We start from the raw sequence: 72,089 nt of genomic DNA, 5'->3' as shown, positions 1-72,089 counted from the left end.
GTCCATTTTGCTTGGTACATAACAGATAATAAATATTCAGTATCAATAAATGTAATAATAATTTTAAAAAAGAATTACAACTCAACAACAAATAACATTAAAAATAGCAAAGGACTTGAATAGACATTTCATCAAAGATGATATACAAATGGCCCAGAAGCATATGTAAAGATGCTGACCATCACTGATCATTAAAGACATGCAAGCCAAAATTCTGTTGGGATACCACCTCATACCTATTAGGATGGCTACTACAAGAAAAACAGAAAATAACAAGTTTTGGTGAGGACGTGAGCATATTACAACCCCGTGCGCCTTTTTGGGGATTGTAAATGGTGCCACTGCTTTGGAAAGCAACATGGAAATTCCTCAAATAATTAAAACTGCCATATGATCCAACAATCCCACTTCTGGGTGTATACCCAAAATAATTGAAAGCGGGGTATTGAAGGGATGTTTACACACCCATGTTATAGCAGCACTATTCAGAACAGCTAAGAGACAGAAGCAACCCAAATGTCTATCAACATATGAATGGATAAGCAAAATGTGACACATTTTTCCCTCAGTATCTGTAGGGGATTAATTCCAGGATACTCTGCAGATACCAAAATCCACAAATGCTCCAATCCCTTATATAGTGTGGCATAGTATTTGCATATAATCTAGGCACATTTTCCCATATACTTTAACAGCGGTCCCTAACTGTTTGGCACCAGGGACCGGTTTTGTGGAAGACAATTTTTCCACAGACAGGGTCAGGGGGATGGTTTTTGGATGAAACTGTTCCACCTTAGATCATCAGGAATTAGTCTGATTCTCATGAGGAGTGTGCAGCCTAGATCCCTTGCGTGTGCAGTTTAGAATAGGGTTCATGTTCCTATGAGAATCGAATGCCACTGCTGATGTGACTGGAGGTGAGGCTCAGGCGGTAATAATTGCTGGCTTCTTTGTTCATCTCCTGCTCTGTGGCCCGGTTCCTAACAGGTTAAGAACTGGTACCCATCCATGGCCTGGGGCTTGGAACCACTGCTTTGAATCCTAGGTTACTTATAATACCTAGTACAGTGCCTACATATAACTTTATTAGTGTGGATTTGACTTAGTATTTGACTCAGGGAAAATTCAAGTTTTGCTTTTTGGAACTTTGTGAAATTTAATGTATTTTTGAATATTTTAAATCTGAGTTTGGTTAAATCCACAGACACAGAACCCATGGATATGGAAGGCCCATAATATATACACAATGGAATATTATACAGACTTAAAAAGGAAGGTAATCCTGTCTCATGCTCCAACATGGATGAATCTTGAGTGCTAAGTGAAAGAAGCCAGTCACAAAATGACTGTTTGATTTCACTTACATGAGTAATCTAAAGTAGAAAAATTCATAGAAACAGAAAATAGAATGGTATTTACTAGGGTGTGGAGGGAAGGGGAAAAATGGAGAGTTGTTTAATGGCTATAGAGATTCCATTTTGCATGATGCAAAAGTTCTGGGGATCTGTTCCACAACATTGTGAATGTATTTAATGGTACTAAAATATATGCTTAAAAATGACCAAGTTGGTAAATTTTGTTTTGTGTTTTAATATAATTTTTTTTGAAACAGGGTCTCACTCTGTTGCCCAGGCTGGAGGACAGTGGCACCATCTTGGCTGACTGCAACCTCAGCCTCCTGAGCTCAGGCGACCCTCCCACTTCAGCCTCCCAAGTAGCTGGGACTACAGGCATGCACCACCACACCCAGCTAATTTTTATATTTTTTTGTAGAGATGAGGTTTTGCTATGTTGCCCAGGCTGGTCTTGAATTCCTAGGCTCAAGCAATCCTGCCTCAGCTGGGATTACAGGCATGAGCTACTGCATCCAGCCTGCAATTTTTAAAACATCAAAATAAATGTAAAGGCTACGTCTTAGATATTTTTTTTAACCAATTAAAAATAGTAAAATTTTCTCTTATAGCACAGTGGTCATGCCTGTAATCCTAACACTTTTGGAGGCTGAAGTGGGAGGATCACTTGAGCCCAGGAGTTTGCGACCAGCCTGGGCAACATAGGGAGACCCTCGTCTCTACAAAAAATGCAAAAATTAGCCAGGCATGGTGGCGTGTGCCTGTAGTCCCAGCTACTTGGGAGGCTGAGGAGGGAGGATCACCTGAGTTTAGGAGGTCAAGGCTGCAGTGAGCCAAGATTGCACCACTGCACTCCAGCCTGGGTGACAGAGCAAGTCCCTGTCTCAAAAAATAAAGTAGTTTAAAAAGTATAAGCCAAATTGTGAGTGAATGAGAGAGAGACAAGTGGGGGTTGGGTGGGAGATGTGTGTGTGTGTCTAGATAAATATTTGATCAGTTTGTGGAGGCAAATGAATTTCATCATCAAGGCAGATTTATTGGAGAAAGTTTTGCCATGGTGAGGGTATTTCCTTGGGATAGGAATGAAGTAGGGAAATACTAATTTGTGACTCTGGTTATTTAAATTATTCAATGACAATCTGTTTAGATGTCTTTGCATAGATAATGCAAATTAGATTGGGAATTGCCAGAATTTGGTGCCTGAACTATATAATTTTTAAATTTTTTAGATGAGAACATAATTTCTATTTCCAGCTCTATTCAGACACTGAAGACTTAGGTTGGCCAATTCAAGGTCACTTCTTTTTTTTTTTTGAGACGGAGTCTTACTCTGTCACCCCGCTCTGTCACCCAGGCTAGAGTGCAGAGTGCAGTGGCACGATCTTGGCTCACTGCAAGCTCCACCTCCTGGGTTCACGCCATTCTCCTGGCTCAGCCTCCCAAGTAGCTGGGACTACAGGCACCTGCCACCACACCTGAATAATTTTTTGTATTTTTAGTAGAGACGGGGTTTCACCATGTTAGCCAGGATGGTCTCGATCCCCTGATCTTATGATCCGCCCACCTCGGCGTCCCAAAGTGCTGGGATTACAGGCGTGAGCCACTGCACCTGGCCACCTCTTTTTTTTTGTATTTGCATTTTGCAACTTTGTTGAATTTATTTATTAGTTCTAACAGTTTTTTTGTGTGGAATCTTCTACATATAACATCATAATTACAAACAGAGATGATTTTTCTTCCTTTCAAAATTGGATACCTTTTCTTTTTCTTGCCTAATTGCTCTGGCTAGAAATTCCAGTACTATGTTGAATAGAAGAGATAAAAGCGAACATTCCTGCCTTGTTCCTGCTCCTAGAGGAAAAACTTTCGTCTTTCACTGTTAAGAATGATGTGAGCTGTGGGTTTTTATAGATGGCCTTTATTATGTTTCCTTTACAGAAACTACCTTCCCATGACATAGTTTCCTTTTATTCCTAGTTTATTGAATTTTTTTAATCATAAAGAGGTGTTGAATTCTGTCAAATGATTTTCTTGCATCAATGGAGATGTTTATGTGGTTTTCTCCCTTCAATTTGTTAATGTAGTATATTGCATTGATTGATTTTTGTATACTCAATTATCCTTGCATTCCAGGAATAAATCCCACTTGGTCATGGAGTATAATCCTTTTAAATTAATTAATTTATTTATTTGAGACAGGGCCTCGCTTTGTCACCCAGGCTGGAGTGCAGTGGCACCATCTTGGCTCACTGCAACCTCCATCTTCCGAGTTCAAGCGATTCTCATACCTCAGCCTCCCAAGTAGCTAGAACTATAGGCGTGCACCACCATGCCCAGCTAATTTTTGTATTTTTAGTAGAGATATGGTTTCGCCATGTTGACCAGGCTGGTCTTGAACTCCTGAGCTCAAGTGATTCGCCCGCATTGGCCTCCCAAAGTGCTGGGATTACAGGCGTAAGCCACTGTGCCTGGCCTAATCCTTTTTTAAAAATAACATTTTATTGAGGTATAATTTACATACTTTGAAATTTAACCATGGAAAGTATTCAGTTTGATGAGTTTTAGTTCATACAGTTGTGCAGTGATCATCATAATTTAGTTTAGAGCACTTCCTTCACTCCCAAAAGTTCACTTTGTAGTCATTCTTCATCTGACCTTCCCACCCCTAGGCAACAACTAATATACTTTCTATTTTTAAGATTTGCCTTTCTGGAAATTTAGTAAGTAAACTCATACAATTTGAGGTATTTTATGTCTGGTTTCTTTGTTTAGCATAATAGTTTCCTTTAAAAGTTTTACTGATACATAATAATGATACATATTTATGAAGTACATGTGATATTGGAATGTATACATACAATACGAAATGATTAAATCAGAGTACTTAGGCTGTTTTTGTCTACGTTTACTGTTTTTGTGTTGGGAACATTTCAAATCTTCTTTTTTAGCTATTATGACATATACAATATATTGGTGTTAACTATAGCCAACCTACTGTGCTATCAAACACTAGAACATATTCCTTCCATCTAACTCTATGTTCCCATGCATTAACCAATGACTTTTCATTCCCCTAGGCCTGCCCTGTTCCCAACCTCTGGTAACCATCATTTTACTTTCTACCTCCATGAGATCAACTTTCTTGTCTCCTACATATGAGTAAGAATATGTGATGCTTGTGTTTCTGTCCCTGGCTTATTTCACTTAACATAATGACCTCCAGTTCCATCCATTTTGGTGTAGAATAACAGGATTTAATTATGTTTTTATGGCTGAATAATATTCCACTGTGTATATATAGGATATTTTATTCATTCATCCACTGATGGATGCTTAGGTTGATTCCATGTTTTGGCTATTGTGAACAGTGCTACTACAATAAATATTAGGGTGCATGTATTCCTTTGGTATACTGATTTCTTTTTTTTTTTCTTGAGAAGGAGTCTTGCTCTGTCACTCAGGCTGGAGTGCAGTGGCACGATCTTGGCTCACTGCAACCTCAGCCTCCCAGGTTCAAATGATTTTCCTGCCTCAGCCTCCCAAGTAGCTGGGATTACAGGTGTGCGTCACCACATCTGGCTAATTTTTGTATTTTTAGTAGAGACAGGGTTTCACCATGTTGGCCAGGCTGGTCTCGAACTCTTGACCTCAAGTGTTCCACCAGCCTCAGCCTCCCAAAGTGCTGGGATTATAGGCATGAGCCACCATACCCCGCCTGATTTCCTTTCCTTTGAATAGATACCAAGTTGTAGGATTGCTTCATTGTATGGCAGTTCGATTTGTAGTTTTAAAAAGAACCTCCGTATCATTTTCCATAATGGCTGTACTAATTTATCTTGCCTTTTTTTTTGTCACTTTATTGAATTTGTTTATTCTAAGTTTTTTGGTGAAGTCTTTAGAATGTTCTATATTTAAGATCATCTTGTCTGTAAAGAGGTATAATTTGCCTTTCTGTTTTCCAATTTGGATGCCTATTTCTTTATCTTGCTTGATTCTAAGACTTCCACTACTATGTTAATAAGAGAGGTGAAAGTAGGCATTTGATTCATGTTTCAGTTCTTAGAGGAAAGACTTTCAGCTTTCCCCTATTCATTATGATGTTAGCTGTGGGTTTGTAATATGTGGCCTATATTATGTTGAGGTATGTTTTTTCTATGCCTAATTTGTTGACAGTTTTTATCAGGACGGAATGTTAACTTATATCAAATGCTTTTCCTGCATCTATTGAGAAGATCACAGTTTTTGTCTTTCAATCTGTTGATGTGATATATCACATTTATTGATTTGCATATGTTCAACCTCTTTTGCATCCCTGAGGTAGAGCCCATTGATCATGGTATCTTTTTGATGTGTTGCTAGGTTCAGTTTGCTAGTACTCTTGAAGATTTTTACTGTATGTTCGTAAGGGACTTTTTGGCTGTTGTTTCCTTGGTATCAGAGTAATGCTGGTCTCATAGATTAAGTTTGAAATAATTTCTGCCTCTTCATGTTTTTGGAATAATTTGAGAATTAATGTTAGTTGTTCTTTTGAAGTTGAATGTAGCAGCAATGCCATCTGGTCCTAGATTTTTCACTCTTGGGAGACTTTTTATTATGGATTCAATCTCGTTACTTATTATTAGTCTGTTCAGGTTTTTGTATGCCTTTTTTTTTTCAAGATTGAAAAATTTCTATTTATTTAAAAAAACTTCTGAATTAAATAGGGAAATGGCAATAACTGGTATATACATTAATTCAAAATATTTTCACTGAGCACTAAATAGTTCACTGAGAATAGTTTCCAATCTTTTCACTAAAAACCCCTTTTAAAGAATGCCTAAAACTGGCCAGGCGTGATGGCTCAGGCCTGTAATCCCAACACTTCGGGAGGCTGAGATGGGCAGATCACGGTCAGGAGTTTGAGACCAGCCTGGCCAACACAGTGAAACCCCATCTCTACTAAAAAATAGAAAAAAAAAAAATTAGCTGGGCATAGTGGCAGGCACCTGTAATCCCAGATACTCAGGAGGTTGAGGCAGAATTGCTTGAACCTGGGAGGCTGAGATTGCAATGAGCCGAGATGGCATCATTGCACTCCAGCCCTGGCAACCGTGTGAGACTCTGTCTCAAAAAAAAATAATAATAAAATAAAGAAAGGCCGAGTGCGTTGGCTCATGCCTGTAATCCCAGCACTTTGGGAGGCCAAGTTGGGTGGATCACAAGGTCAGGATTTCAAGATCAGCCTGGCCAAGATGGTGAAACCCCGTCTCTACTGAAAATACAAAAAATTAGCCAGGCGTGGTGGCACGTGCCTGTCATCCCAGCTACTCTGGAGGCTGAGGCAGAGAATTGCTTAAACCTGGAGGGACGGAGGTTGCAATGAGCCAAGATCGCGCCATCGCACTCCAGCCTGGGCAACAGAGTGAGACTCCATCTCAGAAAAAAAAAAAAAAAGCCTAAAACTTAGTTTATTTAGGTCTTTAATCAAGAAATCTAAAGCTGCTAATCAGATTTTTGAATCACCATTAGATGACTAGGCTAACAACCTTGAGGTAATATAATGTGGGTTTTAAAAGCTTTGTTTAAACTATACATTCTAACAGACGGGATTCATTGGTCTCAGGCAATTAATCACAGGTTCAATGCCAGATACTGTATATACACAGACAAAACAGAGTAATAGCTATCATTTATAAGGATAAATAACATATGGTCCTGGTATATTCAAAGGGAATAATGTCTAATATTTATGGGTGTACAATTAGTGATGGGCAGGGAGACAGATACAAATGACTAACCCACAAGGGAGAACCTAAAAAGGACGATAGAAGAGATAAAAGTCCTGTGCCCTAGGGATGCAGCAGAAAAGGTGCTGGGAGGCTTTAGGGACCAGGTGGCATCTAGGTCAGATCAAGAGATGAATGGATGTCAGTGTGTGTGGGAGGGACCTTCAAGGCTGGAGAAAACAAAGTGAGCCAAACACTGAGCCACAGGAGTACTCCCTGCTCAGATGACAGTGAAGCATTTGTTCTGAGTAAAAAGATGTAATCTAATAAAAGACTGCATAAAACACTGGAAAACCTCACGCAACGAGAGCCTGAAACAATGCTTGTATTTCTTAACAGCAATTCAACAGAGTATCTGAGGTGGCCTGTGGAACGAACGAGAGAGCAAAATATCTTCCCAAAGGCAGAGGCGCCGCATGCTCTTGGTGGAGGTTAAGTAGCCAAGGATCGCACCCGCAAGCCCACCTCCACCCTGAGACCCCAGTCCCTTGGAATCAACTCCACAGCAAAAATCTTCTTAATGGAAAATCTCTCTCTTCCCAAAATGTAAAATAAAAACAATATAAGCAAACAAAACTGAAAACAAAAAAAGATAATCAGAGCAAGCTTTAGCCTCTCATACTTCACCTATGCCCCAACTGTCATGTTACTGAGAACAGGGTCTGCCCCATTACTTAAATGGATTCCTTATTGCAGAACATGACAAAATTTAGCATATCACTGATCCTACTATGTCCCTCCCTATAAAAAAAAAAAAAAAAGTAAACCAACACCACACAAAATATAACCTTACCCTGAATAAAAGTCAGCCTCAACCTAAGGATCCTACCGTAATGTGACTACCCTAACCCAGGAAACCTTAATCCTATTCTGACCTATTCACACAAAAAATCCCCATTCTAAGAGCTTTGGACGCATTACAAACATGGTTGCATTAGATTCCTCTTCTGAAGTATTCTGAAGTCTTGAAACAGCAAATTTACATATTTTTCTATACTACCACTGAAGGGTAATTATCATAAAAGGCCTACAACCAAAATCCTAATCCCCTGATTCTCAGGCTATTGCAATTTTTTTTCCCTCAGATCAAATAATAGGAAATACACACAAAAAAAGAAAAGTCATACAAACATAAAAACACAGAATCTATAAGTGTCACCACACTGACAGTCTTAACTGTGCTAAAGAGAAAAAGAATTTGGTTTACTCAAGCTCTGGGCATTGTGTAAAGTACTTAAGACATTAACAGCTTATAAAAATAGTGAAAAAAATTTAGGTGGGAGCATAAAACTAACTCCTTCATTCAAAATCCCAAGTTCACGAGAAGGGATTTGTGGCTAACTGTCTGCACAGGGCGGCCTCAGACACCAGCCCAATCTTGGGCTGATGGCCTTGACCTTTGTGCTCAGGTCAGCTTCTGGGGTGCAGGGATGTTGGCAGATGCCTGCTTGAGGTACACGGAGGAGCCCTGAGGGCTGCTGGCTGGTGTTCTGTGCTGCACATTTGATGCCCTTCAGCCCCTGTTGCCAATGCCTCAGCTTTGTCAAGTGCTTCTGGACAGTGTGTGTTTCTGTTGTAATTCATTCCTTAGTTCTGAGATATCCTCTTTGGTAACTTGCTCTGGTGTCTGGACAAATAATTGCAATCGTTTTCTGTAGGAAAACATTCTGCCTGTGTTGCAATATCCAGAAACTCCTAGATATACTGATCAACACCAGTTTAAATGTTTTCCTGATCAATGCCATTGACATAGTCCTCACTCACCAGAGAAGCTAAGCAAGCCTTGAAAGATGACTCCAACTCATTCACCCGGTACTGTTAGAAGGTCTCAGAGTATCTGGTGCTGCCTGAAGAAGTGAAGCCTGGCCCCGGAGCTCCAGTGTGGGTGGTGGGATCCCTGGTAGCTGCTAAGAGAACATATCACCTAGTGGAGCCACCATGTCTTGAATAGCCTGTATTTCTTTATGATTCAATCTTGTTATATAAAATGCATCTAGGAATTTATTCGTTTCCTCTAGGTTTTCCACTTTGTTAGTGTGTAGTTGCTTATAAGAGTCTCTAATGATCCTTTGCATTTTTGTGGAATCAGTTGTAATGTTTTCTTTTTCATTTCTAATTTTATTTATTTGAGCTTCCTCTTTGTATTGTTGGTTAGTCTGGCTACTGGTTTATTGATTTTCTTTATCTTAAAAAAAAATAAAACAAACAAACAAAAAAAAAAACACACAACTTTCCCTGTGATTGTTTCCTTGTAGATTTTGTCTCTATTTTTTTTTATTCTGCTCTGATCTTTATTCTGTCTTCCTTTTACTAATTTGGGGTTTGGTTTTTCTTTCCTTGAGGTGTCTCATTAGGTTATTTGAAGTCTTTCTGCTTTTTGACTCTAGTTATTAATTGTTACAAATTTCCCTCATGGCAATGCTTTTGTTGTATCCCATAGGTTTTGAGATGTGTGTTTCCAACATTTTTTACTTGAAGAAATGTTTTTATTTCCTTCTTAATTTCTTCATTGACCATCATTCAGGAATATGTTAATTTCCATGTATTTGTAGTTTCTAAAGTTCCTCTTGTTATTGATACGTAGTTTTATTCCATTGTTGTCTGAGAAGATACTAGATGTGATATAAATTTTTTTTTTTTTTTGAGATGGAGTCTCGCTCTATCGCCCACACTGGAGTGCAGTGGCGGATCTTGGCTCACTGCAAGCTCCACCTCGTGGGTTCATGCCATTCTCCTGCCTCAGTCTCCTGAGTAGCTGGGACTACAGGTGCCCGCCACCACGCCCAGCTAATTTTTTGTATTTTTACTAGAGACGGGGTTTCACCATATTAGCCAGGACGGTCTTGAACTCCTGACCTTGTGATCTGCCCGCCTCAGCGTCCCAAAGTTCTGGGATTACAGGCCTCAATTTTTAAAAATTTGTTGAGGCCAGGCTTGGTGGCTCATGCCTGTAATCCTGGTGTTTTGGGAATCTGAAGCTCCTCAAGTGGGAGGATTCTTTGAGGCCCAGAGTTTGAGACAAGACTGGGCAACATAGTGAGACACTGTCTCTACAAAACGTTGAAAATTAACTAGGCATTGTGGTGTGCACCTGTAGTCCTTATTACTTGGGAGGCTGAAGAGGGGATCATTTGAGCTCAAGAGTTCAAGGCTGCAGTGAGCTATGATAACAGCACTGCACTCCTGCCTGGATGACAGAGCGAGACCCTGTCTTTAAAAAAAAAAAAAAGTTGAGACTTGTTTTGTGGCCTAATGTATTAGGTTTACCCTGGAGAATGTTCCATGTGATGATGAGAAGAATGTGTGTTCTATAGCTGTTGGATAAAAGATTCTGAAATATCTGTTAGGTCCATTTGGTCTAAAGTGCAGTTTAAATCCAATGTTTGTTGATTTTTCTGTTTAGATGATCCAATGCTGACAGTGGAGTGAAGTTCTCAATAGTTATTGTCTTGGAATCTTTATTTTTTATAGTATTTGCTTTATGTATCTGAGTGCTCTGTTGTTGGATACATATATATTTAGAGTTGTTATCTACTCTTACACTCCGATAGCATTTTTGCTATGAAGTGAATCTCCTGGGTTGGATGTTATATTACTTGGTATTTCATGTCTTTGGATCAGGCATGAGTAATAGTGCTGGCTGAGCCTTACAGGACTAGAAAGGCAAATCCATGTTTGGAATAAATCCAGGTATTTATCCCTGTGAGGCTGAATCACTGTTTTTTAGAGGCTGGCAGGTGGCTGATGTAGTCAGTTTGTCCCCAGGTAAATAGTTTATTTTCTTGAGGAATACTGTCATATTAGGGACTCAACTTTCTGCTGATACATGCTGGGTAGTTCTTGGCAATTTTTTTTTTTTTTTTTTTTAGATGGAGTCTCGCTCTGTCACCCAGGCTGGAGTGCAGTGGCGCGATCTTGGCTCACTGCAAGCTCCACCTCCCGGGTTCACACCATTCTGCCTCAGCTTCCCGAGTAGCTGGGACTACAGGCACCCACCACCACACCCGGCTAATTTTTTGTATTTTTAGTAGAGACTAGGTTTCACCATGTTAGCCAGGATGGTCTTGATCTCCTGACCTCGTGATCCACTTGCCTCGGCCTCCCAAAGTGCTGGGGTTACAAGTGTAATCCCAAATATAATTATGTATTTATATAATTATATTATATATATGTGTGTGTGCATATGTATTTGTCGAGCTTTCCTGTTCATCATTATATTGTGCATTGCCCATTTAATCAGCACAATCAGTGAAATGACAGTTTCTACTTTGTTGCTCCTATTAGGATGTGGTTTTTTTTTTGGAATGTTAGAAATGTTGCAGAAACTAATTCAACCTTTTTGTTTTTGTTTTTGTTTTTGTTTAGACAAGGTCTCACTCTGTTGCCCAGACTTGAGTGCAGTGGTGTGGTCACAGCTCACTGCAGCCTCAACTCCCCAGCCTCAGGTGATCCTCCCATCTAAGCCTCCCAAGTAGCTTGGACTACAGGCATGTGCCACCACACCTGGCTAGTTTTTTGTAGAGATGGGATTTTGCCACTTTAGCCAGGCTGGTCTTGAACTCCTGCACTCAAGCGATCCACTCAACTTGGCATCAGAAAGTGTTGGGATTATAGGCATGAACCACTGTGTCTAATCTCTAATTCAACTGTTTTACTTCACTTCTCCATATGCACATTCTACCAGTGCACTAACTTCATGTTGAGTAAGAAACAGGGAAAAAGTAGCTATGAGTTGCCTTATGTTTCCAATCCCATCTGTGTGATCATTTTCCTGCTCAAAAGGAACTTGAGCAGGAAATGCGTTGACCAGGTTCCTTGGCTGTTTATGCTAAGATGTTGTCTTCTGAATTCAAATCAAATTCTGGGTCCAAATGGACAGTGGTGTCTCTTGGGGCTGTCAGTGTCCCTGATTACTCAGATGTAAATGTGTTTAATACGGAAGAGAAGCACAGAATTCTGGTGAACCCACAATGTATAGTGAAACTCAAAATGAGTATGAGGAAAGTTATGGAAGTTGAAGGGCAAGCATCACAAATACCGTTTACAAAAGGATAGGCATATTGCATGTATCTTCCCTGTGCTGGACAGGGGTTGTGTACAGCTATGTAGGGCACATGTGCATTAAGCTGGCCTTAATTGTGAAGGTTCTGTGGTAATGAATGGTGGAAATGCTATTCATAAGGAAGGATGGGCCATTTCTACACACTCAGATGGTCTGTGGCTGGGAGCATGGCAGAGGCAATCTTGGGCATCCATGGAGATGTTCCTCTATCATTTTTCAGGATCCCAGATTTTCCTCACAAAGGGTCTGACCTCTACAAAATAGACATGCATTGGCTAAGCATTCCAACATCTGTAGAGCTCTGCCACTGTAACTACAAGGCCTTCAGCCTACATATTTGGGCAATGATTCTGCCTTCTATCCAAGAAAATAAAGGCCTCGTAAGCACTCATCAAGGAGTCCTGGTTTACTTAACCACTGTTTGCTAATGGCTGAATGACGTCTTCAATTTCTCAAGGTCCTTCTGCAGGTGGTAATGCAGATCAGCGATAATCAGTCTACTCCGCTCTTTGTAGGCACTTTCTCTACATTTTCTAAGGCCTGCATCATCACACATGCCACAGCATTCTCTATCATTGAAGCATTTTCTCAGGAAATCACCTGTGAAATATTTTGCAGCTAACCACCTACCCGTGCCCCACTAGCCAACCTGCTTTACTCCTGCCAGGCAGGTGAGTGGTCCCCAGATCCCTATTTTACCACCTGTTTTGTCAGACTGTTCTTGGTATCACTGTGTTGGAGGGAGTTCTCTGCAAAGACCAAGATGGGACTGCATGTACAGAGATTTTATTTCAAGATATGATTGTGAGAGAATGATGAGGGGAGCAGTTACTTAGTCTATTTGAGCTGTTATAACAAAATACCACTGGCTAGGAAATGTATAAAGAGGACTTTATTTTCCCAGAGTTCTGGAGGCGAAGTTCATCATCAAAATATCAGTAGGTTCAATTGTCTGTTGAGGGCTCATGTCTGTTTCTAAGATGATGCCTTCATGCTGCATCTTTTGGAAGGGAGGAGCATTGTGTCCTCACAGAGCAGAAAATAGAAGGGCCACAGGACAAACTCCCTCTATCAAGCCTTTTCATAAGGGCACCTGATCCCATTCACAAAAACTCTATCTTCATGACTTGACTTAATCACTTCCCAAAGGTCCCACTTCCTAATACTGTCACACTGTTTCAACAGTAAACAGTTTATGTAGCGTTTCAACATAAATTAAGGAGGGGACAAAACATTCAAACCAAGGAAGGCTGGGAGGGCAGCCAGAGGGAAGGAAAGTGCAAGAAGAGGTTTGGTGGAGGTGTCCTAGATTGCCTGCAGTCCAAGGAGGTTGGGGAGATTGTCAGTAACAGACTTCCCTTGGTATCCCTGCTCTGCAGTCACTGGCTAAGAGCAGTCCTTAGAAAAAACAGCCTGGCACAAATACAAGAACATGTGCTCAGTAGGAAAGAGACCATATTTCCCCAATAGCCTAAATAATGCCCTCCCCTCAACTGGCATCTCTGTTCCTTAAACATTGACCTCTTTTCTCCGAATCTCTTGGGGACACATGGGTTGAATTCAGGTTCTCTGTGGCCCTCTGGATTCTGTCTGCCTTTGTTATATCTTCACAAACAAGTTATGCAGCCTCAACTGAAGCTTGTAACAAAGCAAAGTTACTCTCCTGTGTGTGTCCTCTGATGGCTGGTGAGATATGGCTTCAAGATGAAGCCTCACCCACACTCCCTGTACAAAAACCCTTCTCACGTAAGTGTCTCTTTAAGTGCTTACTGTAGTATGACTTATTGCTAAACTTTCGTCCACACTCTTGGCATTCATAAGGCCTCTCTCCTGTGTGTATTCTTTCACGCACAGTGAGGTCTGACTTACTGGTATAGCCTCGCTTACACTCCTGGCACACAAAAGGCTTCTTGGAGTGTATCCGCCAGTGGTGTCTGGTGAGACTTCTCTTCCAGCTGAAGCCTTGTCCACACACATTACACACGAAGGGCTTCTCCCCTGAGTGTGTCCTCTGGTGTGTGAGATTTCCCTTCCAGTTGAAGCCTCGACCACACTCCTTGCATACAAAAGGCTGCTTGCCAGAATGTGCAAGCTGGTGTTTCACAAGGTTTGACTTCCAGATAAATCCTTGCCCACATTCACTACAGATGAAAGGCTTCTCCCCCGAGTGTGTCTTCTGGTGGAAGAGGAGAGTTGACTTTAGGATGAAGCCTCGCCCACAATCCTAGCAATTAAATGGCCTTTCCCCTGAGTGTGTCCACTGATGTCTAAGATTTGCCTTCAAACTAAAACTTTTCTCACACTGCTTGCACATGAAGGGTTTCTCTCCTGAGTGTGTCCTCTGATGTATGGTGAGATTTGGCTTCAAGGTAAAGCCTCGCCCACAATCCCTGCAGAAAAAACGTTTCTCTCCCAAGTGTGCCCTCAGGTGCTTGTTATACGAGGACTTATCCCGAAACCTTCGCCCACACTCCCGACATCCATAAGGCTTCTCCTCTGAGTGTGTCCTCTGGTGTAATGTGAAGGTTGACTTTTGGATATGTGGGGAAAAGGAAGAGAGATCAGCCTGTTACTGTGTCTATATAGAAAGAAGTAGACATAAGAGACTCCATTTTGTTCTGTATTTGTGATGCTGTTAATCTGTGACCCTACCCCCAACCTTGTCCTTTGCAAGAGACATGTGTTGCAGTGACTCAAGGTTTAATGGATTTTGGGCTGTGCAGGATGTGTCTTTGTTAAACAAATGCCTGAAGGTAGCTTGCTGGTTAAAAGTTATCACCATTCTCTTAATTTCAACTACCCAGAGACACGTACACGGCCAAAGGTCGCAGGGACCTCTGCCTAGGAAAGCTAGGTATTGTCTAAGGTTTCTCCCCACGTGATAGACTGAAACTATGCTGCCAAAAGGTTTATGGAGATGTTTACATATGCATCTCAAGGCACAGCATTGTCCTTTGAACTTATTCATGTCACAGAGGTTTTTGCTCATATGTCTTACTGCCGATTTCCTCTTTTTTCTTTGATCCTATTGTCCTGCCACTCCCCTGTCTTTAAGATGGTAAAGATAATTATCAATAAATACTAAGGGAACTCAGAGACTGGGGCCGGCGTGGGTCCTCTGTAAGCTGAGCGCCGGTCCCCTGGGCCCCCGCTTTTCTTTCTCTATACTTTGTCTCTGTGTCTTATTTCTTTTCTCAAGTCTCTCGTTCCACCTTACGAGAAACACCCACAGGTGTGGAGGGGCAGGCCACCCCTTCAGGATAAAGCCTCGTCCACAGTCCTTGCACACAAAAGGCTTCTCCTCTGAGTGTGTGATCTGATGTTTCACGAGGGTTGACTTCTGAATAAACCCTTGCCCACATTCTCTACAAACGAAAGGTTTCTCCCCGGAGTGTGTTCTCTGGTGGTAGATGAGAGTTTGACTTTTGGCTAAAGCTTCGCTCACAATCCTTGCACACAAAAGGCTTCTCCCCTGAGTGTGTTCTCTGGTGTCTGAGGAGACTTCCTTTCACGCTAAAACTTTGCTCACACTGCCTGCACGCGAAGGGCTTCTCCCCTGAGTGTGTCCTCTGGTGTGTGATGAGGTGTGACTTATTGCTAAAGCCTCGGCCACACTCCTGGCATCTGTAAGGCTTCTCTCCTGAGTGTATTCTCTTGTGCACAACGAAGTATGACTTATTAGTATAGCCTCGCCCACACTCCTTGCACACAAAAGGCTTCTCCCCTGAATGTGCCTTCAAGTGCTTGTTGTATGAGGACTTATCATTAAACCTTCGCCCACACTCCTGGCATTCATAAGGCTTCTCTCCTGTGTGTGTTCTCTCATGCACAGTGAGGTATGACTTACTGGTGTAGCCTCGTCCACACACCTTGCACAGAAAAGGCTTCTCTCCTGAGTGTGTCATCTGGTGTCTGAGATTTGCTTTGAGGCTGAAGCCTCGCCCACACTCACTGCATACATAGGACTTCTCTCCTGTGTGTGTCTTCTGGTGCAAGAGCAATGCTGACTCATTTCTAAAGCCCTGGTGACACTCCCTGCATGTAAAAAGTTTCTGCCTGGAATGTGCTTTTTTGTGTATGATTACTATCGTCTTCTGGCTGAAGTCTTGCCCACGCTCTGCACACCTGAATGCTCCCCATCTTGAATTTTCTATTCCTTTCAATACTTTGTCTATTTCTGTAGGATTTTCCCTCTGGCCTTGACTAGACTCTATTTCCACTACACTGTTCCTCCTCCTTGAGCTTACTGCATGTCTTAGGGGTGGGCTGGAAAATGCCATGGGCTTAGAGCTTTTTTCTTTCTCTTGACCTTCAGCTGTGTCACTCTGGAAGCTTTGATCAGAAAATTGTAGTTGCTGTTGCCTCTGATGTGCAAGTCCAAGATTCTTGGGCCGCAGGACATGTTCTGCATATATTCCTGGAGAACAGACCAACAATGAGACTGAATCAGTAATGAAAAGTCTTCTATCAAAGAAAAACCTAGGACCCAATTGCTTTACTGCTTAATTCTAGTAAACTCATAGAGAACAACAAACATCAATTCTTCTCAAACTATTCCAAAAACCTGAAGCGGGGCGGGGAGGAATTCTTCCTAACTCATTCTACAAGACCAGCATTATCCTGATACCAAAAACAGACAAGAACACAACAAAAACAGAGAACTACAGGCCAATATCCCTGATGACGCTAAATGGAAAAATCCTCAACAAAATACTAGCAAACCCAATCCAGTAACACAGAAAAGATAATACACCATGACCAAATGAGATTTATCCCAGGTATGCAATCATGATTCAACATACACAAATCAATACTTGTGATACATCACATCAACAGAGTGAAGGACCAAAAGACATATGATCATCTCAACAGATACAGAAAAGGATTTGATATAATTCAAAATCCCATTATGATAAAAACTTTTTTTTTTTTGAGACAGGGTCTCACTCTGTTGCCCAGGCTGGAGTGCAGTGGCATGATCATGGTTCACTGCAGCCTCGACCTCCCAGGCTTACACGATCCTCTCACCTTAACTTCCCGAATAGCTGAACTCCAGGTGCCTGCCTGTAGTCAAGCCACAGGTGCCACTGCCTGGCTAATTTTTGTATTTTTTGTAGAGATGGGATTTCGCCATGTTGTCCAGGAAAAGTACTCCAAAACTTGTCGGATATATGATTATATGAGCTTTCCTACATCATCTGTATAATTTCTAATTTTTCTGATCACTCAGATAATGAGAGTTAAGTTTGCTGATTCTGTAAAGTTACAGGGTAACTTACAATGGTGTTATTTTGGCACTACCCACATACACCCCATCTTCTCATACCTGCACTGAACCAGCTTTGTCATTCTGCCAGTAACCTCACTTATGAGTTAAATAAAATCCTAACATGTACTCCCATTACATTAAACATTCACACTTTCAGAAGTCAGTGGTAGACAAGAAGCCTTTTATTTTAATTAGCTGACAGACAAATCAGCAAGCAATTAATATGGGGGCGAGAGAAGGGAGTTGATAATGGACTGAACGTTAGCATCCCCCCCAAACTCATATGTTGATGCCTTAACCTCCAATGTGATGGTATTTGGAGGTGGAGTTGTTGGGAGATAAACAGGTTTAGTTGAGATCATGGGGTGACCATGAGAGGACACAGCAAGAAGGTCGCAGCCTGCGAGCCAGGATGGGGACCCTCACAATGAAGCAAAGGTGCCAGCACCTTCATCTTGGAATTCCCAGATTCTAGAACTGTAAGAAATAAATGTCTGTTGTTTAAGCCTCCCAGTCTATGATATTTTGTCATTTCTATGATATTTGAGATGACTAAGAAACGAGTCTCTTCCCACCTATGCAAACTGAGGGAGTGGCACCGATCATAAATCCAAAAGCAGAGACTTCATACCCATGAAAACACAGACCGGCTCCAAATTTCTCAGTGGATGCCCCCACATTTTTTATGGGGTGGTGGGAAGCAAGGAATGAGAAAGAACTCCACAGTCTGTATGAACCTGCTTTTTTGGGAAACAACAGGACAAAGTCAACAACAATAACCATAAAAAAAAAATCAACCTGCTAATTTTCTGACAGAGAGTATACTGTGTAATTCCACTTACAAGAAGTTCTAAGATAGGTGAAATTAAGGCATATTGAACAAAATCCAAATAGTGATTTTCTCTGGTGGATGTGGGGGCAGGAAATGACTGGAAAAAGGCATAAGAGTACTTCTGGGGTGAAAGTAATTGTTATGTGTTGTCATAGGGGTCCAGATTACATAAAGATATGCATATGTCAAAGCTCACTGAATGTTACACTTAAGATTTATGCATCTTACATAAGTCCTAAGAAGAACCACAAAGAAACATTATAATATTACTTATTGATATGCATGCTGAAGTGTTTATCAGTAAAGGATAATGATGTCTCCAATATTAAAGAGCATCAAAAGGAAGATGGACTTATGGAGAGAGCAATGTACAGCTGGATAAGTAAGTGATAAAGAATATGGAGCACAGAGCTAAATGCTGACTGTAGGTGGTAGACTGACAGGTGTTCATTCTATAAGCCTTTCAACTTTTTAGTATCCACCAAAATATAATTGTTTAACATTTGCTTCACAAAAAAATGCTGGAAGAAAGAAAGTATTATAGGATGTAAACTCAAAATATACATGCCATGAAATAAGGAAAGTTAAATGAGCATTACAGTCACCAAAAATATCTTAAGAACTAATATTAATATTAAATGAAATAGATAATAATATAGTAACTATTATTATGTTTTACAAATGAAATATGATGACCAGGATTTGCTTCAAAATAATCCAGGAATGGGAGATGAGGGTGAAAGTACAGAGGACACAAGATTCCCTGTAAGCCAATAAAATTATAATAATTCTAACCTTGCATGTATTTAATAGTAGGCTAAAATATATAAAGTAGGTCCTACAAAACTTAGTAGATATAGAACAATCCACTATGAATATAGAAGATGTAAAAACCATCTTTTCAAGTATTGGATAGTTCAAACTGCCCTCCCTAAAAAAAATCTGTAAAGACACAGAAGAGTTAAGCAACAACAACAAAAATTTTTATATATAATTGGCCAAGCATGGTGGCTCATGTCTGTAATCCCAGCACTTTGGGAGGCCGAGGCGGGTGGATCACCTGAGGTCAGGAGTTCAAAACCACCCTGGCCAACATGATGAAACCCATCTCAAGTAAAAATACAAAAAAAAAATTAACCAGGGGTGGTGGTGAGCACATGTAATCCCAGCTACTCAGAAAGCTAAGACAGGAGAATTGCTTGAACCTGGGAGGCGGAGGTTCCAGGGAGCCAAGATCGTGTCACTGCACTCCAGTCTGGGTTACAAGAGTGAAACTCCGTCTCAAAACAAAACAAAACAAAACTTTATATCTTTAAATCTTTGTATCTTTATAAACTTGATCTACGAAGGGTTTCTTAAACAAGACATAAAGAGACTTCTAAGTACTCGAGGAGAACTGCAGCTAAGTAAGGCTAAATCTGTCCACACATTCACTAAATAGGATATAAAGGTCAATAGAAACAGATGACCCTCAAACTGACACAAAACAAGACAGAGAAAACTAAATTTATCATTGTCATAAGCAGAAAACTTAACATCACTTTTTAGCAGTCTCCTGTGGTCTCACTGTGAGGAGTGAGGGAAGCCAGTAAACTAGAATGAAAAGAGAAGAGAGGAAAACAGGGCCTAACTGTGAACTAAAACTGCTCCAAGAGAGAACAAGTCCACCCTAGAGGCAAGAATCATCATCATCATCGTCGTCGAGGCAAGAATCATCATCATCATCGAGTCCTGATGATCATCATTATCATGATCATCATGAGTCCTGATCATCATCATCATCATCAAGAGTCCGGATCATCATCACCATCATCATCATGAGTCCTGATCATCATCATCATCATGAGTCCTGATCATCATCATCATCATCATCATGAGTCCTGATTATCATGATCATCATGAGTCCTGATCATCATCATGATCATCATGAGTCCTGATCATCATCATCATCATCATCATGAGTCCTGATCATCATCATCATCATCATGAGTCCTCATCATCATCATCATCGAGTCCTGATCATCATAATCATCGAGTCCTGATCATCATCATCATCATGAGTCCTGATCATCATCATCATCGAGTCCTGATCATCATCATCATGAGTGCTGATCATCATCATCATCATCATGAGTCCTGATCATCATCATCATGAGTCCTGATCATCATCATCATCGAGTCCTGATCATCATCATCATGAGTGCTGATCATCATCATCATCATCATGAGTCCTGATCATCATCATCATCATGAGTCCTGATCATCATGATCATCAGTCCTGATCATCATCATCATGAGTCCTGATCATCATCATCATCATGAGTCCTGAGCATCATCATCGAGTCCTGATCGTCATCATCATCATGAGTCCTGATCATCATCATCATCATCATCATCATGAGTCCTGATCATCATCAACATCATGAGTCCTGATCATCATCATCATGATGAGTCCTGATCATCATCATCATCACGAGTCCTGATCATCATCATCATCATGAGTCCTGATCATCATCATCATCATCATCATGAGTCCTGATCATCATCATCATCAGTCCTGATCATCATCACCATCATCATGAGTCCTGATCATCATCATCATCATCATTATCATGAGTCCTGATCATCATCATCATCATCCTCATGATCAGGACTCATGGGTCCTGATCATCATCATCATCATTATGAGTCCTGATCATCATCATCATCAGTCCTGATGATCATCATCATCATGAGTCCTGATCATCGAGTCTTGATCATCATCATCATCATCATGAGTCCTGATCATCATCATCATCATGAGTCCTGATCATCATCATCAACATCATGAGTCCTGATCATCATCATCATGAGTCCTGATCATCATCATCATCATCAAGAGTCCTGATCATCATCATCATCATGAGTCCTGATCATCATCATCATCATCATGAGTCCTGATAATCATCATCATCATCATGAGTCCTCCTCCTCCTCCTCATCATCATCATCATGGGTCCTGATCATCATCATGAGTCCTGATCATCATCATCGAGTCCTGATCATCATCATCATCATCATGAGTCCTGATCATCATCATCATCATCAAGAGTCCTGAGCATCATCATCAGTCCTGATCATCATCATCATCATCATGAGTCCTCATCATCATCATCATCATGAGTCCTGATCATCATCATCATCATCATGAGTCCTGATCATCATCATCATCATGAGTCCTGATCATCATCGAGTCGTGATCATCATCATCATGAGTCCTGATCATCATCATCATCATCACCATGAGGCTTGATCATCATCATCATCATCATCATGAGTCCTGATCATCATCATCGAGTCCTGATCATCATCATCATGAGTCCTGATCATCATCATCATCATCATGAGTGTTGATCATCATCATCATCATGAGTCCTGATCATCATCATCATCATCATGAGTCCTGATCATCATCATCATCATCATCAAGAGTCCTGAGCATCATCATCACCATGAATCCTGATCATCATCATCATCATGAGTCCTGAGCATCATCATCATCATGAGTCCTGATCATCATCATCATCGAGTCCTGATCATCATCATCATCATCATGAGTCATGATCATCATCATCATCATCATGAGTCCTGATCATCATCATCGAGTCGTGATCATCATCATCATCATGAGTCCTGATCATCATCATCATCATCATCATGAGTGTTCATCATCATCATCATCGAGTCCTGATCATCAAGTCCTGATCATCATCATCATGAGTCCTGATCATCATCATCATTATCATGAGTGTTGATCATCATCATCATGAGTCCTGATGATCATCATCATCATCGAGTCCTGATCATCATCATCATCATCATGAGTCCTGATCATCATCATCATCAAGAGTCCTCCTTATCATCATCATCATGAGTCCTGGTCATCATCATCATCATCATGAGTCCTGATCATCAACATCATCATGAGTCCTGATCATCATCATCGTGAGTCCTGATCATCATCATCATCATCATCATCATGAGTCCTGATCATCATCATCATCATCATCGTGACTCCTGATCATCATCATCATCATCATGAGTCCTGATCATCATCATCATCATGAGTCCTGATCATCATCATCATCATGAGTCCTCATCATCATCATTGAGTCCTGATCATCATCATCATCGAGTCCTGATCATCATCATCATAATCCTCATGAGTCCTGATCATCATCATCATCATCATCATGAGTCCTGATCATCATCATCGAGTCCTGATCATCATCATCATCATGAGTCCTGATCATCATCATCATCATTATGAGTCCTGATCATCATCATCATCAGTCCTGATGATCATCATCATCATGAGTCCTGATCATCATCGAGTCTTGATCATCATAATCATGAGTTCTAATCATCATCATCATGAGTCCTGATCATCATCATCAACATCATGAGTCCTGATCATCATCATCATCATCATGAGTCCTGATCATCATCATCATCGAGTCCTCCTCATCATCATCATCATGAGTCCTGATCATCATCATCATCATCATCATGAGTCCTGATAATCATCATCATCATCATGAGTCCTCCTCCTCCTCATCATCATCATCATCATCATGGGTCCTGATCATCATCATGAGTCCTGATCATCATCATCATCATGAGTCCTGATCATCATCATCATCATGAGTCCTGATCATCATCATCATCAAGAGTCCTGAGCATCATCATCATCATCAGTCCTGATCATCATCATCATCATCATGAGTCCTGAGCATCATCATCATCATGAGTCCTGATCATCATCATCATCATGAGTCCTGATCATCATCATCATCATCATGAGTCCTGATCATCATCGAGTCGTGATCATCATCATCATGAGTCCTGATCATCATCATCATCACCATGAGGCTTGATCATCATCATCATCATCATCATGAGTCCTGATCATCATCATCGAGTCCTGATCATCATCATCATGAGTCCTGATCATCATCATCATCGAGTCCTGATCATCATCATCATCATCATGAGTCCTGATCATCATCATCATCATCAAGAGTCCTGAGCATCATCATCACCATGAGTCCTGATCATCATCATCATCATGAGTCCTGAGCATCATCATCATCATCATGAGTCATGATCATCATCATCATCATCATCATGAGTCCTGATCATCATCATCGAGTCGTGATCATCATCATCATCATGAGTCCTGATCATCATCATCATCATGAGTGTTAATCATCATCATCATCATGAGTCCTGATCATCATCATCATGAGTCCTGATCATCATCATCATCATGAGTGTTGATCATCATCATCATGAGTCCTGATCATCATCATCATCAAGAGTCCTCCTCATCATCATCATCATGAGTCCTAGTCATCATCATCATCATCATGAGTCCTGATCATCATCATCATGAGTCCTGATCATCATCATCATCATCATCATCATCGTGAGTCCTGATCATCATCATCATCATGAGTCCTGATCATCATCATCATCATGAGTCCTCATCATCATCGAGTCCTGATCATCATCATCATCGAGTCCTGATCATCATCGTCATAATCATCATGAGTCCTGATCATCATCATCATCATCATGAGTCCTGATCATCATCATCGAGTCCTGATCATCATCATCATCATGAGTCCTGATCATCATCATCATCATCATGAGTCCTGATAATCATCATCATCATCATGAGTCCTCCTCCTCATCATCATCATCATCATCATGGGTCCTGATCATCATCATGAGTCCTGATCATCATCATCATCATCATGAGTCCTGATCATCATCGAGTCGTGATCATCATCATCATGAGTCCTGATCATCATCATCATCATCACCATGAGGCTTGATCATCATCATCATCATCATCATCATGAGTGTTGATCATCATCATCATCATGAGTCCTGATCATCATCATCGAGTCCTGATCATCATCATCATGAGTCCTGATCATCATCATCATCATCATGAGTGTTGATCATCATCATCATCATGAGTCCTGATCATCATCATCATAGAGTCCTGATCATCATCATCATCATCAAGAGTCCTGAGCATCATCATCATCATGAGTCCTGATCATCATCATCATCATCATGAGTCCTGAGCATCATCATCATCATCATGAGTCCTGATCATCATCATCATCGAGTCCTGATCATCATCATCAAGAGTTCTGAGCATCATCATCATCATCAGTCCTGATCATCATCATCATCATCATGAGTCCTGAGCATCATCATCATCATGAGTCCTGATCATCATCATCATCATCATCATGAGTCCTGATCATCATCATCATCGTGTCCTGATCTTCATCATCATCATCATGAGTCCTGATCATCATCATCATCATCATGAGTCCTGATCATCATCATCATGAGTCCTCATCATCATCGAGTCCTCATCGTCTTCATCATCATGAGTCCTGATGATCATCACCATCATCATCATGAGTCCTGATCATCATCATCATCATGAGTACTGATCATCATCATCATGAGTCCTGATCATCATCATCATCATCATGAGTCCTGATCATCATCAACATCGAGTCCTGCTTATCATCATCATGAGTCCTGATCATCATCATCGAGTCCTCATCATCATCATCATGAGTCCTGATCATCATCATCATCATCATCATGAGTCCTGATCATCATCATCATCAGTCCTGATCATCATCATCAGTCCTGATCATCATCATCATCATGAGTCCTGATCATCATCATCATCATCATGAGTCCTGATCATCATCATCATCATCGAGTCCTGATCATCATCATCATGAGTCCTGATAATCATCATCATCATCATGAGTCCTCCTCCTCCTCAACATCATCATCATCATCATGGGTCCTGATCATCATCATGAGTCCTGATCATCATCATCATCATGAGTCCTGATCATCATCATCATGAGTCCTGAGCATCATCATCATCATCGAGTCCTGACCATCATCATCATCATCGAGTCCTGATCATCATCATCATCATCATGAGTCCTGATCATCATCATCATCATCATCATGAGTCCTGATGATCATCATCATCATGAGTCCTGATCATCATCATCATGAGTCCTGATCATCATCGAGTCCTGATCATCATCATCATGAGTCCTGATCATCATCATCATGAGTCCTGATCATCATCAAGTCCTGATCATCATCATCATCAGTCCTGATCATCATCATCCTCATCATCATGAGTCCTGATCATCATCGAGTCCTGATCATCATCAGCATGAGTCCTGATCATCATCATCATCATCATGAGTCCTGATAATCATCACCATCATGAGTCCTGATCATCATCATTGAGTCGTGATCATCATCATGAGTCCTGATGATCATCATCATCATCATGAGTCTTGATCATCATCATCATCGAGTCCTGATCATCATCGAGTCCTGATCATCATCATCATGAGTCCTCATCATCATCATCATGAGTCCTGATCATTATCATCATCATCATCATCATGAGTCCTGATCATCATGGAGTACTGGTCATCATCATCATCATCATCATCATGAGTCCTGATCATCATCGAGTCCTGATCATCATCATCATGAGTCCTCATCATCATCGTCATGAGTCCTGATCATTATCATCATCATCATCATGAGTCCTGATCATCATGGAGTACTGGTCATCATCATCATCATCATCATCATGAGTCCTGATCATCATCTTCGAGTCCTGATCATCATCATCATCATGAGTCCTGATCATCATCATCATGAGTCCTGATCATCATCATCATCATCGAGTCCTCATCATCATCAGTCCTGATCATCATCATCATTATGAGTCCTGATCATCATCATCGAGTGCTGATCATCATCATCATCATGAGTCCTGATCATCATCATCATCATGAGTCCTGATCATCATCATCATCGAGTCCTCCTCATCATCATCATGAGTCATGATCATCATCATCGAGTCTTGCTTATCATCATCATCATGAGTCCTGATCATCATCATCATTGAGTCCTGATCATCATCATCATCATCATCATCATCATCAGTACTGATAATCATCATCATCCTCATGATCAGGACTCATGAGTCCTAATAATCATCATCATCATCATGAGTCCTAATCATCATCATCATCATGAGTCCTGATCATCATCATTATCAGTCCTGATCATCATCATCAACATCATGAGTCCTGATCATCATCATCATCAACATGAGTCCTGATCATCATCATCATGAGTCTTGATCATCATCATCATCATGAGTCCTGATCATCATCATCATCATCGAGTCCTGATCATCATCATCATGAGTCCTGATAATCATCATCATCATCATGAGTCCTCCTCATCATCATCATCATCATCATCGTGGGTCCTGATCATCATGAGTCCTGATCATCAGGATCATCATGAGTCCTGATCATCAGGATCATCATGAGTCCTGATCATCATCATCATCATAAGTCCTGATCATCATCATCATCAAGAGTCCTGAGCATCATCATCATCAGTCCTGATCATCATCATCATCATCACGAGTCCTGAGCATCATCATCTTCATGAGTCCTGATCATCATCATCATCATGAGTCCTGATCGTCATCATCATCATGAGTCCTAATCATCATCATCATCATCATGATTCCTGATCATCATCATCATGTGTCCTGATCATCATCCTCATCATCTTGAGTCCTCATCATCATCATAATAAGTCCTGATCATCATCATCATCATTAGTCCTGATTATCATCATCATCATCATGAGTCCTGATCATCATCATCATCGAGTCCTGATCATCATCATCATGAGTCCTGATCATCATCATCATGAGTCCTGATCATCATCATCATCATCATAATGAGTCCTGAGCATCATCATCATCATCGAGTCTTGACCATCATCACCATCATCGAGTCCTGATCATCATCATCATGAGTCCTGATCATCATCATCATCATCGAGTCCTGATCATCATCATCATGAGTCCTGATCATCATCGAGTCCTGATCATCATCATCATGAGTCCTGATCATCATCATCATGAGTCCTGATCATCATCGAGTCCTGATCATCATCAGTCCTGATCATCATCATCCTCATCATCATGAGTCCTATCATCATCGAGTCCTGATCATCATCATGAGTCCTGATCATCATCATCATCATCGAGTCCTGATCATCATCATCATGAGTCCTAATCATCATCGTCATCATGAGTCCTGATCATCATCATCATCATGAGTCCTGATCATCATCTTCATCATCATCATGAGTCCTGATCATCATCTGCATCATCATCATGAGTCCTGATAATCATCATCATCATGAGTCCTGATCATCATCATCGAGTCGAGATCATCATCATCATCATGAGTCCTGATCATCATCATCATCATGAGTCCTGATGATGATCATCATCATCATCATGAGTCTTGATCATCATCATCATCATGAGTCCTGATCATCGAGTCCTGATCATCATCATCATGAGTCCTCATCATCATCATCATGAGTCCTGATCATTATCATCATCATCATCATCATGAGTCCTGATCATCATGGAGTACTGGTCATCATCATCATCTTCATCATCATGAGTCCTGATCATCATCTTCGAGTCCTGATCATCATCATCATCATGAGTCCTGATCATCATCATCATGAGTCCTGATCATCATCATCATCAATGTTAATCATCATCATGAGTCCTGATCATCATCATCATCATCGAGTCCTCATCATCATCAGTCCTGATCATCATCATCATCATGAGTCCTGATCATCATCATCGAGTGCTGATCATCATCATCATGAGTCCTGATCATCATCATCATCGAGTCCTCCTCATCATCATCATCATGAGTCATGATCATCATCATCATCGAGTCCTGCTTATCATCATCATGAGTCCTGATCATCATCATCATTGAGTCCTGATCATCATCCTCATCATCATGAGTCCTGATCATCATCATCATCATGAGTCCTGATCATCATCATCATCAGATCATCATCATCATCATCATCATCAGTACTGATAATCATCATCCTCATGATCAGGACTCATGAGTCCTGATAATCATCATCATCATCATGAGTCCTAATCATCATCATCATCATGACACCTGATCATCATCATCAGTCCTGATCATCATCATCAACATCATGAGTCCTGATCATCATCATCATCATCATGAGTCCTGATCATCATCATCATCATGAGTCCTGATCATCATCATGAGTCCTGATCATCATCATGAGTCCTGATCATCATCAACATCATCATGAGTCCTGATCATCATCAACATCATCATGAGTCCTGATCATCCTCATCATCATCATCATGAGTCCTGATCAAAATCATCGAGTCCTGCTTATCATCATCATCATGAGTCCTGATCATCATCATCATCATCATCATGTGTTGATCATCATCATCATGAGTCCTGATCATCATCATCATCATCGAGTCCTCATCATCATCATCATTGTCATGATCATCATCATCATCGAGTCCTGCTTCTCATCATCATCATGAGTCCTGATCATCGAGTCCTGATCATCATCATCATCATCATGAGTCCTGATCATCATCATCATCATCATCATGAGTCCTGATCATCATCATCATCATCATCATGAGTCCTGATCATCATCATCATCATCAGTACTGATAATCATCATCATCCTCATGATCAGGACTCATGAGTCCTGATAATCATCATCATCATCATGAGTCCTAATCATCATCATCGAGTCCTGATCATCATCATCATCAGTCCTGATCATCATCAACATCATGAGTCCTGATCATCATCATCATCATGAGTCCTGATCATCATCATGAGACCTGATCATCATCATCATGAGTCCTGATCATCATCATCATCATCATGAGTCCTGATCATCATCATGATTCCTGATCATCATCATCATGTGTCCTGATCATCATCATCATCTTGAGTCCTCATCATCATCATGAGTCCTGATCATCATCATCATGAGTTCTGATCATCATCATGATCATCGAGTCCTGATCATCATCATCATCATGAGTCCTGATCATCATCATCATCATGAGTCCTCATCATCATCATTGAGTCCTGATCATCATCATCATGAGTCCTGATCATATCATCATCATCATGAGTCCTGATCATCATCATCATCGAGTCCTGATCATCATCATCATCAGTCCTGATCATCATCAACATCATGAGTCCTGATCATCATCATCATCATGAGTCCTGATCATCATCATGAGACCTGATCATCATCATCATGAGTCCTGATCATCATCATCATCATCATGAGTCCTGATCATCATCATCATGATTCCTGATCATCATCATCATGTGTCCTGATCATCATCATCATCTTGAGTCCTCATCATCATCATGAGTCCTGATCATCATCATCATGAGTTCTGATCATCATCATGATCATCGAGTCCTGATCATCATCATCATCATCATGAGTCCTGATCATCATCATCATCATGAGTCCTCATCATCATCATTGAGTCCTGATCATCATCATCATGAGTCCTGATCATATCATCATCATCATGAGTCCTGATCATCATCATCATCATCATGAGTCCTGATCATCATCATCATCAGTCCTGATCATCATCCCCATCATCATTAGTCCTGATCATCATCGAGTCCTGATCATCATCATCGTGAGTCCTGATCATCATCATCATCATCGAGTCCTGATCATCATCATCATCATGAGTCCTGATCATCATCATCATCATGATTCCTGATCATCATCATAATGTGTCCTGATCATCATCCTCATCATCTTGAGTCCTCATCATCATCATCATGAGTCCTGATCATCATCATTATGAGTCCTGATCATCATCATCATCATCATGAGTCCTGATCATCATAATCATCATGAGTCCTGATCATCATCATCATCATGAGTCCTCATCATCATTGAGTCCTGATCATCATCATCATCGAGTCCTGATCATCATCATCATAATCATCATGAGTCCTGATCATCATCATCATGAGTCCTGATCATCATCATCATGAGTCCTGAGCATCATCATCATCATCATGAGTCCTGATCATCATCATCATCATGAGTCCTGAGCATCATCATCATCATCATCATGAGTCTGATCATCATCATCATCATCATCATCATCATGAGTCCTGATGATCATCATCATCGAGTCCTGATCATCATCATCATCATGAGTCCTGATCATCATCATCATCATCATGAGTCCTGATGAACCACTGCAGTGACTAAGGGGACTTAAGAGGGTGCACAATTCTAGACCACAGCCCCACTCAGGCAGTACTTCTGGGGGAAATGGGGGAAGGAGGAAGGTGAAGTGACCTCTGGCAACAGTAGTACTGCTTAAAACATTAAAAGACAAGGAAAAAAGCTATGGGAATTGAAGAAGAATAATGGACAGAGGTTTTAAGAAGCTAAAATAGATTGCGCCACTGCACTCCAGCCTGGGCAACAGCGTGAGACTCTGTCTCAAAAAAAAAAAAAAAAAAAGAAGCTAAAATAGAACTTAAACAAATTTACAAAAAAAGAAAAAACCCCATCAAAAAATGGGCAATGGATATGAACAGACACTTCTCAAAAGAAGACATTTATGCAGCCAACAAACTTAGAAAATATGCTCATCATCACTGGTCATTAGAGAAATGCAAATCAAAACCATAATGAGATACCATCTCATGCCAGTTAGAATGGCAATCATTAAAAAGTCAGGAAACAACAGGTGATGGAGAGGATGTGGAGAAATAGGAACGCTTTTACACTGTCAGCGGGAGTGTAAATTAGTTCAACCATTGTGGAAGACAGTGTGGCGATTCCTCAAGGATCTAGAACTAGAAATATCATTTGACCCAGCAATCCCGTTACTGGGTATATACCCAAAGGATTATAAATCATTCTAGTATAAAGACACAGGCACATGTATGTTTATTGCAGCACTGTTCACAATAGCAAAGTCTTGGAACTAACCCAAATGCCTATCAATGATAGACCAGATAAAGAAAATGTGGCACATATATACCATGGAATACTATGTGGCTATAAAAAAGGATGAGTTCATGTCCTTTGCAGGAACATGGATGAAACTGGAAACCATCTTTCTCAGCAGAGTCACATAAGAAGTGAAAAATCAAACACTGTATGTTCCCACTCATAAGTAGGAGTTGAACCATGAGAACACATGGACACAGGGATGGGAACATTATACACTGGGGAATGTTGGGGGTTGGGGGGCAGGGGGAGGGATAGCATTAGGAGAAATACCTAATGTAAATGATGAGTTGATGGGTGTAGCAAACCAATATGGCACATGTATACCTATGTAAGAAACCTGCATGTTGTGCACATGTACCCCAGAACTTAAATTTAAAAAAAAAAGAAAATCAGTATATAGAAGAATGAGATCCAAATTATGTCAAAAAATTTATATTTACTTATACGGAAAAATAAATAAAAAACAAAACAAAACAAAAAGAAGCTAACATAGGAATACCCTGACAGTATCAGGAAGGGGCGACAGACTTAGGCTTGCAGTCGGGCAGTCACGAGGAAAGTCACAAATGAGGAGACTGAGTGGGAGAAAGAAGCCTAGCAGGTAGGGGGAAAGGAGGCTTCCTGGGAGAAGGAGTCCAGGGGCCCCAAGAGAACCCCTCACTCAGCAAGGACTGAAAGGCAGGCAGGGCCAGGTGGTCTGAAGAGCAGCCAAGGAGGCCAGAACAGCTTCCAGGTCCCCTGGCCTCAGAGAAGCCTCCTCCCTCCTGAAAGGCTGAGTGCCTTGTGCTCTGTCTGCCCTGTCTATCCCCTCACCTGCACGGGGGCCTGGCCGGCATCTTCTCTCTTCTCCCCAGGGCGCTTCCCCTTGCCCTAGCCACCTGATGAGTTCTGGTTTAGGATGGAGAATTCCTGCTCACAGGGAAAAAAACCATAAGGTGACTCCTGGTTGTAGGCTCCAGGGGCCATTTGCTGGAGCCACCCAGGGCAGGAAGGGAGGGAGACTCAGAGGGGGAAGGCTCAGGAGGACCCTGTCTACCATGCTCAGAGTACAAACCCCCAGGGGGAGCCGCAGGGTGGGGAAAGAGGTCTGCAGGTGCCCAGTGGCAGTCAGTATGAAACTTTACCAAAGGTAGACCTTCCTCAGGGGAATAGAGAAAACAACATTCTTGTCTCTAAACCTAACCCTATGGCAACATCAGAGGCGCCACAGGTCAAATGTTAGGCTCGAGGGAAGCCACGCTTACCTAGTGAGACCAGGTGGCTGTAGTTCTCCAGTGTCACCTCCCTGTACAGGGCTCTCTGAGCAGGATTCAGCAGCCTCCAATCCTTCTGGGTGAAATCCACAGTGACATCCTCAAATGCCAAGAAAGCCTGTAACACAAAACCCAGGCATGCTCACCAGGGACAGTGTTGCACTCAGGCAGTTGGAGGATTCCAGGTTCTGCCACCTGTGCCTGGAGTTCCAAGACCTCCGTCTCTGCCTGGCCCCAGTATTTATGGTGCTAGGTAGTCTTAATGGGGCTTCCTAGAAGCACAGAGAGTTTCAACTGCATGGAGCTTTAAACCTAGGCAGGGAGAAGAGGGAAACTCAAAAAATTAAGTAACAGTGTTTCCTACAAACATATGAACAGTAAATAACACATTACTAAAGTTTTACGGTACCCTGAGCCATGTTCTGAGTTAGATACTCCATGAATTTCTAAATGAGCAAGACACAGCTCTCATGGATCTTCTGATAAAATGACAACCGATCATTTGGGACCCGCGCTGGAAAATGTAAATCTCCACTGCAGGATCCCAGAATTCAGATCCAGGTTAGATCTGATTTCTACCAAAAATCCAGTGCTGTATAGGGCAGTCTGAGCACATCTGAATTAGTGGATGGAGCACTTTTGAAAGAGCCCTTCTCACAGTACATCTGTTCTGCAACTACGCACGTGACCAGTTTGGCATCTCTGTAGGTGCCTGATGAATTTAAATTCCATTTGTGGCCAGGCACGGTGGCTTGTGCCTGTAATCCCAGCACTCTGAGAGGCTGAGGCGGGCGGATAACTTGAGGCCAGGAGTTTGAGACCAGCCTGGCCAACACGGTGAAACCCTGTCTCTACTAAAAATATAAAAATTAGTCAGGTGTGGTGGTGCATGGCTGTAATCTCAGGTGCTTGGGAGGCTGAGGCAGGAGAATCGCTTGAACCTGGGAGGAGGTTACAGTGAGCTGAGATTGTGCCACAGCACTCCAGCCTAGGCGACAGAGCAAGACTCTGTCTCATAAATAAATAATCAATTCGTGAAGCTCATCAGACTACTAGACTCATGAGTCAGAAAGCCTCTCCTTTGACCCTTAACTGTCAATCCCTATTTCCCCCAGCACTGATCTATCATGTCACACCTACTGTAAAGATCCTCAAAATCCAGGCAGGCTGGGCATGCTGGCTCATGCCTATAATCCTAGCACTTTGGGAGGCTGATGCAGGATTGCTTGCATCCAGGAGTTTGAGACCAACCTGGGCAAAATAGCGAGACCCCAACTCCACATACACAAAAATAAAAAATTAGTTGAGCATGGTGGCAAGTGCCTGTAGTCCCAGCTAGTTGGGAGGCTGAGGTGTGAGCACTGTTTGAGCCTGGGAGGTCAAGGCTGCAGTGAGCTATTATTGTGCCACTGCACTTAGCCTGGGCAACAGTGAGACCCTGACCACCATCCCCCCAAAAAACCCAAAAGAAAAACCAAGAAAACCCCAGACAGCTTAAAGACCAAGTTGGGCTCCTCAGGCTGGCATCCAGGCCTCTGTCCTCAGGAGGGTCAGAGGTAGCCAGCAGTCTTTAGGAATAATCAGATGACAGGGGCCAATGAGGGAGGTAGGTGGGAGCTATCTCAGCAGTTTAGGCCACGCTGTGAGGAGTCTGCAGGAAGTGGCAGAGCTATGGGAGGTGGCAATCCTACACTGTCAAACCGTGAGGACCCTGGTGAGCTTGGGCATCTGTGGCCAACTGACAATGCAGGCTCGGCACAGGGCAGTGACTGCTCCTCAGAGACGTGGCCGATCCAGGGCTGTAGGTGCAATCTCCCAGTTTGGTAATGCTGAAAGCCCATCTAACCATCCAACATGCTGTCTGCCAAACCAGAGATATTCAGGTGCCCTGTGTGACTCTGCACCTCCACTAGAACACACAGAAAATCAGCTGTGGCCACCCCAAGCCAGCACCTGGCAGACTTCTGAGTTGGGAGCCTAAAGGACCACAGTCCACTCCTGCACCCACATCTAGGCCATGCTTCTCGCAGCTGTTCCAGGCAGTGGCCATGCATTTTAAGGACATCAAGGCAAGCCCCTTCCGATCCAGGCGCTCCTCTGATGGCCCACTATGGCTTGAAGACCTGCTGGCCTGGCTGAGCCTCCCAAGGCTGTACTTGGTCTCCGATACTTCCACGCAATTTTATCCCCCTCTCCTCACTGGAGTCTGATGAGGCTCCAGTCATCCCCTTTTCTCTCTTGCAGGCCTTTCCTCTAACATGAGCCCAGCCCATCTCATTGCATCTTGGGATCTGCTTCTCCTAGGACCTGGATTCATCCACCAGCCGTCTGTGAGAACGTTGACTGCTAAAACCCTTCGTCCCTGCAGTTGAGCAGTCTGCCCAGTGGCGGCCTGAGATTGAGCACACTTCTGCCTCTTCCCCATCTCCTGTACTTGCCACATCTCTCGCAACTGCCCAGGGAGCCCCTCCCACTGGAGGCCTTTGTGACCTCCCTCTCTGCCCTACCCTTCATTGACACCAACCCAACATCATCACTGGACACCTGAGTGTGGAGATTCCTGTCTTTGGCTGTAAATGCTCCCTGGGTGTTGTACACAGATCACTACTTGATAAGTGACACCCACAGGCCAGTCACTTGCTGGAGGACGCCAGGAAAGACAGATCACTCCCCAGGAGCGGTGCTGGCCTTGGTCCTGGGCTAACAATGTGACTGCTAGGGCCAGTGAAGGAAACGAGCCTATCCTGTGACAGCAAGAAGGACAGTTCTGGGAAGTCTCACCTGTCTCCTGGCTCCCTGGGGTCCCATGACTGTCTTCCTGCTCTCCATGGAGAAGGGAAGCTTGCAGATGGCTGATCTGTGGGAGGAGAGAAGTCAAAGGGTGGCTGGGTGCAGCTGCCCTCCCCACATGTGACACAGGCCTGATTCCAATACCAACTGGGGATCTGGGGAGAGCACATCTGCACAATCCCCCTGTGGGGGTCTGGCCAAAAGGTCTAGGGAGCCAGGCTCCCTGCAAATCCAGGACAAGCTCATCTGGGAGTGAAGACCCTGTGTCCCAGGAGCTGGGTGAGGTTTGTTGCTTACATCACTGAGGGGCTAAAAGGATGTGCAACACCTGCAGATGAGGTCTTGAGTTTAAGGTTAGGGCTCAGAGTTGCAGGTGTTCTTTGCATTGGACAGAACACACAAAAGCTGTCTGCCTCTTCTAGCCTCCGTCTACCTGGGTTTAAAGTCAGGATAATCACAGGGGCAGACAAACTTAAGAAGGCCACAGGCAGATGGCATTGGCAGTTATTAAGTACTGTACAACACCAAAGCCTGTAACAAATTAATAGCATGGGGAGTGTGAGCCTTCAAGAATAAAAGTCCTCAGACATGTGGTCAATCTAAGGCAGTGAGTGATCCAATGCAATTCGGATCCTGATTGCAACAAAGAATACGTGAGGAGTTTTAGCAGCCAGTGAAATCTGAACACTAATTGGATATTAGATTATCAAACATTGATTTTGTTGTTATAAAAATATTTTGGGTTTTAAAAGCATGAGCCCTTCCTTGTATACAAACTTTCAGAACATTCATGAGTGAAAATGATGTCTGGATGTGCTTAAACACCCCTTCTCACCCTCAAAAGTCAATTGAGCATTATTGGCCACACTTGATAATTTTTAGAACTGAATAATGTGTACTGGGTTCATTGTACTATTTTCTCTGAATTTTTGGAAAATAATTCCAGTAGAAATACAGGAAAAGAATTAATTGTAAATTAAAGTGGTGGGTACAATGATTTCATTAGAGTACTCACTATACTTTTAAGTGAATGTTTTGATAAAAAAAAAATTCAAAGTAAAAACAGACATACAAGGGTGAAAAGAAGGAAATGTGAAGGAACAAAGATGCTATCGTGGTGATTATGATGAACACAGCATACATCCACTGGCCAGCAACTTTGAGACAGAAGAAGTCAACAAATACTACGGTGTTATGAAAGGAAAATAAAACTAGGGACCCCAGTCCACTATGCCAAAAGGAATGCATGTAAGAAGCTGCCTTTTCTTTTGTTCCAAAGGAGATAGCTACAGATAAAAGGTTAAGTATCTCCATAGTAGCTGCTCTATGCACACCTTATCTTACATAAAGTGCTGATTTACTGAGTGTGAGATGAATACATAACTGATTATTCTCCTACCTGCTCCTTTTCTCTTGCCACAGGTGGATTACCATACCCTCCCTCTTTCCCCTCCAGCCTACTTTTCCCTTTTAAACAATGAAGCTCTCAAACTCATCTTTGGGGAAAGCCACTGACCTCTCTCTGGGGCATGTGCTCAACCTTGGCAAAATAAACATCTATTAGCACATCAAAAAGCTTATCCACCATAATCAAGTGGGCTTCATCCCTAAGATGCAAGGCTGGTTCAACATATGCAAATCAATACATGTAATCCAACATATAAACAGAACCAAAGAAAAAAACCACATGATTATCTCAATAGATGTAGAAAAGGCCTTTGACAAAATTCAACATCCCCTCATGTTAAAAACTCTCAATAAATTCGGTATTGATGGAATGTATCTCAAAATAATAAGAGCTATTTATGACAAACCCACAGCCAATATCACACTGAATGGGCAAAAACTGGAAGCATTCCCTTTGAAAACTGGCACAAGACAGGGATGCCCTCTCTCACCACTCCTATTCAACATAGTGTTGGAAGTTCTGGCTAGGGCAATCAGGCAAGAGAAAGAAATCAAGGGTATTCAGTTAGGAAAAGAAGAAGTCAAATTATCCCTGTTTGCAGATGACATGATTGTATATTTAGAAAACCCCATCGTCTCAGCCCAAAATCTCCTTAAGCTGATAAGCAACTTCAGCAAAGTCTCAGGATACAAAATCAATGTGCAAAAATCACAAGCATTCTTATATACCAGTAACAGACAAACAGAGAGTCAAATCATGAATGAACTTCCATTCACAATTGCTTCGAAGAGAATAAAATACCTAGGAATCCAACTTAAAAGGGATGTAAAGGACCTCTTCAAGGAGAACTACAAACCACTGCTCAGTGAAATAAAAGAGGACACAAACAAATGGAAGAACATACCATGCTCATGGATAGGAAGAATCAATATTGTGAAAATGGCCATACTGCCCAAGGTAATTTATAGATTCAATGCCATCCCCATTAAGCTACCAATGACTTTCTTCACAGAATTGGAAAAAACTGCTTTAAAGTTCATATGGAACCAAAAAAGAGCCCACATTGCCAAGATAATCCTAAGTCAAAAGAACAAAGCTGGAGGCATCACGCTACCTGACTTCAAACTATACTACAAGTCTACAGTAACCAAAACAGCGTGGTACTGGTACCAAAACAGAGATATAGACCAATTGAACACAACAGAGTCCTCAGAAATAATACCACACATCTACAGCCATCTGATCTTTGACAAACCCGAGAAAAACAAGAAATGGGGAAAGGATTCCCTATTTAATAAACAGTGCTGGGAAAATTGGCTAGCCATAAGTAGAAAGCTGAAACTGGATCCTTTCCTTACTCCTTATACGAAATTAATTCAAAATGGATTAGAGACTTAAATGTTAGACCTAATACCATAAAAACCCTAGAAGAAAACCTACGTAGTACCATTCAGGACATAGGCATGGGCAAGGACTTCATGTCTAAAACACCAAAAGCAACGGCAACAAAAGCCAAAATTGACAAATGGGATCTATATTAAACTAAAGAGCTTCTGCACAGCAAAATAAGCTACCATCAGAGTGAACAGGCAACCTACAGAATGGGAGAAAATTTTTGTAATCTACTCATCTGTCAAAGGGCTAATATCCAGAACCTACAAAGAACTCAAACAAATTTACAAGAAAAAACCAAACAACCCCATCAAAAAGTGGGCAAGGGATATGAACAGACATTTCTCAAAAGAAGACATTCATACAGCCAACAGACACATGAAAAAATGCTCATCATCACTGGTCATCAGAGAAATGCAAATCAAAACCACAATGAGATACCATCTCACACCAGTTAGAATGGCAATCATTAAAAAGTCAGGAAACAACAGGTGCTGGAGAGGATGTGGAGAAATAGGAACACTTTTACACTGTTGGTGAGATTGTAAACTAGTTCAACCATTATGGAAAACAGTATGGTGATTCCTCAAGGTTCTAGAACTAGAAGTACCATATGACCCAGCCATCTCATTACTGGATATATACCCAAAGGATTATAAATCATGCTGCTATAAAGACACATGCACACGTATGTTCATTGTGGCACTATTCACAATAGCAAAGACTTGGAATCAACCCAAATGTCCATCAGTGACAGACTGGATGAAGAAAATGTGGCACATATACACCATGGAATACTATGCAGCCATAAAAAAGGATGAGTTCATGTCCTTTGTAGGGACATGGATGCAGCTGGAAACCATCATTCTCAGCAAACTATTGCAAGAACAGAAAAACAAACACCGCATGTTCTCACTCATAGGTGGGAACTGAACAATGAGATCACTTGGACTCGGGAAGGGGAACATCACACACAGGGGCCTATTATGGGGAGGGGGGAGGGATTGCATTGGGAGTTATACCTGATGTAAATGACGAGTTGATGGGTACAGCACACCAACATGGCACAAGTATACATATGTAACAAAACTGCACATTATGCACATGTACACTAGAACTTAAAGTATAATAATAATAATAATAAAAACATCTAAATTGGTACTTGATTCTGATACTTTTTGGTTTACACGCAGTTAGAGAAGAAAAGCAGTGAAATTTCTTCTTCTGATGGCAGTTGAAAGGCGATTTATAACATTTATTTTTGTTGTTTCTGTACACTTAAATAGTTTACATCCTTGTATGTCTCATCTGTGCTATCTTTACCTATTCCAAAGTCACAAAGATATTCTACATTCAGTCTTAGAAGTTTAAACATTTTGTTTTTGGTGGTAGTATAAATATGTATTTCATTTTTTAACTGTTTGCTGCTAGGTTACAGTAATACAAGTGCTCTTTAAAAATACTGACCTTATTTTCTCAAGTTCCTAAACTGTGTGTTACTAGTATCTAGTTGTTTAACTACAGATTCTTCCATGTACACACTCACATCTGTGAATAAAAAGTTTTTCTTGTTCTATTTCAACGTTTATGCCTTTTATTCCTTTTTAATACCTTAACAAATTACCTTGATATTCTAAGATAATGCTAAAGAGTGATGAGAATCAACATTAATGCTTGTTCCTGATCTTAGTGTGAACACACTTCACCATTAAATATGATGATTGCAGCCAGGCTGTCACACATAACCTTTGTTTTATTAAGGGAAATTCTTTCTATTCCTCATCTGCTGAGAATTTTTACCCTGAATAGGTGTGAAATGTTATCAAATATTTTTCTGCATTAAGATACTCGTGTAGGTTTTTCTCTTTTGCTCCCTGAAAGCAGTGAAAGGAAAATAAAAACGTGGGAACTCAAACCACTCTGCCAAAAGAAAAATATTAAGCTGAAAGCTGATTCATGCAAGAAGCTGCCTTTCCTTTCCTTCCTGAGCTGAGAACCACAGATAAAAGGTAAAATATCTCCGCCGGGCTCAGTGCGGTCGGTGGCTCACGCCTATAATCCTAGAACTTTGGGAGGCGGAGGCGGGTGGATCACGAGGTCACCATCCTGACCATCCTGGCTAACACGGTGAAACCCCCTCTCTACTAAAAATACAAAAAAATTAGCTGGGCGTGGTGGCAGGCACCTGTAGTCCCAGCTTCTAGGGAGGCTGAGGCAGGAGAACGGCGTGAACCCAGGAGCAGACGGAGCTTGCAGTGAGCGGAGATCGCGCCACTGCACTCCAGCCTGGGTGACAGAGCGAGACTCTGTCTCAAAAAAAAAAAAAAAAAAAATAGCCGGGAGTGGTGGAGGGCGCCTGTAGTCCCAGCTACTCAGGAGGCTAAGGCAGGAGAATGGTGTGAACCTGGGAGGCGGAGCTTGCAGTCAGCAGAGATTGTGCCACTGCACTCCAGCCTGGGCGACAGAGACTCAGTCTCAAAGAAAAAAAAAAAAATTAGCAGGGCATGGTGGCAGGTGCCTGTAGACCCAGCTACTCGGGAGTCTGGGGCAGGAGAATGGTGTGAACCCACGAGGCGGAGCTTGCAGTGAGCGGAGATCACGCCACCGCACTCCAGCCTGGGGACAGAGCAAGACTCCGTCTCAAAAAAAAAAAAAAAAAAAAAAGTTAAATATCTCCACAGGTAGCTTACTCTATGTTCACCCTATCGTTGGTTTTTTAGGCACAAACTCCATTTGGCTAGAATATATCATCCTTTTCATGCATTGCTGGATGCTACTTGTCCATATTTTGGTGAGAATTCTTGACTATTTTCCTCTAGAGTGATTACATATAAGGGCACATGAGAACTCTGTTGAAATGTTCTGTATCTTGATTGAGGTGATAAGTGACCTGTGTCAAAACTCATTAAAGTATACAGTTAAAAGCAGTGCTTCTTATGGTACCCAAGTTACACCTCAACATTGATTAAAAATCCTCTCAGAGACCAAATATATATGGGTAAAATAACAAGACATCTGGATTTGTTTAAAATACTTTGGCACATAAACAGGGGGAAGGGATAAATCTAACAAAACTATCTATGGTTTTAAAATTTATCGAATCTGGATGAAGGCAACATGGGGATTCATATTACCATTCTCCCAATTTTGCTACCCATTTGAGATTTTTCATAATACTAGTTTACAGAAAAAGCATTAATCATATTGCTAATTCTATGCTTACCAAAAAATTGCCTAAAATAATCTTATAGGAACAAACTTCATTTGAAAATACTCAAAAGTCCCCAGTATTCAAGAAACTGCCCAATCAAGAAAAAGCCACATTAGAAACAGGAGGCAGTTGGCTGGGCACAGTGGCTTTCCTGTAATCCCAGCACTTTGGGAGGCTGATGCATGTGGATCGCTTGATCCCAGGAGTTCAAGACCAGCCTGGGCAACATGGCAAAGGCTTGTCTCTACAAAAAATATAAATATTAGCCATGTGTGGTGGCACATGCCTGTAGTCCTAGCTACTCCTGGCTTGAGCCCAAGAGGTTGAGGCTGCAATGAGCTTTGTCACTCCAGCCTGGGCAACAGAGCAAGACACAGTCTCAGGAAAACAACAACAACAACAACAACAACAACAACAAAAACAAAACAGGAGACAGTCATATTTGCAACCCAATACTCCTTATTCCCAGTGTTCTATCCTGTCCAAGTGCTGCCTAACGGAAAAATCTCATGGTGAACTTGCCTATAGATCCCTGGGGCAAAAAATTACAGGTGCAGAATACAACAGAGCTTCTAAAGCAGCATCCCAGTTTCCACTTCCTTCCCTCAAATCTGAGAAAGCAGAGTAGACCTTTCTTACAAGGTTCTAAGCTGTTGGAGGCTGCCTGAGGGACTGCTCTCTCTGTTTTGAGGATCTCACACCTTAGGGAGGAAAAGCACTGGATCATGCTTGGCAAAGATGCAGACAGACTGAAAAGCAGATGCCTGGGGCAAGATATTATGGGTAGAGACATGCAACAGACCATCAAGGGCCCAGAGGAGAGACTCTTGGGACAAATAAGTATTTAAAAGCAGTTGCCTATGAGCAAATGGAAAAAGCCACAAGCAAAGGTAAGATCCATGCTCAAAAAAGGCCTGAGAAAATCTTAAACCTTCTCCTCAGACTGATCCCAAAGCTTAGAACCAATGCCAAGGTAATAGCAAAAATCCTCCCTGGAAAAGAGTCAGTCTGCAAAAATTGGAAAAGGAGGTTGTTTTTTCCCACAATGCCTAATTTCTAACAACAACAACAACAACAACAAAAACTCAGAAAACATGGACCAATAGTGGAAGAAAATAAAGTGATGCAAACCTTCCCTGGAGAAACATAAGCTTCAGGCATACTAGACAGATTTTAGACTGTCTAAAATATTCTCAAAAACTCATGTAAACACATATAGAGAAAAGGAAATCAGGAAAATATATATGAACAAAATAAAAATATCAACAGAGATTACAAAAAGGAAGCAAACGAAAATTCTGGACCTGAAAACATAGTAACTGATAAATTCAGTAGAGGGGTTTAACAGCAGATGAGCAGGCAAAAAAAAATAATCAGTAAACATACAGGGAAGAAATTACAGAGACAGAGAAGCAGGAAGAGAAAACAATGACATAAAGTAAACAGAGCCAAGAGAGTTATAAGGCACCATTAACTGGACATATATATGGGTGTCTAGGAGAAGATGCTGATAGATTACTGAAGAAATAATGGCCAACACTTCAAAATTTGAAGACAGACATGAATCTACAAGGCCAGCACACTCAACAAACTCCAAGAATAAATTCAAGGAGGTCCCTACCCACACTTCACAACTACGCTTACATGAAACCAGCTTCAGGAACACAGGACTGGCGGGGGGAGAGAAGTTAAGAATAGTGGCATCATGCCTCTCTCAGGGATAAACTGTCACAATAGACTGAGAACTGGAGAGGGAGAGGGTTCCATCTTGTCATTTTCACAGCCCATAGTGGAGTTTCTCTCAGAGCGGACCAAAATGGGGGTGGGGAGGGTAGCAGTTTGTGTGTCAAATGTTACAGACTCTCACTGTTCTCAGAAAGGCTCGGTTGATTTTTCTGAATAAATGTTTCTCTAAATTCCTGAGTGGTCTTAAGACAAATTCTGTGTAGTTTAAATGGTTGTTTTTGGTTTTCTAAATTACAAGTTACGGTGTTTTACTGGAGATATAGTCCACATAGCTCCTCACTGCCATTTCAGAATCCACATTTCTGATTATAGTTGGGACCAGAACTAGGGCCAGGCAATTAGGTAAGTGGCTGTGATCATTATTTGTCCTCATGGGCAGAGAGGCAAAAGACAGTGGAGAAGTAGAATTAGGAGATGAGCCTGGCAGGCAGAAGGAGGAAGCGGAGGAAAAAGCCATGACAAGGAAAGCATGAACAAGCCTCAGCACCTAAGCAAGCAGATGGGTAGTTTGCCAAGGTAGGGAAACTTCCTTTACCTAGATCACAAAGAGAGAAGTAAAACAGACAGGGGGCACTACTGAGCTGGTTTCTAGATGTTTCTTCTCTCATGCTTCCCATCTTAATGAACCTGAGTGTGAAATCTGAATTGTGAGGAGAAATTTTTGAGACCTGGACAATTTCCGCATAAACTGGGTAATGGGTGAAATTAATAAATTGCTAATTTTGTTGAGTGTGATTATGGTACTCTAGTTATGTTAAAAAGCAAAACAATAACAACAAAAATAGTCCTCAGAGAAGCAGCTGCAGTAAATTTACAGATAAAATGGTGTCTTGGATTGGCTTCAAGATGCTCTATCCTGAAAACAGAAAGCGTGGGGTGGGGAGGGGGTTGGATGAAGTAAGAAGAGCAAAGTGTTAAGGTGCAAGTAGGGAACAGAGAGATTTGTTATATATTCTCTCTACTTTAGTTCCTTCTTCAATATTTTTCATTGTAAATTTGAAAAAAAAAATTGAATATCCCTTCCAAGATAATTTGGAGAGGAAAAACAGAGGAAACCTTCATTTCCAGGGTGTGAGTGGAGAACACTGCAAACTGTTTGATCTCACTCCTGCCATCTGTTGACATCTGTGGGACTTAATATCCAGTAGGAACAGAAACTGAGAGCCAGAAGAAAGTGGTTTAAATTAGTTACCAATAAATTAGATATGAACATAAGGCAAACTTGAAACATTTAGCTCCTCCACATACATTTCATTAAAATTTTCCTAAGATTAAAAAACAGCTCCTACATTTTTGGGGATGAAAAATGTTCATATGTTGATTTGAAGATTAAGACTTCACTATATACATTTCTTAAAACTCATTAACTAGAACTTAAAATGTGAGAAATTTTGTCTCAATTATACCTCAGTGAAGCTAATTCTTAACAGAAACCCCCAAAATCCCAGCTTGCTCCACAACCCAGTCCACTTGATCCCAGATATGTTACATAAAGTAAAAATTATTATTTTTTGAGACAGAGTCTCAGTGTCCCCCAGGCTGTAGTGCAGTGGCATGTTCTCTGCTCACTGCAACCTCCATCTCCTGGATTCAAGCAATTCTCTTGCTTCAGCCTCCAGAGTAGTTGGGATTACCGGCGTGAGCCACCATGCCTGGCTAATTTCTGTATTTTTAGTAGAGACGAGGTTTCACCATGTTGGCCAGGCAGGTCTCGAACTCCTGAGCTCAGGTGACCTGCCGACCTTAGCCTCCCAAAGTGCTGGGATTACAGGTGTGAGCCACCATGCTCAGTCGTGAAAATTATTTCAACTGATTAACACACTACTTCTTAGTCTGGGAAATGGGGATTCCAATTCTTAACTTCCACACTGGTTGAAGAGATGAATATGGCAATGACTATAAAGCCCTGTCCCTGGGACAGGACAATGGCTCAGCACATGCTGACAGAATAATTTTTTACAAGACCTGGTCTGCACCATGAATGCAGCAGCCTGAATAAAGCACTGAGAGAAGAAATGTAGGGACAATGATGGAAGTGCCCTGAATGAGGGCATCAGATCTGGGGAACCTTCCCCACGAGGAGAACCAGCTGAGAGGTTCTGAGCCTCAGACGGGACAGTGTAGGGCACAAGATGTCAGACATTAGCAAAGGAAACCCATGATGGTTTAGGGCAGAGAAGGCACTGCAGGAAGGCAATACATAAGAAGTCCCCACCTGGGGTTGGGCTGTCCTCCCTTACCCTGCAGGCAGTCCTCTCATGGGTAACATGGGAGTGGAGGAAGAGGAGCTGGGGACTAAAATAGTTCTAAAATTAGCTCTGTGATCCTCAAAGGTGGCCTTGGAAATCCTCAGTACCAGGGTAGAGCCTCTTCTTGTTAAAAAAAAGGACCCAAAGTCTTCCAGAGAAGAAAACCATTGTAGGCAGGTTCCTGGGAACAGATTCCGAGTGTGGGCATCACAACAGAGCCTGTCCTGAAACGATGCTTACACTAAACACAGCTTATCCTGTCGGTGCTTCCAGAATAAGGAAGTGTTGATATTCATTATAATATTTAGCACATTGAGAATTTAATATATGCCAGGGACGGTTCCAGGCATGGCACAAATTTTTCTGCATTCAATCTTCACAAATGTTCTATGAAGTGACTATTACCCACCAATTTCAGATGATGAAACAGGCACAAAACATTTAAATACCTTTCTCAAAGCAACACAGCCAAGAAAGTGATAGAGCCTGGGTTTCAGTTCTCACTGTAAAGGGTTATGTCTTAACCAGTAGGCAGGGCTCTGACATTTCTCAATGAATCTGCACAGGTTAGGAGGGGATCTGGGTCAAGCTAGATTAGCTTGCAAGGTCATGAGGTATATCTTGACTGATGGGTCTCTCTACCATGGGGTTCTGCTTACAATTTTTCCATAATGAAATGATTAAAATCAGTTATTTGGCCAGTCCACAGCCCCAGAGGCATTTAAAAAAACTGCTGGGCCCAATGGTTGCTGTTACTCCCACTCCACTAACCAAGGAAGCCCTACCAACCTGGTGAGGATGAAACTCACCTTTTTTCCCTTGCCCAAATGCGTATATATGGGGCTTGGGGAGTCCTGTCCTAGAAACCATAAAATCTAATCAGATGAGTTTTATTACTCTTATATAATGTGGCTCACTTTCCAACCTGACTCTGGTACAGCATCACATGACAGCAGATGCTGAAGGAATTTATTTGAGCCCAAAATATACTTCTTTGACAAGTTTTGAAGTGGCTGCCACAGGCGCAACATACTGAAATGGATAGCCCCGCAAAGCTGCCTTTAGTGGGAAAATTTGCATCTGTAGCAAATCTCCACTAATGTAGCCAGATCTCCTTCGTTCTAAGCCTTTCCTAGGCTGGAAGAGACAGCCAGTTTGACGCATGGTGGCTCACACCTGCAATCCCAGCACTCTGGGAGGCCGAGGCAGGTGGATCACCTGAGGTCACGAGGTCAAGACCAGCCTGAGCAACATGGTGAAACCCCATCTCTACTAAAAATACAAAAATCAGCCAGGCGTGGTGGTGGGCATCTGTAGTCCCAGCTACTCAGGAGGCTGAGGCAGGAGAACTGCTCAAACCGGGGAGGTGGTAGTGGCAGTGAGCTGAGATCACGCCACTGCACTCTAGCCTGGGCGACAGAGCAAGACTCTCTCTCAAAAAAACAAACAAAGAAACAAAAATAACTGAAAACATACATTTACCATCTATTCTGTGTGCTGCCAACTAAGAGGCTTCATCTACATAACAAGAACTTTGATCTATGCAATCCCCTTAACTCTGGCATACTTCTGATTCCAGTCTTTAGGCAACAGCTTAAGTCTCTCAACCAATTGTCCACTAAAGAATACCTAAGTGCCCCCATGAGGTGTAAACCCGTTTGGAGATACTGGATTTTTGGGAGGAACCCATGTGTATCTTTCTCACATTGATTTATGATTTTCTGAGGCAGGATCTCGCTGTGTTGCCCAGGCTGGCATGCAGTGCAGCCAACATAGCTCGTTACAGCCTCCACCTCCCGGACTCAACTGACTGGGCCACCGAAGTAGCTGAGACCACAGGCATGGGACACTACGCTCTGCTAATTTTTTATTTTTCTAATTTCACGTAGAGACAGGGTGTCTCGCTGTGCCGCCCAGGCTGCTCTGGAACTCCTGACCTCCCACAGTGCTCAGGCTGATTTATGATTTTACCTGAAATTCCTGTCTCCCTGGATTGTATAAGATTAACCTGCAAGCCGACCACCTCGGGCACTTTCTCAGGACCTCTTGAGACTGAATAACCTGGGCCACAGTCACTCACACTGACTCAGAATAAACCTCTTTAAATATATTTTGCCATCATTAGCAGGGCTCCAGGGAAGAGGCCACCTGGGTCCCCACAGCTACCTCACCTCCCGCGGACACTGCCCCACGCAGAGCCCCCCACACACGTCTAGAAGTGCCCGTGCCAGGACATCTGGTCCCGGCCTACCCTCCCACCCAAGGAAGATAGTCCCAAGGCGGGCTGCCCCCAACCCAAAGCAGCGACCCTTCCCCAAAACACGCGGGCGAAGTCCTCCCCGGTCCCGCCTCCCACAACAAAGTCTGGAGCATCAAGAGTCGGAGGGAACCCGAGTCGGACCTAGTCCATCAGTCTCTGGGCTGTAACCCCCACCCAACCGGTGGACCCAGTCTGTGGCCGAGTCCCCCACCACCTCCAGCCAAACGACCCCCGTGGCAGCTACCTAGGCCGCTGGCCCGTCCCCACTCGAGGAGCGGCGACCCTGGCACACGGAGACCTGGGTTGCTCGGCGCCCCTGTGAAATCCTGGCTGCCTAACCGCCACTACACGCAACCGGGGACGGAGACTGAGTAGCGGCCCAGACCCGGGGCGCTCGGCGAGCCGCAGCACCACAGCCCACTCCAAGGCGCGGCCTGGGTCTCCGCCCCTCCCCAGAATATGGAGACGCCGGGCCTGAGGGAGGGCGCGCTACGGCCCCAGCAGCGCCCTGGCGTCCCAGGCCTTCCCGGCCCTTCTTCCTGCGCAGGAAGGGCGGGCTGGAGAGAGGGACCCGCAGGAGCGCGACTCACCAAGGCGGCTGACGGCGAACGGAGAAGGTGAGGTCACCGACGGTGGACTACCCACCTCCCAGCTCGGTGACGCCCAGGGATCTGGACCGCTCGGCGCCGCCCGGGCTACGCTACGCAGAAGCCTCTGCGCGGCCGGGATTACGCTACCCAGAATCCTCGGCGCGACCCGTGGCTCTGCGACCCTCCGCTTCGCATCCTGGCAGTGGACTACACTCCCCAGAGTCCTCGGCGAGTCGTCCAGGTACACGCCCCAGAATGTTAGTCAAAGCCGTCCACAGGGGACTGCGCGACCCGGAATCCTTGGAAGAACTCCCCTGACCGCGACCCTGTGGTCTTTCGGACGCGGAGGGATCCTTTCAGAACCGGCGATTTCTTTTATTTATGTAGCCCTGTACATACAATAAGAATATTTGTCCATTTCTATGATATAGGTAAATAATTTTCCCACGGTCTTTTGATTATTGTTATATCTTTTTTTCTTTTCTTTTTTTTTTTTTTCTATGTAGTCCTTTTGATCTCTGAGAGATTTTCCTACGGATTTTGTGGTTTTATCATTTGCATTTAGATCTCTCAATGGTTTTTCTCCAGGTATACACTGTGAATATATACTTATTTTTAAATTTTCCAATATTTTATTTTCCCATTAAATTTATTAAAAATATAGTCTTTTACCACAAAATTTAAGGTTTCAGCTACATCACTGAGTATACTCACAATTTACATTTGCATTTCAGTTTCTAATTTTCCCCCATAAATCTAATTATGCATCAGTGCCATTTCAGGGCAAGACCCTGGCCCCGAAGTGGATTTGAAGGGATCCTGTCCCTGATTTAATCTTGCTCTGCCTTCGCCCGTCCCTCTCCTGGCCCTACCATGGCCCTGCCCCTTCCCTGGCTCTGCCCTGGTCTTGTGCTTACCCTGAGCGAGAACTTGACCCTGCCCCAGCCTTGTCCCAGACCTGGCCATGGCCCTGCCCCTGCCCTGGGCCGGCGCTGGCACTGGCATGGACCCTGGACCTGGCTCTTGGCTACTTAAGGCCATACCCTGGCCCAGCCCTCCTCCTGACCCTGTCCTGGCCCTAATTTGCCCTGGCCCTATCCTGGCATGCTATTCTGGCCCCACCCCAGACCCTGTCTCTGTCCTGGCTCTAGCTAAGTTGGCTATGGCCGTGTTCCTGACATTGCCCTTTCCTGGTCCTGGCCCTGGCCCTGGCCGTGCCCCGGCCCTGCCCCGGCCCTGGTCTGAACCCCGGCCCTGCAATGGACCTGCCTTGGCCCTGCCTATACCCTGCCTCTGGCCCTACCTCTGCCCTGGCCATACCCTTGCCCTGGCCTGGACTCTGATCCTGGTCCTTGTCCTGCCCCAGCTGTGGCCCTGGCCCTGCCCTGCCTGTACCCTGTTCTATCCTGGGCTGGCCCTGCCGTTGTCTGGTCTTGCTATTGCCCTGCCCTAGCCTGCCTTGCTTGTGCCCTAGATCTGCCCCGGCCTTTGCTCTTGTCTTGGTTCTAGCACTGAGTCAGCCCTGGACCTTCCCTGACCTTGCCTCAGCCCTGGCACTGCCCTGGCCTTGCCTTGGCATTTGCCCTACTCTCTCTAATGCCTGGCTCTGGTCCTGCCTTGCTCTGCGCTTGTTCTGTCCTGGCACAGCCCTGGCCCTGGCCCTGGTCCTGCCCTTATGCAGGCCTGACCCTGCCACTGCTCTGGCTTTGACCTGGACCGTGGCCATACAGTGACCCTGCCTTGACCCTTTCCTGGCCCTGGCCTGGAACGTGGCCCTGCCAAGGACTCGCCCTGGCTCTGTCATGGCCCTGGCGTTTTCTTGGATTTGGATGTGTCCTGTCCCTTATTTGCCCTAGCCCTTCCCTGGCTCTGCTCTTCCACTTCTCTGGGGTAGGGGGACAGGGTCAGGACCAGGCCAGGGCAGGGTCAGGACCAGGGTAGGGCTTTGGTAAGGCCTGAAGATGGGAATGGCCAGGGCAGCGGCAGGGCCAGGGAAGGGTGTTAAGTTGAGGCTCTTAATGCTACCACCCCTCGCATCTTCCTCTAGGCTTTTGTGGCTTTGCCCGCCCAGCTGCTCTGTGCCAGGAGGAGGAGGAGACACCTGGAGCCTGAGACACCACAGCTTGCCTCGCTGAGGGTGGGTGGCAGTGACGGAGACTGCAGCGTGCTGGAACGGTAGGAGAGTGACCACGCTAGGAGGTCAGGCGGCTGCAGCCAGGGTTGGGGGTGAGGCTTACAGCGATGGCCGGGCTGCGGCAGTGGCCAGGTGGTAGAAGCCTTGTAGCGTGGGCTGTTGCATTGGCAATGGGCCTGGCTTTGCCCTGCCACTGCCGTGGACCTGGCCCTGTACTGCCCTGCCTTGCCCTGGCCCTGCCCTACTGTTACCTGGACTGTCTCGGCCCTGCCCTGCTCCGATCCCGTCCTGGTTTTGCCTTTGCACTGGCCTTTCCCTGAACCTGTGCTGGCCCGGCCTTGGCTCTGGCCCTGCCTCTTGTCCTGACCCTGGTCCTGTCATGGCACTGGCCCTGCTAGTGGTCATGGTCCTGCTCCTGTTCTGGCCTTGACCTAGCCTTGGACGTGTCCTGGCCCAGATTTGTTCTGGCCCTGCCTTGGCCCATCCCTGCCCTGGCCCCACCGTGGCCCTGCGTGTTGTGCCCTCTCCTGGCACTGACTTTGCCCTGTCATGACACAGTGGTGCCATTGACCTGCCTTGCACTGCCCTGGTTGTGCCCTGGCCCTGCCTGGCACTGGCCTCTCCCTGGATCTGCTCTGACCCTGCCTTGGCCTTTGCCCTGTCCTCACTATGTCCTGGCCCTGGCCTTGTTCTGGCTTAGCCCGGGCCCTGGCCCTAGCCCTGGTCCTACCGTATCCCTGGCCTTGCCCTTATCCAGACCCTGCCCCTGCCTCTGCCCTGGCCCTGGCCTGGAACCTGGTCCTGTCAAGGACTTGCCCCGACTCTGCCATGGCCCTGGCCCTGCTCTGACCCAGACCCTTTCCTGGCTGTGCCCTGGCCATGGCCTTTCCTTGGCCCTGAGTTGGCAGTGGTCTGCCCCTGATCTTGCCACCACATTACCCTGCCATGCACTGGATGTGTCATCAGCCTGCCCTGGCCCTACCTTGTCCCTCACCCTAGTCTTCGCTAGGCCCTGCTCTGGACCTGGCCCTAGCACAGACCTGGCCCTGACCCTGGCCCTGGCCTTTGTCCTTCATAGCCCTGGGCCTGAAATGGACTTGGAGGTGTCCTGGCCCTGGAGTGACCTGGCTCTGCCTTGGCCTGTCCTTGCCCTGCCCCTACCATCAGCTTGCCCTGTTCTGCCCTGTCCTAGTACTGACCCGGCTGTGTCATTGCCCTGCCCTACCCTGCCTTGGCTGTGCCCTGGCTCGATTCCGGCCCTGGCCCCGCCCTGTGCATGCCATGACACTACCTCAGCCTTGGCACTAGCCTGGTCCTTTCCTGGCATCAGCCCTGCTCTTTCTATGGACCGCCTTTTGTCGTGTCCTGCGCTGGCCATTCCATGCCCTGCCCTGCCCTGACTCAGCCCTGGCCTTGGCATTGCCCTTGGTCCTGCCATATTTCTTGCCCTGTCCCTATCCTGGCCTTGGCCCTGACCCTTACATTGCTCTGGCCCTGCCCTTGCCCTTACGCAGCCCCTGGCCCTGTCATGGACCTGCCCTGGACCTGTCCTGGCCCTGGCCCTGCCCTGCTTCAGACCTTGCCCTGGTTCTCCCCTGGCCCTGACCGTGAAATGCCTGGCCCTACCCTGGCCTTGCACTGCCCTGGCCCTTGCCCTGACTCTGGTCCTGTCACTGGAAAAGCCCCAGCCCTGTTTCTCGTCTTCCCATGGCCCAGACCCTGCCTTGGCCATGCCCTTACACTGTCCTGGACGCTGGCTGTGCCAAGAACCTGCGCTGTTGTTGCCCTTGTTTTGCTCCTGTCCCGAACCTGGTCCTGCCCAGGCCATGGCCATGGCCCTGTCCCTGCCCTGGCTGTTCCCTGGCCCTGCTCAGGTCTTGGCACTGTCCCGGCCCTGCCCTGCCTTGGCCCTATGCTTTCCTGGCCCTGCCTTGCCTGCCCTGGTCCTGCCTTGGCCGTACTCTAGCTTTGACCCTGCGCTGGCCCTACCTTGGCCTTCACCCTAGCCTTGCCTGGGCACTGTGCTGGACCTGGCCATAGCACAGACCTGGTTGTGGCCCTGGCCCTGCCATGGCCCTGTCCCAGATCCTAGCCCTGCCAGGTACCTGTCCTGGCCCTGCTCTGGGCCTGGCTTTGTCCTTGGTTCTTAGATGACCCTGGCCCTGCCCCTGCCCTTGCCCTGGCACTGGCCTTGGACATGTCCGTGGTCCTAACCCCGGCCCTGCCCTGGAGCTGTCACTGTCGTGGCCCTGCCTTGGCCCTGGCCCTGGCCCTGGCCCTGGCCCTGGCCCTGCCACAGCCATAGACCTGCCCTGGTTGGTCATGCCCTGCCTTTACCCAGTGCTACCCTGGGCCTGCTCCACCCTGCCCTGGCTCTGCCCTGCCTTTGGCCCCGCCCTGACCCCGCCTTGGCCCTCACACTGGCCCTAGTGCAAACCTGGTCCTTGCTCTGGCCTTGGCCCGGCATTGACCAGTGCTCCTGACCCTGGTCGTGCCATGGCCCTGGCCCTGCCAATGATCCTGACAGTCCTGGCCCTGGCCCTGTCTTGGCCCTGTCCTGGCCCTGGCCCTGGCCTGACCCTGGCCCTGAAGTGGATTTGAAGGGATCCTGTCCCTGATTTAATCTTGCTCTGCCTTCGCCCGTCCCTCTCCTGGCCCTACCATGGCCCTGCCCCTTCCCTGGCTCTGCCCTGGTCTTGTGCTTACCCTGAGCGAGAACTTGACCCTGCCCCAGCCTTGTCCCAGACCTGGCCATGGCCCTGCCCCTGCCCTGGGCCGGCACTGGCACTGGCATGGACCCTGGACCTGGCTCTTGGCTACTTAAGGCCATACCCTGGCCCAGCCCTCCTCCTGACCCTGTCCTGGCCCTAATTTGCCCTGGCCCTATCCTGGCATGCTATTCTGGCCCCACCCCAGACCCTGTCTCTGTCCTGGCTCTAGCTAAGTTGGCTATGGCCGTGTTCCTGACATTGCCCTTTCCTGGTCCTGGCCCTGGCCCTGGCCCTGCCCCGGCCCTGGTCTGAACCCCGGCCCTGCAATGGACCTGCCTTGGCCCTGCCTATACCCTGCCTCTGGCCCTACCTCTGCCCTGGCCATACCCTTGCCCTGGCCTGGACTCTGATCCTGGTCCTTGTCCTGCCACAGCTGTGGCCCTGGCCCTGCCCTGCCTGTACCCTGTTCTATCCTGGGCTGGCCCTGCCGTTGTCTGGTCTTGCTATTGCCCTGCCCTAGCCTGCCTTGCTTGTGCCCTAGATCTGCCCCGGCCTTTGCTCTTGTCTTGGTTCTAGCACTGAGTCAGCCCTGGACCTTCCCTGACCTTGCCTCAGCCCTGACACTGCCCTGGCCTTGCCTTTGCGTTTGCCCTACTCTCTCTAATGCCTGGCTCTGGTCCTGCCTTGCTCTGCGCTTGTTCTGTCCTGGCACAGCCCTGGCCCTGGCCCTGGTCCTGCCCTTATGCAGGCCTGACCCTGCCACTGCTCTGGCTTTGACCTGGACCGTGGCCATACAGTGACCCTGCCTTGACCCTTTCCTGGCCCTGGCCTGGAACGTGGCCCTGCCAAGGACTCGCCCTGGCTCTGTCATGGCCCTGGCGTTTTCTTGGATTTGGATGTGTCCTGTCCCTTATTTGCCCCAGCCCTTCCCTGGCTCTGCTCTTCCACTTCTCTGGGGTAGGGGGACAGGGTCAGGACCAGGCCAGGGCAGGGTCAGGACCAGGGTAGGGCTTTGGTAAGGCCTGAAGATGGGAATGGCCAGGGCAGCGGCAGGGCCAGGGAAGGGTGTTAAGTTGAGGCTCTTAATGCTACCACCCCTCGCATCTTCCTCTAGGCTTTTGTGGCTTTGCCCGCCCAGCTGCTCTGTGCCAGGAGGAGGAGGAGACACCTGGAGCCTGAGACACCACGGCTTGCCTCGCTGAGGGTGGGTGGCAGTGACGGAGACTGCAGCGTGCTGGAACGGTAGGAGAGTGACCACGCTAGGAGGTCAGGCGGCTGCAGCCAGGGTTGGGGGTGAGGCTTACAGCGATGGCCGGGCTGCGGCAGTGGCCAGGTGGTAGAAGCCTTGTAGCGTGGGCTGTTGCATTGGCAATGGGCCTGGCTTTGCCCTGCCACTGCCGTGGACCTGGCCCTGTACTGCCCTGCCTTGCCCTGGCCCTGCCCTACTGTTACCTGGACTGTCTCGGCCCTGCCCTGCTCCGATCCCATCCTGGTTTTGCCTTTGCACTGGCCTTTCCCTGAACCTGTGCTGGCCCGGCCTTGGCTCTGGCCCTGCCTCTTGTCCTGACCCTGGTCCTGTCATGGCACTGGCCCTGCTAGTGGTCATGGTCCTGCTCCTGTTCTGGCCTTGACCTGGCCTTGGACGTGTCCTGGCCCAGATTTGTTCTGGCCCTGCCTTGGCCCATCCCTGCCCTGGCCCCACCGTGGCCCTGCGTGTTGTGCCCTCTCCTGGCACTGACTTTGCCCTGTCATGACACAGTGGTGCCATTGACCTGCCTTGCACTGCCCTGGTTGTGCCCTGGCCCTGCCTGGCACTGGCCTCTCCCTGGATCTGCTCTGACCCTGCCTTGGCCTTTGCCCTGTCCTCACTATGTCCTGGCCCTGGCCTTGTTCTGGCTTAGCCCGGGCCCTGGCCCTAGCCCTGGTCCTACCGTATCCCTGGCCTTGCCCTTATCCAGACCCTGCCCCTGCCTCTGCCCTGGCCCTGGCCTGGAACCTGGTCCTGTCAAGGACTTGCCCCGACTCTGCCATGGCCCTGGCCCTGCTCTGACCCAGACCCTTTCCTGGCTGTGCCCTGGCCATGGCCTTTCCTTGGCCCTGAGTTGGCAGTGGTCTGCCCCTGATCTTGCCACCACATTACCCTGCCATGCACTGGATGTGTCATCAGCCTGCCCTGGCCCTACCTTGTCCCTCACCCTAGTCTTCGCTAGGCCCTGCTCTGGACCTGGCCCTAGCACAGACCTGGCCCTGACCCTGGCCCTGGCCTTTGTCCTTCATAGCCCTGGGCCTGAAATGGACTTGGAGGTGTCCTGGCCCTGGAGTGACCTGGCTCTGCCTTGGCCTGTCCTTGCCCTGCCCCTACCATCAGCTTGCCCTGTTCTGCCCTGTCCTAGTACTGACCCGGCTGTGTCATTGCCCTGCCCTACCCTGCCTTGGCTGTGCCCTGGCTCGATTCCGGCCCTGGCCCCGCCCTGTGCATGCCATGACACTACCTCAGCCTTGGCACTAGCCTGGTCCTTTCCTGGCATCAGCCCTGCTCTTTCTATGGACCGCCTTTTGTCGTGTCCTGCGCTGGCCATTCCATGCCCTGCCCTGCCCTGACTCAGCCCTGGCCTTGGCATTGCCCTTGGTCCTGCCATATTTCTTGCCCTGTCCCTATCCTGGCCTTGGCCCTGACCCTTACATTGCTCTGGCCCTGCCCTTGCCCTTACGCAGCCCCTGGCCCTGTCATGGACCTGCCCTGGACCTGTCCTGGCCCTGGCCCTGCCCTGCTTCAGACCTTGCCCTGGTTCTCCCCTGGCCCTGACCGTGAAATGCCTGGCCCTACCCTGGCCTTGCACTGCCCTGGCCCTTGCCCTGACTCTGGTCCTGTCACTGGAAAAGCCCCAGCCCTGTTTCTCGTCTTCCCATGGCCCAGACCCTGCCTTGGCCATGCCCTTACACTGTCCTGGACGCTGGCTGTGCCAAGAACCTGCGCTGTTGTTGCCCTTGTTTTGCTCCTGTCCCGAACCTGGTCCTGCCCAGGCCATGGCCATGGCCCTGTCCCTGCCCTGGCTGTTCCCTGGCCCTGCTCAGGTCTTGGCACTGTCCCGGCCCTGCCCTGCCTTGGCCCTATGCTTTCCTGGCCCTGCCTTGCCTGCCCTGGTCCTGCCTTGGCCGTACTCTAGCTTTGACCCTGCGCTGGCCCTACCTTGGCCTTCACCCTAGCCTTGCCTGGGCACTGTGCTGGACCTGGCCATAGCACAGACCTGGTTGTGGCCCTGGCCCTGCCATGGCCCTGTCCCAGATCCTAGCCCTGCCAGGTACCTGTCCTGGCCCTGCTCTGGGCCTGGCTTTGTCCTTGGTTCTTAGATGACCCTGGCCCTGCCCCTGCCCTTGCCCTGGCACTGGCCTTGGACATGTCCGTGGTCCTAACCCCGGCCCTGCCCTGGAGCTGTCACTGTCGTGGCCCTGCCTTGGCCCTGGCCCTGGCCCTGGCCCTGGCCCTGGCCCTGCCACAGCCATAGACCTGCCCTGGTTGGTCATGCCCTGCCTTTACCCAGTGCTACCCTGGGCCTGCTCCACCCTGCCCTGGCTCTGCCCTGCCTTTGGCCCCGCCCTGACCCCGCCTTGGCCCTCACACTGGCCCTAGTGCAAACCTGGTCCTTGCTCTGGCCTTGGCCCGGCATTGACCAGTGCTCCTGACCCTGGTCGTGCCATGGCCCTGGCCCTGCCAATGATCCTGACAGTCCTGGCCCTGGCCCTGTCTTGGCCCTGTCCTGGCCCTGGCCCTGGCCTGACCCTGGCCCTGAAGTGGATTTGAAGGGATCCTGTCCCTGATTTAATCTTGCTCTGCCTTCGCCCGTCCCTCTCCTGGCCCTACCATGGCCCTGCCCCTTCCCTGGCTCTGCCCTGGTCTTGTGCTTACCCTGAGCGAGAACTTGACCCTGCCCCAGCCTTGTCCCAGACCTGGCCATGGCCCTGCCCCTGCCCTGGGCCGGCACTGGCACTGGCATGGACCCTGGACCTGGCTCTTGGCTACTTAAGGCCATACCCTGGCCCAGCCCTCCTCCTGACCCTGTCCTGGCCCTAATTTGCCCTGGCCCTATCCTGGCATGCTATTCTGGCCCCACCCCAGACCCTGTCTCTGTCCTGGCTCTAGCTAAGTTGGCTATGGCCGTGTTCCTGACATTGCCCTTTCCTGGTCCTGGCCCTGGCCCTGGCCCTGCCCCGGCCCTGGTCTGAACCCCGGCCCTGCAATGGACCTGCCTTGGCCCTGCCTATACCCTGCCTCTGGCCCTACCTCTGCCCTGGCCATACCCTTGCCCTGGCCTGGACTCTGATCCTGGTCCTTGTCCTGCCACAGCTGTGGCCCTGGCCCTGCCCTGCCTGTACCCTGTTCTATCCTGGGCTGGCCCTGCCGTTGTCTGGTCTTGCTATTGCCCTGCCCTAGCCTGCCTTGCTTGTGCCCTAGATCTGCCCCGGCCTTTGCTCTTGTCTTGGTTCTAGCACTGAGTCAGCCCTGGACCTTCCCTGACCTTGCCTCAGCCCTGACACTGCCCTGGCCTTGCCTTTGCGTTTGCCCTACTCTCTCTAATGCCTGGCTCTGGTCCTGCCTTGCTCTGCGCTTGTTCTGTCCTGGCACAGCCCTGGCCCTGGCCCTGGTCCTGCCCTTATGCAGGCCTGACCCTGCCACTGCTCTGGCTTTGACCTGGACCGTGGCCATACAGTGACCCTGCCTTGACCCTTTCCTGGCCCTGGCCTGGAACGTGGCCCTGCCAAGGACTCGCCCTGGCTCTGTCATGGCCCTGGCGTTTTCTTGGATTTGGATGTGTCCTGTCCCTTATTTGCCCCAGCCCTTCCCTGGCTCTGCTCTTCCACTTCTCTGGGGTAGGGGGACAGGGTCAGGACCAGGCCAGGGCAGGGTCAGGACCAGGGTAGGGCTTTGGTAAGGCCTGAAGATGGGAATGGCCAGGGCAGCGGCAGGGCCAGGGAAGGGTGTTAAGTTGAGGCTCTTAATGCTACCACCCCTCGCATCTTCCTCTAGGCTTTTGTGGCTTTGCCCGCCCAGCTGCTCTGTGCCAGGAGGAGGAGGAGACACCTGGAGCCTGAGACACCACGGCTTGCCTCGCTGAGGGTGGGTGGCAGTGACGGAGACTGCAGCGTGCTGGAACGGTAGGAGAGTGACCACGCTAGGAGGTCAGGCGGCTGCAGCCAGGGTTGGGGGTGAGGCTTACAGCGATGGCCGGGCTGCGGCAGTGGCCAGGTGGTAGAAGCCTTGTAGCGTGGGCTGTTGCATTGGCAATGGGCCTGGCTTTGCCCTGCCACTGCCGTGGACCTGGCCCTGTACTGCCCTGCCTTGCCCTGGCCCTGCCCTACTGTTACCTGGACTGTCTCGGCCCTGCCCTGCTCCGATCCCATCCTGGTTTTGCCTTTGCACTGGCCTTTCCCTGAACCTGTGCTGGCCCGGCCTTGGCTCTGGCCCTGCCTCTTGTCCTGACCCTGGTCCTGTCATGGCACTGGCCCTGCTAGTGGTCATGGTCCTGCTCCTGTTCTGGCCTTGACCTGGCCTTGGACGTGTCCTGGCCCAGATTTGTTCTGGCCCTGCCTTGGCCCATCCCTGCCCTGGCCCCACCGTGGCCCTGCGTGTTGTGCCCTCTCCTGGCACTGACTTTGCCCTGTCATGACACAGTGGTGCCATTGACCTGCCTTGCACTGCCCTGGTTGTGCCCTGGCCCTGCCTGGCACTGGCCTCTCCCTGGATCTGCTCTGACCCTGCCTTGGCCTTTGCCCTGTCCTCACTATGTCCTGGCCCTGGCCTTGTTCTGGCTTAGCCCGGGCCCTGGCCCTAGCCCTGGTCCTACCGTATCCCTGGCCTTGCCCTTATCCAGACCCTGCCCCTGCCTCTGCCCTGGCCCTGGCCTGGAACCTGGTCCTGTCAAGGACTTGCCCCGACTCTGCCATGGCCCTGGCCCTGCTCTGACCCAGACCCTTTCCTGGCTGTGCCCTGGCCATGGCCTTTCCTTGGCCCTGAGTTGGCAGTGGTCTGCCCCTGATCTTGCCACCACATTACCCTGCCATGCACTGGATGTGTCATCAGCCTGCCCTGGCCCTACCTTGTCCCTCACCCTAGTCTTCGCTAGGCCCTGCTCTGGACCTGGCCCTAGCACAGACCTGGCCCTGACCCTGGCCCTGGCCTTTGTCCTTCATAGCCCTGGGCCTGAAATGGACTTGGAGGTGTCCTGGCCCTGGAGTGACCTGGCTCTGCCTTGGCCTGTCCTTGCCCTGCCCCTACCATCAGCTTGCCCTGTTCTGCCCTGTCCTAGTACTGACCCGGCTGTGTCATTGCCCTGCCCTACCCTGCCTTGGCTGTGCCCTGGCTCGATTCCGGCCCTGGCCCCGCCCTGTGCATGCCATGACACTACCTCAGCCTTGGCACTAGCCTGGTCCTTTCCTGGCATCAGCCCTGTTCTTTCTATGGACCGCCTTTTGTCGTGTCCTGCGCTGGCCATTCCATGCCCTGCCCTGCCCTGACTCAGCCCTGGCCTTGGCATTGCCCTTGGTCCTGCCATATTTCTTGCCCTGTCCCTATCCTGGCCTTGGCCCTGACCCTTACATTGCTCTGGCCCTGCCCTTGCCCTTACGCAGCCCCTGGCCCTGTCATGGACCTGCCCTGGACCTGTCCTGGCCCTGGCCCTGCCCTGCTTCAGACCTTGCCCTGGTTCTCCCCTGGCCCTGACCGTGAAATGCCTGGCCCTACCCTGGCCTTGCACTGCCCTGGCCCTTGCCCTGACTCTGGTCCTGTCACTGGAAAAGCCCCAGCCCTGTTGCTCGTCTTCCCATGGCCCAGACCCTGCCTTGGCCCTGTCCTGACACTGTCCTGGAGCCTGGCTGTGCCAAGAACCTGCACTGTTGTTGCCCTTGTTTTGCTCCTGTCCCGAACCTGGTCCTGCCCAGGCCATGGCCATGGCCCTTTCCCTGCCCTGGCTGTTCCCTGGCCCTGCTCAGGTCTTGGCACTGTCCCGGCCCTGCCCTGCCTTGGCCCTATGCTTTCCTGGCCCTGCCTTGCCTGCCCTGGCCCTGCCTTGCCTGCCCTGGTCCTGCCTTGGCCGTACTCTAGCTTTGACCCTGCGCTGGCCCTACCTTGGCCTTCACCCTAGCCTTGCCTGGGCACTGTGCTGGACCTGGCCGTAGCACAGACCTGGTTGTGGCCCTGGCCCGGCCATGGCCGTGTCCCAGACCCTAGCCCTGCCAGGTACCTGTCCTGGCCCTGCTCTGGGTCTGGCTTTGTCCTTGGTTCTTAGATGACCCTGGCCCTGCCCCTGCCCTTGCCCTGGCACTGGCCTTGGACATGTTCGTGGTCCTAACCCCGGCCCTACCCTGGAGCTGTCACTGTCTTGGCCCTGCCTTGGCCCTGGCCCTGGCCCTGGCCCTGGCCCTGGCCCTGCCACAGCCATAGACCTGCCCTGGTTGGTCATGCCCTGCCTTTACCCAGTGCTACCCTGGACCTGTTCCACCCTGCCCTGGCTCTGCCCTGCCTTTGGCCCCGCCCTGACCCCGCCTTGGCCCTCACACTGGCCCTAGTGCAAACCTGGTCCTTGCTCTGGCCTTGGCCCGGCATTGACCACTGCTCCTGACCCTGGTCGTGCCATGGCTCTGGCCCTGCCAATGATCCTGACAGTCCTGGCCCTGGCCCTGTCTTGGCCCTGTCCTGGCCCTGGCCCTGGCCTGACCCTGGCCCTGAAGTGGATTTGAAGGGATCCTGTCCCTGATTTAATCTTGCTCTGCCTTCGCCCGTCCCTCTCCTGGCCGTACCATGGCCCTGCCCCTTCCCTGGCTCTGCCCTGGTCTTGTCCTTACCCTGAGTGAGAACTTGACCCTGCCCCAGCCTTGTCCCAGACCTGGCCATGGCCCTGCCCCTGCCCTGGGCCGGCACTGGCACTGGCATGGACCCTGGACCTGGCTCTTGGCTACTTAAGGCCATACCCTGACGCAGCCCTCCTCCTGACCCTGTCCTGGCCCTAATTTGCCCTGGCCCTACCCTGGCATGCTATTCTGGCCCCACCCCTGACCCTGTCTCTGTCCCTGCTCTAACCAAGTTGCTTGTCCTGTCATGGCTGTGTTCCTGACATTGCCCTTTCCTGGTCCTGGCCCTGGGCCTGCCCTGTCCCTGCTCTGGCCCTGGTCTGAACCCTGACCCTGCAGTGGACCTGCCTTTTCCTGCCTAGAGCCTGCATCTGGCCCTACCTCTGCCCTGGCCGTACCGTTGCCCTGGCCTGGACTCTGATCCTAGTCCTTGTCCTGCTCCAGCTGTGGCCCTGGCCCGGCCCTGCCTGTACCCTGTTCTATCCTGGGCTGGCCCTGCCGTGGCCTGGTTTTGCTATTGCCCCGCCCTAGCCTGCCTTGCTTGTGCCCTAGATCTGCCCTGGCCTTTGCTCTTGTCTTGGCTCTAGCACTGACTCAGCCCTGTCACTGCCCTGGCCTTGCCTTGGCATTTGCCCTACTCTCTCTAATGCCTAGCTCTGGTCCTGCCCTGCTCTGCTCTTTTTCTCTCCTGGCACAGCCCTGGCCCTGGCCCTGCCATATCCCTGGCCGTGGTCCTGCCCTTATACAGTCCTGACCCTTCCACTGCCCTGGTTTTGACCTGGACCTTGGCCATACAGTGACCCTGTCTTTACCCTTTCCTGGCCCTGCCAAGGACTCGTCCTGGCTCTGTCATGGCCCTGGTGTTTTCTTGGATTTGGATGTGTCCTGTCCCTTATTTGCCCCGGCCCTTCTCTGGCTCTGCCCTTCCACTTCTCTAGGGTAGGGACAGGGTCAGGATCAGGCCAGGGCAAGGTCAGGACCAGGGTAGGGCCTTGGTAAGGCCTGAAGATGGGAAGGGCCAGGGCAGCGGCAGGGCCAGGGAAGGGTCAGGGCCAGGGATATGGTGAGACTAGGGGCAGAGCCACCGCTAGGGGTGTGCCAGGGCAGAGCAGGTGAGATTACATTAGGCTATTATTTACAAATTTTGTTTTAGATTTTTAAGGTAACTATAGTATAATAATAATATCTGTATTATGTTGTTTGTAATAGCAGTAGTATTTGTAGTAAATCATTACTAAATTTTAACTTATATTTTCTTTGCTTTCGGTAGTGTTCTATGAGTATAATTTTATAAATACGTATATTTGTGAGGCATCGATTTTCACAATTACTCTCTGTGCTAGGTACTTATGGCATCCCCATTTTCCTAACATAGGAAACAGACCTAACGAGGTTAAGTACTTGGCCAGATTACTCCCAGCACTTTGGGAGGCCAAGGCAGGGGGATGGCTTGAGCTCGGGAGATTGGGACCAGCCTGGACAACACTGTGAAACCCCATCTCTACTAAAAATGCACAAAAATAGCTTATTAAAGTTTCTTGTATCATTCTGGTTACAAAACACTGGTCAAATACACAGGGCATGGTTTGGGCAGGGCCGGGGACAAGGTCAGGCCAGGAAAGGGCCAGGGCCAAGGCAGGGCCAGAGCTAGACTTGGAGGTGTCCTGGCCCTGATTTGCCCTGCCCCAACGTTGGCCCAGCCCTGCTCTGGCACTTCCTGCCATGCCCTGTCCCTGGCCTGAGCATTGGCCCTGGCCCTGTCCTGCTTCTGGCCCTGTCCTGGAGTTGACCAGGCGTTGCCATGGCCCAGTCCTGCCATCGCCTTGCCCCCTGTCCTGGTGTTGCGGTGGCCCTGCCTTGGCCCTAGCTCTGCCTCAACCCTGGACCTGCCCTGACCCTGCTCAGCCCTGGAACTACCCTGACTCTGCTTTGGCGCTGGTCCTCTCCTCTCTATGGCCTGGCTCTGGCCCTGCCTTGTACATGCTCTGACCTGCATGTCCCAACCTGGGTCCAGCCCTGGTCCTACTGTGTTCCTGGCCTGGCTGTACCCTTGTTCTGGCCCTGACCCTGCCCTGGCCCTCTTCTGGCCCTTCCTTGGTCCTGCTCTGCCCTTCCATGTCCTGGCCTTGCCCTCACCCTGCACTGGCCCTGCACTGGTCCTGCTCAGCCCTGATACTGCCTTGACCCCGACCCTGCCTTCTCCCCAGCCTTGTCCTTGCCCTGCCCTGGCTTGACCCTGGGCCTGCCATGTCCATGACATGGCCCTGGACCTGCCTTGCCATTCTCTGTCCTGGTCCTGTATTGTCCCCACCATGCTCTGGTCCAGCCCTTGCCCTGGCCCTGTTGCCAGTACTGCTACTACTATAGCCCTGCTCTGTATTTGGTCATGCCCTGTGTTACCGTACCCCTGCCCTGCGTTGGCCCTGGCCCTACCCTGGCCTCCTCTTATCCAGGCCTGTCCCTACCCTGGCCTTTTCCACCCTGGCCTTTTCCACCCTGGCCTTTTCCACCCTGGCCTTTTCTACCCTCGCCTTACCGTTCCCTGGCCTTGTCCTGTCCTGGCCCTGTGCTGTCTTAGTCCTGCCCTGGCCCTACCCTCACCCTACCCTGACCCTGCCCTACCCTGGCCTTGCCCTGCCATGACCTTGCCTTTGGCATGCCCTGGCTCTGGTTCTGCCCTGGCCCTGCCCTTGCCCTGGACCTTCCCTGGCCATGTTTTTTCCCTGGTCCTTCTCTGGCCTTGCCCTGGCCCCTTTCTGGTCCTGCCGTGTTTCTGGCCTGCCCTGTCCATGTCCCAGACCTGGCTCTGGTCCTGGACTTACCTGTCCCTGCCCTGCCATACGCTGACCCATTCCTTGCTCTACACTGAACCTGGCCTGCCTTGGCCATGTGCTACCCTTGCCCTTCCCTGACCCTCTGCTGGCCCTGGCCCTGCCGTGGGCCTGGCCCTGCCATGTCCCTGCCCCAGCCCTGGTTCTGCTGTGCTTTGGTCCCTGGCCTTGGTCCTGACTTGTCGCTGGCTGTGACCCTGCCCCTGGTTTTTCTTTGGCCGTGACCCTGTCCCCGTTCTGTCCTAGTCCTGGCCCTGTCCCAGTTCTGGTCCTGCCCTGGCCCAGCCCTGACTGGTCACTGCACTACCTTGGCCCTGCCCTGCCCAACGCTGCCCATGCCGGCGCCCTGACTTAGCCATGCCCATGGCCCTGCCCCGGGTCCTGCCATTGTCCTTACCCTGCCACTGGTCCTGCCATATCCCTGACCCTGACTTGGCCCTGGTCCTCATCTGGCTCTGGTCCTGCCCTGCTTCTGGCCCTGCCCTGGCACTACCTTGGCCCTGGCCCTGCCAAGGCTCCCACTTTCCCTGGCCTTTCCTTGACCTTGTGCTACCCTGGCCCTGCCATGCCATGGCCCTGCCTGTGCCTTGGCCCTGCTCTGGGCATGGCCTTGGCATTTGGCCTGGCCCTGCCCTCCCTGCCCTGGACCTGCCCTACCACTACCTGGCCTGTCCCAGCCCTGCCCTGGCCCCCTCCTGGCTCTGTCTTGGCCCTGTGCTACCCTGTCACCCTGTCCCTGCCCTGTCCTGGCCCTGCCCTTGCACTGGCCTTTCCCTGGCCTAGGCCCTGGATTAACAAAGCTGTACAATCATCAATCACCACTGATTCTGTGCAGAACATTTTCATCTTCCCAAAAAGAAACCTGTTAGTAGTCACTCCCCGTCCCTCTCCCCTCGCAGCCCTTGGCAACCACTATTGTAATTTTTTGTCTCTGTGGATTTACTTACTCTCAACTAGACATTTCGTATAAATGGAAACATTCACATGCCTTTTGTCTGGCATGTACCAAGATTTTTGAAGTATACTTTTTAATTTTTGTCTGATGTTTTCTAGATTTTAAAATTTAGATTTTTTAATCTTTCTGGATTTAGTTTTTTTTTGTTTTTGGGTTTTTTTTATTTTTTTGTTTTTTGAGACACAGTTCTTGTTGTTCAGGCTAGAGTGCAATGGCGTGATCTTGGCTCACTGCAACATCTGCCTTTGAGGTTCAAGCAGTTCCCCTGCCTTGGTCTCCCTGATTTAACCTGGCTCTGCCTTGGCCTGTGCCCGCCCTACCCCTACCATGGCCCTGTCCCTCCCCTGGCTCTGCCCTAGTCCTGTGCTGACCCTGACCCAGACCTTGGCCCTGCCCCAGCCTTGTCCTAGACCTGGCCATGGCCCTGCCCCTGCCCTGGACCGGCGCTGGCACTGGCATGGACCCTGGCCCTTGCCCTGGCCCTTTGCTAGTTAAGGCCATACCCTGGCCCAGCCCTGGTCCTGATGCTGTCTTGGCCCTAATTTGCCCTGGCCCTACCCTGACCCTGCTATTCTGGCCCTGGCCCTGTCCCTGTCCTGGCCCTAGCCCCATTGCTGGTCCTGCCATGGCCCTTGTCTTGACATTGCCCTTTCCTGGTCCTGGCCCTGGCACTGCCCCAGCTCTGGCCCTGGTCTGAACCCTGGCCCTGCAGTGGACCTGCATGTAATCTCTAATAGCTGGGATTGCTGGCATGTGCCACCATGCCTGGCTAATTTTTTATTTATAGTAGAGTTGGGGTTTCTCCATGATGGTAAAGCTGGTCTTGAACTCCCACCCTCAGGTGATCCGCCTGCCTTGGCCTCCCAAAGTGCTGGGATTACAAGTGTGAGCCACCATGCCTGGCTAAAAAATGTGTTTTAAAAAATGTATTACAAAAAAGAAAAAAAAATGTAGCTAGATGTAGTGGCAGGCACCTGTGATCCCAGCTACTTGGAGGCTGAGGCAGGGAGAATTGCTTGAACCCGGGAGGTGGAGGTTGTAGTGAGCTGAGATCATGCCACTGCACTCTAGACTGGGCAACAGAGCGAGACTCCATCTCAAAAAAAAAAAAAAAAAGCTTATCATAGGGTTAAACTTTGGAAAGGATTTTCCATAAGAATCTTAACATAAAGATTCTTGAATGACATAATGTACAAGGTCTTTGATAGCAATGCGACCCAAAGCACAAAGATGTTTTACTAGTCTTGTTGGTGTCTCAGATTGGCTCTTGGTAAGTAATCGGGACATACTGTGAAATTTTAATTCTGTATAGACAGTTCAACTTAACATGTTCGAGTGATACAGTCCAAATAGATGACTTTCTTCTGGTCTGGCTTAACATAAACCTTGAAAAATCTGATAGAGTAAATATTTAATATATCCTCAGTTCTTAACCACACTTCTTCCCCTTTTAGACAGCATCACAGGCAGGACACCCTTCCAATGGTACACACAATATTATGTACAGTTCTCACACAAGAAAGCACATAATCTCAGTGAGAATGATGTTCTCACAAGGTCAGTGATACTCAGTGTGCACAGTTGTCCGAGTGTAGGTATGAAACCAAATCATTGGCAAGAACCCCAGTCTGATTATTAATAATAAGAATCTACTTGTGACACAGCTTTTCTTTGTTGAAACAAAATATTGTTTTGACATCATGGTTGAAACATTGGTCTTAGGCCAACACTCTCTTTTATCTGTTGTTGTTGCCTAGCCTTTGAGCGGTATTTTATGTAGGGCAAAAGGCTCCTTCCTGTCTCTTTGGTCAAAGCAAAGGAGGAGTACAGATGACTGAGAGAGTGATCACGCTGCTGTGCCCACCTGTGAGATAGCCCTTGTTCCTGGGTTGCGAGATATTTTATGGTCAGGGTGCAGTAGAAAGAGCACACAGGTAGCAGTAAAGAGAGGTTACCCTGACTGCAGCTCTGCCTCTAACTTCCTGAGTAACCTCAGGCTAGTCGCACAGTGACTGCTCCCCACATTCCTTTTTGTAAGCTCCAAGGATCGAATCAGACAGTAGCCTTTAAGTTTCTTCTGAACTTTGATACTCAACAATGCCAATGATGTTGGCAGCAAGAGCTTCATAGATTATGGGCCTAGTGAAACATGAAAATACATGGCTCCTTGTTCAAAAATTAAGAATTTCAAGATGCAACAGCAGAGCATTGTAAACCAAGTGCACAACCCCTCTGAGACCAGGGCTCTCTGCAACTGCCCAGTCATAACCCTTGAAGACAGCCTGGTGTCAGCTTCCCATTACAAAGCTGATTTGTCACTCAGGGCTCAGAAGTTGGATCTTCCAGGCTGAAAGTGGGAGGAGAGCACATGCTATGCTAGTGACAGCCAGAGATAATACAAAGAGGACTTAACAAGGGCCCAGGCACAACACACATTGTTACACAGAAGAAAAGAGGGCCACCTACGGACTCAACACAAAAATGACCCTCTGTCCACATCTCCTCTCCAGGTTTCAGTCATGGTAAGGACTGTCCCAGATTTCAGAGCCTTCAAAGAAGATCTTAACTCTGAAATCTGGGCAAAGTCTGGGGATAGCAGTTTGTGTGCCACCTCACTCTCCTGTCTCTTTCTCTCTGAATTAACATCTTTTATTAGGAAGCCCAGCAGAATACAGTCAAGAAGCATATAGGTGACTGCCATTCCCCTCTTGCTGAAATCGCAGCCACTTAGGATCAGCGTGATGGTGATCAGTGGTGGCTCAGGCCTTGAACATGTGAGAATAGACTGTGTTGTCAAGGCACTGATGCAACACACTTCTGCCTGACTTGGTGCATTTTCTCAGGTCTCAGCACTCACAGCGGATGCTCATAATCCTACACACAATCCCCAGATGTCAATGAGGATCACTGGCCAGCCATACCTCAGTGCATGGGGGGTAGTAGGGATATCCACTAAGGCCCTACCTTCCACCACCCAAATGCTTCCGATCAGAGGGTTGAGCTTGGGTAATTTTGGGATGCGTGACAGGATGGTGTCAGCAGACTGGCCAAATCCACATTCAGTATTTCCCATCATGAGATCTTTGGTGTCAGTTGACATTAAAGACTGAGAGTGGTGAAAAAACACCTTTGGTGAATCACTTTCCAATAGGCTGAGAATGCAGCTTTCAAATCACTTCCATTACTTGGCTTAGAGAAAATGGAAAGCTAAGTGAAAGACAGAACACAGGGCTGATGGTCAGAGGACCTAAGATCCCGCTCTCAATTCCCACTTACAGACTGAATGACCAAAGGGAAGTCATTTGCCCTCGTGTATGTCTGCTTTCCCATTGAAAGATGGCAATAAACTACTTGCTTCGTTGCGACCCTGTGACCAGAAAATGAGGCATCCTATAAAATATACATTTAAATATAAAATCACTGCCAGGTGTGGTGGCTCACACCAGTAATCCCAGCACTTTGGGAGGCCAAAGCGGGTGGATCACCTGAGGTCAAGAATTTGAGACGAGCCTGGCCAACATGATGAAACCCCATCTCTACTAAAAACACAAAAAATTAGCTGGGCATGGTGGTGAGTACCTGTAATCCCAGGTACTCAGGAGGCTGAAGCAGGAGAATCGCTTGAACCTGGGAGGTGGAGGTTGCAGTGAGCTGAGATCCTGCCGCTCTACTCCAGCCTGGGTGACAGAGAGAGACTCCGTCTCTAAATAAATACATAAAAATAAAATCACTCTGCAACTAGTGGGTACAAGGGTACAACCTGAGTTTCTTTTTTTTTGTATGTGTATGTCTGTTGCCCAGGCCATCGCCCAGGCTGGTGTAATCTCGGCTGTCGGAGTAGATAGGATTATAGGAGTCCATCGCCATGCCCGGCTAATTTTTGTATTTTCAGTAGAGACAGGGTTTCACCATGTTGGCCAGGCTGATCTTGAACTCCTGACCTCAAGTTATCCACCCACCTCAGCCTCATGGGATTAGAGGTGTGAGCCACCATATGTCCCCATCATATTCTATTATTGGGCAAAACAAAATGTAAACCACGTACTCAAAACATCAAATATTGTGGGTGACAGCGACACTGGTATTCAGAAAGATGAAGAAGTGTAATTAAGAAACCAGACAAAGAAGTAAACATGCCATGTAACTTTCAAAAGACCAGCCACATTGTGTTTATTTTAATATTGTTTAATGGTAACACCTAATAAAGAGAGCGTCATGATGGTATGAACTAAATTTTCAGTCATAATGAATGCTACAAAACTTAACCTCCCAAGTTTAAATAGGCTACAATGTCTTGGGAAAAATGCAAGAAGAATTACTGATAAAGGTGACGGTTTTTCACACCTGAAAATAATGTTTTTCCTCCAGCCTATCTTGATCAACAACCAGCAGCAACATATTGCAGTGGCATGTGCTTGTCACTACATGCCTAACCTACTATAGACTGAGGATCATGGAGATTTTGAACGTAACTTCCCACATGACAGGAGATTAAATAGACCACATTGGAAGAAGGCAAGAAGAAGCTAGGTGTCTGGAGTACCAAAAGTAAACCAGCCAGTTCTAGAGGCAGGAAAACAGCAGAAAATATACTTTCAGATGGGCTACTTTCTCAATAGTTCTTGCTTGCAAGAGCTCTAGGGAACGTATGAGTTACTGGGTAAGAATGTGATAGAAAAGGGGCCAGCCTTGGGAAAATATGCAATGGAAGAAAACCAGTGTCTCCTCATTTACAACTGTCTTTCTTCTCTTCCTTTGTAATGCTTCCTTTCTTGGGCTATTCCTTCCCCTAGAATACCCTGCCTGTCACCCCATGAGAACCTGCTCTTGAGATGGCATTTCTAATACCTATAATGAGATGTTAGATCAATGCCTTATCTCTCAGTGTGTGTATATACATATTAAGCTTTCTGTCTATGCTGTGCTTTCTCATGCAGGGATATCAGACATTAATGAACCAGTTAAGAAGATACTGGGATGCAGAAGAACTTTCCCAGTGTCCCGGGAGCCGTTCTACACAACATCCTACACCATGGCTTTGGATCTGCTGTGCTTCGTTTCTTTACTTGTGAAAACAGAGTAACAGTAGCACCTGCCTCACAGGATGGTTCTGAAGATTAGAGGGTTCTTTCATGCAGAGCTCTAGAGCAGCTTGAATGGTATTGGTATATAGAAATACTACTAATTTTTGTACATTGACTTTGTATCCTGAAACTTTACTGAATTCATTTGAGTTCTGGGGGTCTTTGGGAAGAAACTATGGGGTTTTCCAGTTATAAAACCATATTACCAGCAAGGAGAGAAATTTGACGGTGACTTTTCATATTTGGAAGCCTTTTATTTCTTTCTCTTGCCTGATTGCTTTGGCTAGAACTTTCAGTACTCTCTGGAATAGAAGTATATATAGAGAGAATCCTCATCTTGTTCCTGTTCTTAAGGGAAGTGCTTCCAGTTTTTGCCCATTCGGTATTGTGTTAACTGTGGCTTTGTCATAGATGGTTCTTATTATTTTGAGGTACATTCTCTTTGATGCTTAGTTTGTTGAGGGTATTTATCATAAAGGAAGATTGGATTTTATTGAAAGCCTTTTCTGCATTGACTGAAATTATCATATAATTTTCATTTTTAATTCTGTTTATGTGTTGAATTATATATATTGATTTGCATGTTGAACCAACTTTGAATCCCAGGAATGAAGCCTTCTTGATTGTGGTAAATGAACTTTTTGATGTGCTGCTGAATTCAGTTTGCTATTATTTTGTTGAGAATTTTTGCATCTATATTCATCAGAGATATTGGTCTGTAGTTGTCTTTTTTTGTTGTTGTATCTTTGCTAGATTTTGGTATTAGGATGATGCTGGCTCCATAGAATGAGTTAGGGAGGTATCCCTCCTCTTCAATTTTTTTGGAATAGTTTCAGTAGAATTGTTACAGCTCCTTGTACATCTGGTAGAATTCATTGTGAATCCATCTGGTCCAGGGCTTACTCATTGGTAGGTTTTTTACTACTGATTCAGTTTTAGAACTTGTTATTTGTCTGTTCAGGATTTCAAGTTCATTCTGATTTAATCGTGGGAGGTTGTTTGTTTCCCAGAATTTATTGATTTCCTCTAGGTTTTCTAGTTTTTGTGCATAGAGGTGTTCATAATAGTCTCTGCGGATGTTTTGTTTTTCTTGGGTTTGGTTATAATGCCACTTTTGTCATTTTTGTTTATGTTTATTTGGATCTTCTCTCTTTGTTTTTCTTTGTTAATCTAGCTAGCATTCTATTGATCTTGTTTATCTTTTCAAAGGAACTAACTTTTGTTTCTATTGATCCTTTGTATGGATTTTTGGGTTACAGTTTCTTCATTTAGCTCTGCTCTGATTTTCCTTCTTTTCTTGTGCTAGCTTTGGACTTTGTTGGTTGTTGGTTTGTTCTTGTTTTCCTAGTTTTTTGCTTAGGTGTGAGGTTAGATCACTAATTTGAAATCTTTCTAACTTCTTGATGTAAGTGTTTAGTGGTATACACTTTCCTCTTTATACTGCCTTTGCTTCATCCTAGAGATTTTGGTGTATTGTGTCTCTGTTTCCATTTATTTCAAAGATTTTTTTTATTTTACCTTAATTTTGTATTTTAGTGAAAGATGCATGTGTGGAAGAGGCTTGCTAAGGGAGATGTAATGTCATAGGAGACCATTTATTTTTAAGATCAAAGGTCACATGTTTGATTGTAGCATTTGTTATAGATGTTTGATTGGGAAAGAAGCCAGGGTGAAGATTTAGGAGAAAAGAAGTAATAGAGTAGAATTAAAGTCTCTGAGACTTTGGGGGAAATTTTAGAACACAGCCTGGGAATGGGCCATGGTTAGAGAGAGTAACAGCACTTCCTTTGAGATTGAAGGGGCTAAAAATGGATAAGTTTGGTAGAGATTGGTTATCTATGGTCTTTTGGGGGAGTTGATGGAGGACAGAAAGTGGATAACTAGGTATTGAGGGAGTTCATACATTGTTATGAATATGTATCAGAGAATTATAGAATATGAAACTGTAGCATTGAAAAAGACTTTGAAAGTTGTTGAAGATTGGGATATTGGTACCAATTCTTCATTTCCTGTGACAGTATATTGATACCATTTGCTGTGTAGTATTACCGTGCTTTTCTATTGGGGATAGAATGTAGATCTTTGAAAATGGGCTTTGCCATGTGACTTGCATTGGACATTGAGATGCTAGAAGATATGATGTGAGCAGGAGCCTTATATGTGCTTGTGTTTGGCTTCATCACCACGACTCGGACATTCCATGAACAGCCACCACTTTTTCATTCTGGACTCCAGAATGAACATACACAAAGCAGAACTTATTTCAACCCAAAGGTGTGGATCCCAATGAATAC

At 46.7% G+C, this 72,089-nt stretch overlaps 2 pseudogenes; both read right to left on the bottom strand.

Annotated features, from left to right (window-relative positions):
• Nucleotides 1-8,225: 8,225 nt before the first annotated feature.
• On the bottom strand, nt 8,226-9,307 carry LOC139358629 (mediator of RNA polymerase II transcription subunit 28 pseudogene; annotated as a pseudogene).
• Nucleotides 9,308-13,056: 3,749 nt separating this feature from the next.
• Nucleotides 13,057-35,433, bottom strand: LOC139358634 (zinc finger protein 337-like; annotated as a pseudogene).
• Nucleotides 35,434-72,089: the final 36,656 nt, after the last annotated feature.

Source organism: Macaca nemestrina, chromosome 15, assembly GCF_043159975.1.
Source record: "Macaca nemestrina isolate mMacNem1 chromosome 15, mMacNem.hap1, whole genome shotgun sequence".
Taxonomy (NCBI): domain Eukaryota; kingdom Metazoa; phylum Chordata; class Mammalia; order Primates; family Cercopithecidae; genus Macaca; species Macaca nemestrina.
Note: the sequence above shows the minus strand (reverse complement) of the source record. Positions and strands in the feature narration are given on the sequence as shown.